At 36.4% G+C, this 72,089-nt stretch overlaps 2 protein-coding genes and 2 pseudogenes across 2 annotated transcripts; 2 read left to right on the top strand and 2 right to left on the bottom strand.

Annotated features, from left to right (window-relative positions):
* Positions 1-15,080: 15,080 nt before the first annotated feature.
* Positions 15,081-29,239, bottom strand: LOC143397718 (C-type lectin domain family 2 member E-like). The gene is made up of 5 exons (XM_076854119.1): positions 28,903-29,239; positions 22,054-22,179; positions 17,373-17,551; positions 16,704-16,810; positions 15,081-15,228 (listed from the first exon to the last, which is right to left on the bottom strand). Exons 1-5 carry the CDS (start codon positions 28,979-28,981, stop codon positions 15,081-15,083), a joined length of 639 nt encoding a protein of 212 aa, XP_076710234.1. The 5' UTR covers positions 28,982-29,239.
* Positions 29,240-32,280: 3,041 nt separating this feature from the next.
* On the bottom strand, positions 32,281-47,313 carry LOC143398360 (poly(rC)-binding protein 2-like; annotated as a pseudogene).
* Positions 47,314-53,726: 6,413 nt separating this feature from the next.
* LOC143398359 (killer cell lectin-like receptor subfamily B member 1) lies at positions 53,727-64,881 on the top strand. Its single transcript, XM_076855326.1, has 6 exons — positions 53,727-53,818; positions 59,909-60,007; positions 60,690-60,764; positions 61,427-61,581; positions 61,950-62,065; positions 64,743-64,881. The coding sequence occupies exons 1-6, from the start codon at positions 53,734-53,736 to the stop codon at positions 64,879-64,881; spliced, it is 669 nt and encodes a 222-aa protein (XP_076711441.1). The 5' UTR covers positions 53,727-53,733.
* A 2,169-nt stretch (positions 64,882-67,050) lies between these two features.
* Positions 67,051-68,198, top strand: LOC143396696 (ribonucleoside-diphosphate reductase subunit M2 pseudogene; annotated as a pseudogene).
* Positions 68,199-72,089: the final 3,891 nt, after the last annotated feature.

Below are 72,089 nucleotides of genomic sequence, written 5' to 3'. Positions count from 1 at the left end.
GCAGTCACTAGGTGACTCACAAGGAGTCATGTTTAACTGAAAGACTGTGACCTTTTCACTACAATAAAAGAAGAGGTACAACTCAGATACACTAAGGAGGAACTGAAAACTTTCAGTGTCCAGATTTAGCACAACTGACTGACTAGTGAGAAGAGGCAGTTTTCAGTTATCAGAGGAGTAGAGATGTCTACCAGTTTCTGACAGATGTCATCATTGTTGTTTTTAATGAGGTTGTGGAACAAAGTTTTTTATATAAAAAAATAAAAAGTTTGCTTTGGGGGAAGCAGCATGATAACTGTTGACCCCTACACGCTATTTCACAGTATTAGGAGCAGTGTTGACTCTCTTGGTGAATGTAGATGGTTCTTATTTATTTATTTATTTTTCGGTCAGGAGGAGGAAGTTTCAAATCTTCAATCTAAGTTTTAATTTCTAAATTATTGATTGTGTCCACAAATTTGGCACAAATGGGGTTGTAACAGTGTCTCTAATCCATATGGAGTATATTTCAGAAGATCAGCCACTGCATGGTCTAATAGTGTAACTGTCCATTTCACTGTGCTGCTGATGCTCCCTCCATTCCCAAGGTGAGATTTTTGGTGTAAGGTGAGTAATTCCAGTTCTCCGTATGTGTGCTCTTGTAATTTCTCTTGAGGGTTTTTGCTTAGATTTGTAGTCATCTGTAAAATGGATGATTCTTTATATAAGAAGCAACTGGATTTTTATCAATCCAGTTGTCTAGCCTTTGAGGTGCAAGTAGTCTAAGGTGACTGGTGACCTCCTTTCCCATGGGACTCTGAGGTAGTCCTTCACTGAAGCACAAACTCTGACTCCTGGGTGATTTCAGCCTTTGGACAAGCCCGAGAGCTGAACATAACTGTCTGTAGATGATAGCTACAGTTATTTATTTGGCTCATTTTATAGAAGACAAAAATATAATTCAAGTAGTTGAGTAGCATCCCAGGGTCAAAAAGGTAATATGCAGAGAGCTGAGGATTCCCCCCAGGCAGCCTGTGCTCTCCACCATAATTCCCAGGCCTCTGTGCTGGATGCTCTTGGCAAAGTCACTTCCTTTCTGAGCAAAGTCAGAGGAGGCCTGCCAGTCTTAAGTGGAGCTTGTATAATCAACCACCCCCATGACCCTTTCACAGTTTATTGTGCCATTATTTAGGCACCCACTTCAAGTAAACCTCAGGGGCCTATGACTTGCAGATATCTTGCCAGATATGACTGAAGAGAGTTGGATCCTTGCTTTCTGTGAACTCTGAAAGTTGGGGACAAAATCTCTTTTAGCTTTTGGTGTCCTTTGTACAAATGAGACAAAGCACCCCTGGATGCCTGTGTGCATGTTGGGAGGGTACTGCTGTAAAATAAGGTATCATCCTATGTTGAATTACAGAAGGTGTCCCTTCTCCTGGATGAAGGCAGCTCCACCTCAGTCCACCCAAGAGACAGAACTCTGTGTGTTTTTGAGAGAGAGAGAGAGAGAGAGAGAGAAACTTCTTAATATTTATCTTTTAGTTCTCAGCAGACACAACATCCCTGTTTGTTTGTGGTGCCGAGGATCGAACCCGAGCTGCACGCATGCCAGGCGAGCACGCCGCCAACACATCCCCAGCCCCTCTGTGTTTTCTTAAAAATAGTTTTCTACTATTATAGGGCTAGATTTTTACCTGATCCATTTTTTTTTTCATCTTGAAAATTATCTTCTCCACTTCAACAGGACAATTTGGTTTAGAAGTAATAGTATTATCTTTACAGCTGACTGCAGATTAACCTTGCAGCTTGATGGAGTTTAGGGTATTGCACACACAAAAATATTAAGGGCAGCAGAAGGTTACCTCAGATGGTGGTAGATATGAACCCCTCTTCCCACGAGTAATATCCTTATCGTGCTTCTTTCCGTTCCATGATGAAAGTAGAGGTTTCTGAAAAACAGTCAACTGAAGAAACATTCAGTTTAAGCTGGAGGAAGTGGTGCACAATTATAGTTGTTTTTTTTCCTCCAGTGCTTCATCTCCCCGCAGCACAAGCACAGTGAGCTGTGTGCCCTCGCACGTGTTTTGTCCTACCCCATCCTTACCATCTCAGTGCACTGGCAGTTGGACCGTTAGGCCAGGACTAGAATAGAGAAAATGGTATCATCTCAGCCCAGTGCCTCCTCCTCACCTGCAAGTGGGGTTTCCCGAGTGTGAGCTGTGAATTCTTTCCCCAACTCTGACCCATTTTCCTTCCTGGAGTACAGACCTCTTGCTACCTCCTCCCAACCTTCATGGGGAAGTGGGGATGAGGCTGGCTGCATGTCAGTGAGGGAGGCAGAGACCAGAGAGAGGTTGAGATAGGAGGCACTCTGATTCTTATTTTGACTAAATGGAGAACATTGGTGACTTTAACATGAGTAATTTTGAGGAAGTGGTAGAAAGAAAAAAACACAATTATCCAGGGGGGTTCAACAAAGAATGGAAGGAAACTGGTGCCGTGGTGAACACCAGTAATCTCAGCAACTTTGGAGACTGAGGCAGGAGTTGGATGCCAGACTCAGCAATTTAGCAAGATCCTGTCTTAAAAAGGACCAGGAATATAGCTCAATGGTAAAGTGGCTATCCTCCCCCAAAACACACACACACACACACACACACACACAATGAAAGGAGAGTAAATGAAAAGCAGAATATGATAGACAACTCTTGAAGATGTTTGCTGTAAAAGGAGTATAGAAATGGCTGATACTTACAATCATGGAAGTGCAGTTATGACTAAAGCTTGTATATTTAACCCAGAGGAATCCTTAACTTTTCTAAACACTTCTTTAGGTTGATTTAGTTAGGATTTAAATTAGCCTGAAAACCTTGATTGTTCTATTCCCATCAGATTTCAGATAAAAGGACACAAGACTAGTGAGGTTGGGTGGAATAACTTATGATAAAGAAAAATATGAGATGTGTGACATTGTAAAAAAGATAAACCTGGCAGAGGACAACAACAGGTCAGGAGCCTCAAGATTTTCAAGTATGAACCAGGAGGTGGAGAGAACCCCGAAAGGTGGTGCAGAGGGCTATAGAAACCCAACATTCTTCAGAGTTTCACTCAAGGCACACCATGCTTTCTTCTCATTGTCTTATTTGCTTTTTTCCACTAGAGGTTTCTAGAGCTCAATTTTGTCCATCAGAGATAAAGCCTTATAAGAAGTCCGATAATGATTTTCAAAGAGATGAAATAAAACCTAAGAGCAGAACAATCTGTAAAGAAAAACTTGCAGATGCAATGACTACCTAGCATCTAAATAAATTGGTAAAGACTTGAATACATGAAAAAAAAATGCCCATAATCTTCATTTTCTAATTAGAAGAGGAATTTTCTTTGCAATTATATTCTAATGCTATTCCTTTCTGTGACATTAAAAAAAAAAAAAAGAACACATTTTAAAAAGGTATAAGGAGGCAGCTTGATATGACTCCAGCCATAGTGGTTATAATCAGCATTTGTCCCTCAATTGTTCCAGGCACATATCCCAAGCCATACAAAGCAAAAAAAGTCATTAAGAGTCCAGGAAGCATGGTGTTCTAGGCACTAATGCCGGAAATGTTTCTTAACTGACTTTTGAATCCGTTAATAACTTTTGAAAAAGGCCAGATACATCCTGGTTGGCCAGCTCACCTATGTTTGGCTCAGCTTATAAACTCCTCCCACTTGGCTTGAGGTGCGGAAATCTGCCTGTCTTATCCCATGCCCAGACATGCCTCCATCTGTAAATCCCCAATAAATTAGACTTTGAGCAGATCCAGATCTGTCTGCCTCTTTCTTAAGTCATAAAGCACCCTCTGCCTGTGTCAACTGGTTCTTACTCCCCAGGACCATGTTTTTCCTAAAACAGAATGGTATTTTGAGTCATTCTGTGAGCAATTTATATGCTTGCCACTCTTTTGTTTTCTGAGAAATGGAACAGACAGGTTCCTCCAGCCAACTGAATATTGAGAGGAAGTTCAGAGTGTAGAGGAAGTGGGTGAGGGTTTTCTGAGTATAGAGAAGTGAATTTCTGAGAAGTCTTATCACTCATAGTCTGGCTTTGAGTAGTTTTTTTTTTAAACACTTGGTTTTTTTTTAGTTGTAGATGGACACAATACCTTTATTTTATTTTTATGTGGTGCTGAGGATCGAACCCAGTGCTAGGTTTGATCCTCAGTACCACAAATGCTAGGCTAGGCTAGTGCTCTTTCCTCTGAGCCACAACCCCAGCCCCCCCCCTCTATTTTTTAATAATGAAAAATTTAAAAAGCTGCAAGAAGAGTCTGGAAGTAGTTTTTCAGTCAGAAGGAAGTCAAGTAGTTTCAAAATAAATTCAGCTATGATTTGAATCTTAAACATTTCTAAAAGACCCAAGTGCTAAAAGCTTAGTCCTCTTCCTGTAGCATAAGGGGGAAGTGAAGTGGTAGAAACATTAATATGTAGGCCCAATGGAAGAAAGTTAGATCATTGGAGGCACACCACTGAAGGAGGTTGTGTGATTAGAATCTCATACTGTCTCTCTTTTACTTCTTGGCTACCATGAGGTGAGCAGCTTTGCTCCACCACAAGCACCCAGCCCCAACGTTTTGCCTCAACAGAAGCCCTAAAGCAAAGAAGCCAACCAACCATGGAAACCATGGATCAAAATAAACTTTTCCCCTCTTAAGGTGATTGTCTCAGGTATTTTGTTACAGTAATAGAAAGCTAATCCAACCTCCTTTTCCAAATAACCTTACCCATATTCCTCTGACAAAAATTCTCTGTCTCCCTTTCTTATTGCTTTCTCTAGAACTATCTTCTTCATTCTTTTCTTTTGACAGGAAATTCTCAGGCTTTTTACTCCATAGATGTATTAAACAGAGGTATAATAAAGGTTAATTTCCTAGGTCTTCTAGGGTTCTATTAGCAGGAAGTTAAATGACTTTTACTTTAAAAAAACTGTCAAAAATTTACTTTCAAAAAACTTCAGAAAATCTGCTCAAAAGGAAAAACAAAGTATCACTTTACTAGGAGATTTTTCTTGTTTGTTTTCTTTCTCAAGCAGGGAGTAACCTGCTTTTCACACAGGGCATATAGCTGTATCTTCTTGGTCCTATGACAAAATACTGACTGAAATTGGTTCTTAGCTATTCCTATAAGTAGTTCTTACTTTCACCCTGTGACATCTTTGAAGCAGGACTCAACACCATTCTGATTTCCCATAACAAATAGATTCATTCCAGAGCATTAGTAGCACATGTGCTCACACACATGCTACACAACGGTATCTGGAGAAGTTTGAAGGGGAAGCTTACAGTGCACAGAATGCATCATTTCTCTAAAAATATCTTCCATGAGGCATTCTATGTTTCTTCACTACAAAGCAACAACTGTTTCCTTAATTTCCCCTCCACCCTCTAGAACTCAGCCTTAGAGGTTCCTCTTTCCCCATTTCTGTATCTTCCCCCGGTTTTTCAATCTCTCCCCATTTTCACCAAGAAAAAACTTAGCTCTTTTGAAGCTTTTATTTTTATTCATAAAGAATCCTCCCACATCTCAAGCATGAAAGTCTTCAGATAATATTACAAAGATACTGTGTTACCTTGCTTGAGGGCAATGGATGTTATGAATAGGAACCATTGTTCTGAATCAAGCAAGCTATTTATTTTCTCTTTTGATTTTCATAATTTTTAGTTCAAAAGTTTAAGATGTTTATTTAAATGGCAAGTCATATATTTACTGAAGTGATTTCTCTGGCATTTTTCAGAAATTTTGTGTTTTCTCTACGACTATTTCTCTTGGCCTATTTTCAGACATTAAAATGTACTATAGTTCAAGGTAAACACTCTTTAGATTGAACTTTCTCCTTCATCAGTGAAGACTTGGATCTGAATAAACAGAGCTCACATTCTTTACAGTTGTGAGCATTTCTCAAAAATTGACCTTTAATAAAGTATTTCTACCCATACAACCCAAAGCTGGAAATACCCTAGAACTGGCAGCAGGAGAATATTCACAAGGGACTGCCTCAAACCATACTGATATGGGATTGCTAGGGATTCCAAAGGAGAAAGCACTGAACTCCAGGGTGAAAAGCCAGGGCACTTATTAGGGGAACTTAAAGAGCACTGCAGCCTGTACTTGTAATGGATGACAAGAGAAAACTGATCTTCTGCCTGGCTATACTACACCAAGGGAGTGGAGTATGGAGTTTATACGAAGGAATAAAGAATTTGAGCTCTGACCAGAACCAGTGCCTTTCAGTATTTTGGATAACAACTTAAAGATCTTATCAGTGCCTGGGATGTCCAAGGCCCTGCCTTGGGCTCAAGGTTAACAGAAAAAGGAGAGGAAACAAAAGTGAAAATGTAAGGAAATGAACAATAATTCAGTCTAAATATAAAATGCATTACATGTCTCATCTACTTAATATTAATACTTATTCTTTAATTATTATCTGCTGGGGTTATCAGCACCCTGGTAGAGCAGATTTCTGCTTGGAGATGTGAACTGGCTTGGAAAATAAAAAGTCTGAAAATAATCAATAAGGAATGGAAGACAACAGAGAGAAAATAGTTTTAAAAGAGAGGTGCCTGGTGGGTCTTCCAGCCCTGATAGGAACTGGAACTGAACAAGGGAAAAAGCCCAAATCCTTTATTTAAGGGGACATATATCAAAAGTTTTCAGTGTGCCAGAGTTCTTGAGGAAAACAGAATAAGAATGGGGAAAACAAGTTGTTTGGGGCTTGGCAGGTTACGCCCATCTCTGAGTAACTGCAATTGAACTTAGGACTGTAAGCTAAGGCACTGTGCCAGCATGATCTTAGCTTTCAGGAACTGGGGGATTTCAGCCAGCATTTCCCAGAAAAGTAGCCTCCCTGACTAATGATGTCTCAAACAAACCCATAATTTATACATGGTTTCCAGTAATTCTATCCTTTCATAGTCAAGGAAACTGGTTTCTCAATGTTGCATAGCAAGTAAAACTAGCTTTCATTACTGGCCCATGAAACTACAGGGCCTAGGGGAAAGAGTGAAGAAATGCTGTCCACAATTGCCTAATTGTGTTGCTGTTGTTCATAGTCTCTGGTATTTTCCTAAGCAGTGAAAGGGCTTTGCTTAGCAGGACACAAAGTGAATGAGCTATAGGAACAAGCAGAGTAAGTAAAAAAACCCAAGTTAGGTCTGTAAGCATGGTGCTCATTAAGCTACATCCAATGCCTCATTTGGCTGTGGTTGCTCCATTCAGTGGTCTTTTATGTTTGATAAGCTCATAGGCCTGGTTTTTCTGATATGGGGGTGCTTCTGAATAATTTGATAAGTTCATGGGTGGTCATTTTTATTAGCATTATTATCAGTTTGTGCCTTATGAATGTGCTATTCAGATGGTAGTTGTTTACCTGTACAAACAAGGTATAGAGCTATTCTACCATTCTAGCCAGTAACTCATGGCAAACTTCTGCTTTATAAAATGGAGTAGCTCAGGGCTAGGCACAGCCTGAGGCCTACAGTTCTGTATATCATGGAGTAACTCAGAGCAGGGAACAGACTGCTATCTACATCCTGTCACACATCCTGTAACAGAAACTTCAGGAAACCAGCTGGCAAAGCAAAACTGCAGAGTCCAGATATCACAAAGCAGAGTGTGGGAGCATTTTAGCCCTCAGGTGGAACAACCTAATGACTGGCATAGTTCTATACCCAACCCCTTGACCTTAGAAACTATAAAGTACTGGAACAAGAAGACAGTGTGCAGTTTCAAGCTCTATCAAGCATCATGCAAGACTAAGTTCTGGCTAGCAGGTTTTTTGAGACCACGGACATGTTTGAAACAAAAGTTAATATTCACCTGAGTCACATAATGTTAAGTTCTTTGAACAAAGATCATAAAATGGAGATGGTCTATTTTGCTCAAGATTCTTATCAAGGATTGATTTTATATATATCTACATCTATATCTATCTATCTATCTATATCTATATATATATAGTGATTATATGTATAAATATTATATGTTTACATATATGAAGATTTTATTGAACTGGGATGTAGCTCAGAGGTACAGTACTTGCTTAACATGTGCGAGGCTCCAGGTTCAATCCCCAGCACTGTGAAATAATAATAATAATAGCTGAGCTTGATGGTGCATGCCTCAAATCTCAGCAATTCAGGATGCCAAGGAAGAAAAACACAAGTTTGAGGCCAGCCTCAATAACTTTGCAAGACCCTGTCTCAAAATTTAAAAAAAAAAAAAAAAAAAGCTCAGTGGTAAAGTGCCCTGGGTTCAATCCCCAATAAGTCTCACAGTCTCACCTTGAACTTGTGATTCTCCTGCATCAACCTTCAGAGTGGCTGTGATTGCAGGTGTGCACCACCAACCCTGGCTGCTGTTCTGTATCCTGCCTGGATTGATGGACACAGGAATCTACAGATTTGATATGATCATATACAACTAAATACACAAGCATGCTCAAATGAGTATAGGTAAATGGGTGAAATCTGAATAATGTTGGTGTGTTGTATTAATGTCAGTTTTCTGTTTATGTTTTTGATATTGCACTATATTGTGGCCAATGTTTCCACTGGGGGAAATCGGTGGGAAAGTAAATGGGATTTCTCTGTATTAGTCAAGTACCACATAACAGTGTTTTAGTCAATGATGGACAGCATCTATGAAGTAGTCCCATGGGATCACATCACCTAGTGATGTCCTGGCCATCTCTATATAAATACACTCTATGATATTTGTAAAATGATGAAATAACCTAGCACCACATTTCTTAGAATGTATCTCCAACCTTAAGTGATACATGACTGTGTTTTTTGCAAATGCAAAATTCTATATTATCTCAAAAAATATTAATTCTGAACATATTAACAGGGAACAGATTTCAGGTTCCTACCCAGTTTGGCAGTGGAATTGGGAGAAGGGTTGCATGGCTCTAAAGGGATCTTTATAGCTCAAGTCCTTCTGTGGCATTCTCACTAAGAATTGATACTGTATATCAATTTATTTTAAAAACAAAAACCAACAACAATGAAAAAGAAAGACTGAAACATGGGAGAATAGCTAGAAAACATGTCCATGACTCTTCTGTGCCTTCATTGTGACACAGTCACTTAGTAACTTTTATTAATTTTTTATTGGTTCTTTTTAATTATATAAGACAGTAGAATCCACTTTGACATAATTGTAAAAGCATGAAGTACATCTAGTTCTATTTCAGACTCCAGTACCTTGAGCCATCTGTTCTGTGTTTATTCATGCAACAGATGTGTTATGGAAATAAAACCAAATATAAGACTCTAGATTAGATAAGAAAGCCTGCACATACTGTAATTGGGTGCCTTAGAAATGAAAAGACTGGGCTTTTTTTTTTTTTTAGTTGTTGATGGACCTTTATTAATTCACTTATTTTATGTACGTGCCATGCTGAGAATCAAACCCATTGCCTCACACATGCTAGGCAAGCACTCTACCTCTGAGCCACCATCCCAGCCCCAAACATGTTTTTTGCTTTCCAATTTCCTGGTATTTTGTTTTTATGCTTCCCAGTTTCTTTATGCTCAGAATGGAAAATGAAACTGTTCTCAAAATCTGGACGGACACCAACAACAGTGAGAAAGCAGAATTATACACAATTCTCTGGCTAGCACAGCCTAACTAAATCTCAGTTGTATATTTCCTGCCTTTTGTCCCAGTATTCCATATCATCTCATAAAATCTGTTGACTCCCCCAAATCTCCTAGGGATGGTGATTTGAGACAGACAAGTCTCTTCTATCTTCCTCGACTCCAGCTTTGTTTTATTCCACCAACTGGTCTCCTGAGTTTTGTTTGAGCATCAAATAATATAAAGGTCAATTCTGGTAATAATACTAGATGACAAACATTGCCTAAGTCCTCTTCATATTTGTTTTGCAAAATTCAAGCGTAGGTAGAGAAATTGAGCATTTTTTTTTTTTTTTTTTTTTTTTTTGCTAAGAGTTTCTGTCCAAAGGTTATCAGAAACAATCCTACTTTCAGTATTTTAACCCAGAGTGACCATGATGGTTAAATTTTGACCCTTGAAATCTATATATCTGTAACAGATACCATTCTCATGAAAGATGATAAGAGTAACAATAATGCTGGTTATAAACATATCCTATTTTGATATTGAAGGTTTCCTTTGCATCACATGTGATCTAAATACTTTATTTCTGTGAAATTATTTAATCCGATTAGTACCTTAATATAGTAAATTATTAATACAGAATGAATTATTCTATTATCTTTACACTATACAGTTAAATATAAATTCTATGTGTCCTGTAAAATAATGAATAACTTTTTGCAACCCAGGTCATAAAAAGCAGTCTGTTCGGAAAGTACACTGAAATCATCCCCTGATGGCCTCAGAGGGTAGAGTCAACCAATTACACAACTGATTCAGAATGAGGGGAGAAGTCATTGGCAAGGGTAAAGTCTATTGAAAAGTTTTTTGTTTGTTTGTACTGAGGATCAAAATTAGGGACCCTCAACCTCTGAGCCACATCCCCAGCCCTATTTTGTATTTTATTTGAGACAGGGTCTCACTGAGTTGCTTAGTTCCTCTCTATTGCTGAGGCTGGCTTTAAACTCCAGATCCTCCTGCCTCAGCCTCCAGAGATGCTGGGATCACAGGCACGTGCTGCAGAAGTTGTTTTATGTATGCTTCATATTTAGTGATTTCTACAAGTCTTAAATAAGTTCTTTCTAAATATTTTGAGAATTTAAAATACAGAATAAACAATGAACTACTGAGGTTTCGAAAGTAGTTCCTCAGATATTAGACAATGGTTTTATAACATATAAAAGAGACAGAAAATGAAAAAAAGTTTTTCTTTTAAATATTGTATTAAGTAGGAGGCACCAGCCTACATACTTTTTGTATAATAACTTATTTATCCTCACAAGTTCATGAAGTAGATTTATCCTATCCATTGAACAGATGAGGAATTTAGGAATAAGACTTGAAGTAATTTTCTCACAGTTCCTCAGTTCACACTGGCAGATTTAGAATTTAAGCTCAGATAGCCTGGTGGTGATATGTGTATGAACTTAACCACTGGATCAAAAGCCCTTTATAACTTTTGGAAGGAAATGTCTCTCTTGGAAACTTTAGCATGGAAATCAATGAGGATAGATACTGGAAAATAAAGCCAAGATGTTTAGTATTTCATTCAAAAGAATTAAGTGATGTGGAGATTTTTCAGTTAACAATTATTTATAAAACACTTACTTTGTACAAGTTACTGGGCTAAGAACTGAGAACATGGGAGATTTTTTTTTCATTAAGAAGTGTCCTACAAATGTATTTTAGGATATGTTTATGTTTTTAGCAATATAATCTCACTTTTAATAATGTATTTTAACTAATTTTTTAAATTTTATGAAAAGTAACACATATTGGTATGCTAAAATTATTGCCCAAATTACCATATACATACTTGCTTATTCATTATAACAACTCTCAATAAAGTGAAACACAATTAGAGTTGTCCAAAGTTCCAAAGCTTCATAAGTAAGAGAGGTAGCATTCAAACCCAAGCAGTCGAGAAATTCACATTTTTTACTCTGTACTCAATCTGTGCTCCAAGCTAAACTCTATAATCACTAGTGTGGAATTTGGCAACTTAGTGACTAAGAGAGTTTAACAAAGGATGAGCATAATTGTGTTGAAAGTGAGAAAGGACATAAATAGAATTCTCTATGAGGGCTTTCAGAAGATAGACACAGAGAGAGAATACTTCTTAACTCCATCTGTGAGGTTAACATTACCCTAATAGTAAAACCAGATAAAGGCATTACAAGAAAAGAAAACTACAAACCAGTATGTCTCATGACATATAGATACAAATCCTCAATGACAAATTAGCAAAGTAAGTGTGTGGAAAAAATTATACACCACAGTCAAGTGGGATTTACCTTAGTAATACAAGGCTGGTTTAACATTCAAAAACCAGTTAATGGAACCTATGATATCAGTTGAGTAAAAACAAAATCACTTAATCATACCAATGCAAAGCATTTGACAAAACCCAACACCATGATTAAATAAAAGAAGGTCAGGAAACTAAAAATAGAGAGACTTTCTCACTTTGACCAAGAATATGTAAAAAAACAAAAGAAATAAAAATCTATAGCTAACATTATACTTAATAGTGAAAAGCTTGAAACTATCCCCCAATATCAGGAACTCTTAAATGTTTCTGGGCATTTGAGGGAGATTTTGTATTACTGCTGTACTTCCCTTGACACAAAGCAAGACACCCAGAAGTCTGTGAAGTACATTTCATGCCATAGAAAATGTTTTTAAGAAACATCTTAACATGCATGTTTTTAAGAAAATGTGCCACAAACTATTAAGACTACATATGATGTTTTAAAAATATGACAAAAAGCTGTATTCAAATAGATTAATTCATTTACTAGACATTTATGGAGCCCTTGTCATCTACCAGGGACTACACAAAATGCTAAGAACATAATGAAGGAAAAGGCACAGTGGCTCTTCCTGCATGTAGCTACATTCTGATTGGGAAATGAGAAAATTGATTAAGAGAAACAATATAATGAGATTTAGATTGGGGGAGTAACACAGGGATGGGGAAATATGAACTAACATAGAGGTCATAAAGCACATAGGTAGAAACTGTTGGTTAAACAAAGATCAAGGAAGAGCAGAACAAAACCACTTCTCTATATTTGCAACTCTATTTTCCACAACTAAAGTTGATCCCTAAGTCTTTGGAACCATAGTTGCTACTGAGGCTTTAAAGCAATGATTTTGGGGTAGCCATGACCTGATTACTTTAAGAATTATAAAAACATCAATAGAAAATAGACATGATAGTTCAGTGGAGTTTCTGGCTTAACAAGTTGCCTCTTCTGAGACCCTTCCAGAAGCTGGGGTTCTATACATGAGCAGAAAATTAACTAGAGATAGAATTTCTTTGGTTAATTTTTTGTGTCAAATTTAGAAGATTATGAAGGGAATGACTGAGAGAAGAAGATGGGAAAAAAACCAGTGGCATTATATGGACTTGATTATAATTACAAATTTAAATTGTATACTAAATGCAAAATAGGTACCTTTGAAAAGTTTCATGCAGAGAATGACCTGATTATATGTTGGATTAGAATATTAGTTCAGTTGCAATGTAAGGAATAAATCAGAATGGATTTAATGTGGGAAAATGGGTGAGTCCCAAAGTACCTGAGACTGCGTCTATAATATGTTGTAAAGCATTTACTTGTGCAGGCTAGTTCCTGTAAAGAATAATTTCCCACATGTGCTTTGAATGATTAATTCAACTAGTGGTGAATTCCCCGAACTAATAAAATTTTATTTGAATAGCACACGGACTTCTTGTTGCTTATAGCAGGATCATTTTGAAGGTTGAACTTTTGGTGTTAGTTTTACTTTTATTTCCACTGAGCAATAATGAAAGAACAGTTTTATCAAAAAGTTAACATAAGTCAGGTATACAGATTAGCAAGAAAGTTCCATGCACAATTTTATTTGAGTCTTACAACTCACCAGTGGCTCTGAAATTAGTATATTGAGTTTTCATATGAAGAAACTCTGGTAGAGGGCTACACAATTTATCAAGATCATAGGTGGCAAATAATGTTTAGAAACTAGTTTTAAAAAGAATACTAGGTCAGTAAGTGTCATAATTTTACTCAAATTTCATTTGTGAGTTAGTCCCACACTGTTTATCAATATAAAATCTGCTTATCTTTTCTTTCTTAATTTATTTCATTTTATTTTATTTTTTTTTTTGGAAATTAACCTGATTTTTGTGAGAAAAATACCTGAAACTAAGCCAATAAGACAGAATCTCATAGTCATGAAGACACTGCTTCATTCCACAGGTATGCTTTGAACACATCTGTATTTACATGCTGTGCTAGTCTCTGGGGATAGAGAAGTACATTATGCTTTAGATTATGAAACCCGAAATAAAATAAATTGTAAACCAATTAAGCCAATAAATCTTTATTAGAGCTACAGTGAAAGAATTACATGAATATAGCATATTTGGTTGATTTAATTCCCTAGTCCTTCCCTACACCCTCCCCTCACCCCCCCTCAATTCTCTTCCTTTATTTGTCTCACTTCTATTTTTATGAGATCCTATTTTTTCCCCTTTAGCTTCTATATAGAGATATTTAAATTTAAAAAGAATTATAAGGAGAAATCAACATATCAATAAAGTAGGAAAGATGGAAGGAATGAATTGTAACTTGTTATTTCGTCCTTTTTGGGACTCATCAGTACAGTGTAGCATATTTTGTTTTCAAAACTGAATAATAAATAAACCATTTTGAAATTAGGTATCCAGTGAATGGAGAGTTCAAGTAATTGTCTGTCTTTTGATTTTAAATTCAACCAAGATTTTCAATTCAAGGGTAAAATAAAATGACATTTGTTTTTAAATATAGTATAGCATTTATTTATTATACCAATATGAACATTGAAAATTAAAGTGTAAAAAACACTTAATATTTTAGAATATATAATAAATATTAATTTTAGTACTTATTAAATTTTCATTTAGGGCTGGGGATATAGCTCAGTTGGTAGAGTGCTTGCCTTACATGCACAAGGCCCTGGGTTCAATCCCCAATCCACACACAAAAAAATAATAATTATAATAATGATTTATTATTAAGAAAATTTTGAATAGATTTAAGAAAATGTTAAAGGTCTCAAGCCAATTATAATTTTTTCATTGACTATTAAATAATTTGCATAATTTCAGTTGTCACATGCATTCAAAGCAAGTAGTGACTATATAAGAAAAGTTTAATATCAATTCATAGAAGTAGAGTTCACTGATATTGATTATATTCCAGGTTCAAAATATAAGTTATGAACTCATACCAAAACACCTATCTAATTTAGAATCATACCCTTCCAAATCCCTGTACTATGACAGGGCAAGTATAATTTGCCACTTTGTTGTTGTCAATAAATTTGTGAATGCATGTTCCTAGTGCTAAGTGAAAACAAAAATAGAGTAGCAACTGTATATAACAAGTTACAAAACATACCTCCATCCTGCTTTATTTTAAAGAACTTGACATGATTTGGCACTTGTGGAAATAGCTGTTTGGCTTGCTACAAATCCATTTCCTATCTGTGTACTGCCTGGCACTGTTGATTCCATTATCATTCAGGTAGGCACATTCGCCATCTCCTCTGATGGAAAACCTAAAACCAGACACAAAAATATTAAATATTCATAGGTTGGACATCCACATTTGCTTCTCTACTATAATAGAGAAGCATCAACCCTCCATTTTTTGAATGTGAACAAGAGAAATGTGTCAGTCATTGGTAGTTTACATTATTTCTGCATTTAGTTTCCTTTACATTCTCAGGGTATTTGCTTGAGTAACACAAGTTTATCATTTATCTATTATCAAACCCACTTATGTTATTGATTAGGTATTTAACTGATGCTTGCCGCTGTCTCCAAACTTTTGTCACTGGTGGACTTCCCTGAAGTTTTTTTTTTTTTTTTTTTGGTCTTTTCTCCAATTGTTTCATAAATGGATGAAATTTTTAAAAAATAACTTAGTACTAAATTCCTAAGAGAATTTAATTTTTTTGATGAAAGTGATTGTGCCCCTATATTTGACCCATTCCAATGTAATGATTACTTTCAAAACACCACCATTGAAATGTTCATAGTTCAAACAACAAATTAAAGGAGGTAGGACTTCTTATTGTTTCAGAGGTTGCAGTTCATGGTCAGCTAGGTCTGTTGCTTTGGACCTGATGTGAGGAAGAGCATCATGGTAGAAGGGCATGGCAGAGGTAAATTGCTCAGCTCATGACACTCAGGGAGCAGAGGCAGGCATAGGGGAAGGGGCCAAGAACTAGGTAGAGTCCCCAAGGGCACACCCCCAAGTGTGTGCCATATATACAACTTTGGGAAAGTCTCAGCCTAGGCCTGTCATTCCAGCACAGTGCTTTTAATGCCCACTTTTAATATACAACACATGCCATTGTGAATGACAGATTATCTGATTACTGTATTTCTGATTAGAAGGAGAACAGCGTATCCAATGTTTCAGGTTAGTATGTCAATGTATCTACTTCCTCTAGCCATGTCCCACCTGCCTACAGTTACCAAGTATCCATTAAAATTATTAATCCTTCAAGTGGATTTATGCACTGATTTCCTTCTGATAGTAAAACATTAGAAGATATTCCCCATGTTTCTCTGGAAACTTTGCTCTTATGAATGGATGCAGCAGTGGAAAGAGTGGACTTGAGAGTCTTACAGATATCAGTCCTTCGACACTGGCTTCCTCGGATATTGCAGCCCTCTCTGTTTATCAGCAAAGCTCTAAATCAGTGCGTAAGAAAGCAAGAACTATGTGGGATGCTGTCATCCTGCTAAAGATGTCAAGTGAAATCACAGTTAGGGATGTTCTTTCCAAAGAACAGGTACTCAATGGAAGAGCATAAAAATATTAACATTTTTAGGAATTTAATGGGGATTGAATCTAGGGCCTTGAGCATTCTCAGCACACTGTCTACTGCTGAGTCCAGGATTCAAATTTCTTATCTGTTAGTGCAATTCACTTTCCTTGTGAATACCTTTCTCATCCCATTCACAAGTTACACACATAACCACACATGAATTCAATGGAAGAAAAAGAAATCTGAAAACTTACAAAGCTTTATATTCAGTGTTGTCTGTCCACCTCCAAACGTGATGTGATGATTCTCTGTTAAGGCCAATCCAATGATCAGAAAGCCCTTTATATCTTTTCAGAAAATTCTGTTATAAAACACAGAAAGTGAAAACATGTTTCTGTTTTTCAGAAAGATCTTGATTTTATCTTCTCTAGAGACTTCTATTTTAGAGGTGGCAGCTTGATATAATTGAGAAACATAGACTTCAAAGTTAGACCAATCCTCAATTCTCAGTTAAGTCATCTAATATCTGTGAACCTATATTTCTTCATAAATGACCATATATTCAAATTTGGGAAAGTCACAGCCTATGGCTGTCATTCCAGCACAATGTTTTTAGTGCCCACCTTCAATATCCAACAATGTGTCAATGAAGATGACAAGTTATCTGGTTAGCATACTTCTGAGTAAAAGAACAGTATATCTAATCTTGCAGGTTAGTATATCAATGTATCTGAAATGACTTGCAGAGTTCCAGGCCAAGAATATATCTTCAAGAAATGGCATACACTAATATGTATCCCATGCCCCAAGTTCTGTCTGAGATGGGATCCTTTCTCATATTTCAGCTTTAACTTTATGCAGTCTGAACCACTCAGAGAACAAAGAATTCTAAAGAAAAAAAGTGATCCAAAAACGTTTCTTACCAGTTCCTCCTGGCTTTCAAACTGAGCAAGACTGGATGCTAAGGAAGCACAAAAAGTCTGGCTGAATGTCCAATTCCCTATGTCTTCAGAAAAATAAAAACACTTGTTTCCAAATCCAATCCAATCTTTTGGGCAGGTAGCAAACACAAGGTTCTCTACGATTGGCTCTGTCTTTTTTGCTAAAATTGAGACAACCAAAAGGAATGACAATAAGTCAGCTTTTTCATCTCTTTTATTTACTTTTTTTCTGTTTACAATCCCATGGTCTATTTTGAAGTATGCATATGGATTGTTGCTTTCCTGACTTACCATCAAGTCTTATCCCAAGTGTAATCATCATCTGTCCAGTGACCTTCAAGTTGGGAATCTGCTCCCATTTCTGGGGTCATCCTTCCTGCTTTTTACAACAGAAAGGAAAATTCATTCCTTGTCCTGGATTTTACTATTATGCATTTCTTCAGGGATGCAAAGCTTCCAGTACACAAAGTTTGACACTGTTCAAAACACTGTTTTTAATACCAAAAGTACAGTCTAGGATTTCCAAAATTTTCTGATTTTGTGTGTGTGTGTGTGTGTGTGTGTGTGTTCTGTTAAATGTATGTAAATGTGGTACACCACCCATGAAGCTACTTGAGTGGTCTTTTACTTGGTACCAAGCCATGGGGGACCTAGGTCTGCCCTTGGGAATAATCCTTGCATTCTAACGTGTAGACTTGAGATCTCTGCCCTCTCTCTACTAGTGGACTGACTCTGGTAGCTCCAGAATTAGGCACAACCCATTGGGGCTGGACAGCCCACTTCATACCTTATTTGGCAGAGGAACATTCTATGGAAAAAACCTTTGATGTTTACCCCATACAAATAAACCAAACTCGGGCTCTCAGCTCTTGCTCTGTCTCTTCCCAGTGTGGAAACTCTGCCCTTAATGTCAAGAAGCCATCCCACCCCCACTTTCTAAAATTACTTTCTGTGTATTGTGGTTTTTTCCACCGCCTTCTTTTCTTAGCTTTATGCCCCAGCCAGCCCACTCCACGCGGAGGAAACCCAAATTCCACTGCTGGTGCAGGTAAAAATATTTTGGCCATTGGCCATTGTTAGATGTCTTGAAACCAACAAGATTTCAGGGTACATCTTATTGGAAGAACAGATACTTTCATTCCATAGCTCTACCTTCTCCCTCCCTTAATGTCTAAAAATTATGCATTGTTTTTTGGAATGTTTAGTGAAAACAAAACAAAAAGAGATCAGGTAAGAGCTATCAAATATCAAAACTTATTTTCTCTTAGATTTAATAGTAGGCAATTCTTTACAATTATTCTTAATTCTTATCCCTAGAGTGAGTCACTAGGTAATAGGATAAAAGCAAATAGCTGTAAGATCAGTATCACTGATATATTTTAATATAACAATTATTTTTCAGAGACTGTTAAGTATTTTAGGTGACAATAAATAAAACTTTTGCAAAACATTTATCTGACATTTTTAGATTTGTGCATTATTAATTGAGCTATTTAAGGCTAATTTAATGAATAATATGTTTTTTCATATTAAATAGTTTTATGAAATTTTTACTCCAATGATAGTCAATTCTCTTCTTATTTCTTCATATAAAATGTTTAATATATGTTTTTATTAACAAAAACTAAAATTTTATGCTAACTGCTATTCCAATTAAATCTTGGGGGAGGGGCTAGTAGATTAGACAACTCTCATGTTCATAGAAAAAAAATTTCATCAGAGGATTAGTTTTCTTAATGGAAAAGTCTCTGAGGTTTTATACATCATTTAATTTAATTAATATGGTGGGCAAATATCATAATTAAGTACACTATGTGCCGGTATTTAGAGAAGAATTAGTATACTTTTTTTGTCATATTCCCCAACTAATACATATTCATATTTTGAGCTATACATAATATTACATTATGGCAAATTATTGAGAGCAGAATATGAATTAAATCACAATTTTTTTAATATATAAATTACATTTTCTTTTGATAATTATCAAAATTTATATTAAATAGTTATTAAAGTTATAATTCTAAATAATCTGGAAAATTTATTTTAAGAAAGGCTTATCATATGATTTTTTTTTTTTTTTTTTTTTTTTTTGGTAATGGGGATTGAACTCAGGGGCACTTGACCACTGAACCTCATCCCCAACCCTATTTTGTATTTTATTTAGAGACAGGGTCTCACAGAGTTGCTTAGTGCCTTGCTGTTGTTGAGGCTGGCTTTGAACTTGCAATTCTGTTCTCAGCCTCCTGAGCGTCTGAGATTACAGGCATGCGCCACCTCACCCAGTAATTTATCATATGATTTTTTTAAAAATGAAATTTCAATGTATATATACATATTAAGTGAATGAAAAATATTAAACATGAAGAAATAAACTTTTAAAAATACAAAGACATTCTCACATTATGATAAAATTCTAGAAGAGAAATACTTTTGAAAAAAACAAACCAACTAGACTTTTCTAAGATTAAGAAAGTTTTGGTTCATGTATTTTTTTATTATCAATTTTTAATTATTCATTAATACATTCATTCACTCATTCATTCATTCATTTTATGGTGGGGGAATCAATCCTAAGTCTTCATGTAAGCTAGACAATCACTCTACTACTGAGTTACACTCCCAGACCCATGGCTGATCTTTATACCAAAAAAAAAAAAAAAAAAAAAATAGATAATGGTGTGTTTCAAATCATGACAAAATTTATATTCCAACAGATATATTTAAAAGGACAATATAAAGATGAATTTTAATACGCCAACATTTACCATGTGCTAGAAGTTACATCATTTACAACTATTTAAATATCTGATGAAAAATGTCAGGTAATATGTAGTTTTTCGAATTATTTTAGGTCATGTTTTAGAAGTTGTAGGATGGCTTGGGAGGCTGAGGCAGGAGGACTGTGAGTTGAAGCCAGCCTTTGCAACTTATCAAGGCCCTAAGCAAAGCTGGTGACCTATTGCCTGTATGTATAAAGGATGAATTTTTTAAATTAATTTTTTATTTGTTTTAATTAGGTACACATGACAATTGAAGGCATTTATACACTTTGATATATCATATATAGATGGGATATAATTTCTCATTTTTCTGGGTGTACATGTTGTAGAATCACATTGGTCATGCAGTCACATATATACATAAAGTAATAATGACTGTCCATTCTACTATCTTTCCTATACCCACATTCCCTCCCTTCCCCTCTCTTCACTTCCCTCTACCTAATCTAAGGTAACTCTATTCTTCTCTAGTGCTCCCTGCCTTATTGTGAATCAGCATCCTCATATTAGAGAAAACATTCAGTCTTTGGTTTTCTGGGATTGGCTTATTTTGCTCAACATGATATTCATACATTTGGAGTTCCCCTCACTTTCCAGCATTCTCAATCTGCTTAAGTATAAGGTATAAATACTTAAGGTCAAAGGATATGCCTCTACTTGAGAATATTTCAAGTAGACACCTCACTTTTTTTCTTTAAAGGAATGAAAAGTCTAATTGGGAAATTTCAGGAATTAGTCACATAAATGGAATTTCTACACCCATATCTTTGCTCATATCAGTGAATTACAATTATGTTCTTTCCACAGCTCAAAAGAAAATGCTTAAAATTATTGTCGACCTTTCTTTTCCCAAGACTCTATATCCAATCTCATATGAAATACTGTTGGTTCAATCTCTAAAATATCTATGTTGCCCACACCTCCACTGTTATCATCAGGCCTAAGCCATCCTCTTTCAAGTTGATTTCTACAAGATTTTCCTGACAAGTCTTTCTGCTTTTATCCTGGTCCCCTAACAGTGTCTTCTCAGTATGGAAGTCAATTATTCAGACATCAAAGTTCAATGCTGCCACTTCTCTCTTTCTGTTGCATTTGGAATAAAAGCCAGTTTTTAAATAGCTTGGAAGACTCTTGCTATCCATGGAGGATATATTCCAAGTCCCCAGTGGATGTCTGCAACTATGGATAATACTAAACCCTATATATACTAGGTTTTTTCTATACATACATGCAACCACTGGTAAAGTTTGATATTTTTACTTAAAATACAGCCTTTATGGCTTCTCTTAGGTATGTTCAAATTGCCAATATTACTACTTTTGTGCTTTTGGGGCATTATTAAGTAAAATAAGGATTAGTAGAACACAGATACCATGACAGTCAATCTGATAATTTTCCACTTAATATTTTTGGAAAACAGTTGACCATGTGTAACTGAAACCACAGGTAATGGGGGGATGCTGTACCTTCCCCTATTATATTCCTCTTCTCCATTCTTATTCGGCTTTATCTACAGCACACTCCCAAAGTCTTAGGGCTTCGCTTTACATTTTTCTGTCTGGAAGAGTTCCACAGGAAACCATGATTTTTCCATTCCCTTCAAAATGTTGCTAAATAACTTCCCAAAGAAGATCACATTGCTACCCTACAAATATTACAACCTGTTTCACTCTTACCCTGACTTATTCTTACCTATATCCACCTGCTAGAAATTAACTTTGAAGACAGCAGGGATTGTTTTTTGTGTGTTTTATTTACTGATATACCTCAAGTACTTTATACAGTGCCTGACACATAACAGAGCTCAAAATTAAATAAATATTTATTGGCAATATAAATGTGTATAAGATATTGCATAGTTTGGAGGAAAAGTAACTTACCTGACAAAATAATGGAAAGTGCAATGACACTTGCAATTAGGACTGAGATAATGAAAAAGCACAAATAAATTTTGATAGGAGTTACAGGATATATAACTGCTAGAAGTTTTCCTTGAAGACTTTTACCTGCAAAACATAAATACCAAATACAATCTCATGAAATTCTTAGGGAGGAAAAAAATTGATTAGCCACAGAATCAACTCCAAGTTTAGTTTGTACTCTCCTAGTGCAAGTCTCTTCGACAAAAGATCCTGTCCATCAATAATATCCAGAGGGCTAAAGACAAGGGAAATGGAACTTTTTCTCTATAGGATTTTTCAATTTTTGGAATAAGAGACAATGAAAGTATAAGACAAATCAGGAAGAAGAAGAGACATATAAACAATCCAGATTTGCCTCCATAATAAATAACCTGGCTAGAAGTACTAAGGGATACATTACAAGATAAATAAAAGTAACTCATCTTTTTTTCTATTTAAAAGGCTACATTTATTTTTTTAAAGAGAAGTGTTTTTCTTTTTTTTTTTCACATGCCCTTTAAGTAAAACAACTTATGGCCTAATTTCTTCCTTTTTAAATTTTTTATCTGTTCTTTTTAGTTACACATGACAGTGGAATGTGTTTTGACATATCCTATATACATGGAGTAGAACTTCCCATTGTTGTGGTTGTACATGATGTGGAGTTACAGCAATCATGAATATAGGAAAGCTATAGCAAATGCATTCTACTCTCTTTCCCATTTCCATCTCTCCTTCCTTCCCACCATTCCTCTCTGTACAATATGATGAATTCACACTCCCCACCATCATCTATTGTGAGTTATCTCTATATTAGAAAGAACATTTGGCCTTTGGTTTTTGGGGATTAACACGAGAGTTCTCAGTTCAATCCATTTTCCATAAAATGCCATATTTTTATTCTTCTTTATGGCTGAGTAATATTCCATCATATTAAATATACCATATTTTCTTTATCCATCCATCTGTTGAAGGGCACCTAGGTTGGTTTCATACTTTAGCTATTGTGAATTGAGCTGCTCTGAATATTGATGTGTCCTCATCACTATAGTATGATGATTTTAAGTCCTTTGGATATATTCTAAAGAGTAGTGGTTCCATTCCAAGTTTTCTGAGGAATCTCCATACTACTTTCCAGAGTGGTTGCACCAGTTTGCAGTTCAACCAGGACTGTCTCTTTTCCCCACATCCTTGCCAACTTTTATTGTTACTCGTATTCTGGATAATTGCCATTTTGACTGGATGTAATGTAGCATTTTAACAGAATAAGAAAAGACATAGGAGCATCCCAAGAAATGCAGCAAAAACATGAGAAAATTTTTACTTTTTAAAATTTTTTAAAAAAATACAACAAAATATTTAATGAGCAAATTTGTCTTAGCAAATATGAAACTGCCCCAGAGAGGAAGAGAGGGACAGGGGCCTGGGGATTGTGGGGGTGGGAGCCTGTTGGGGAAGGCCAAAGAGAACCAACTAAGAAACAAGGAAAACGAGAGCTGGGCCCAGGGAGGAACAGAAGGAGGGGGCTGTGGTCCTGCAAAGGGGAGAGGGCAGGGCACTAAGGGCCAGTCAACAAAATCCAAAGTAATTTGGCCATGAAATATAAACACAGTGTGATCCTACCATGGGGAGGAGAAAGGGGTCTAAGGTGGGGGAGGCTATTTTGGGAGAGGCCCTGGGGGTCCTACCTGCCCTGCTGTGTGCCCCTCTCCATCCCAACCCCCTCCCTCTGTGTCTGTATGGGTGCTTGTCTGTGTGGGCCTGTGTGCACTTCAGTCCCTTCCCTTCCCTAACCTCTCACCCTCCACCCCCCACACTTAATTGCTGCCATTCCAGTTGCTGCTGGCTGTCAGGCTGTCATTTCGCTGTCACTCCTCTTCCCATCATCTTCAGAGTGGGGGAAGTGTGGGGGAAGAGGGGGATAGGTGGAGAGAGAAGCCTCCATCCAGCCCTGCCTCCACCCTCCCCAGGCCACCTCTACCATAAGTCTAGCTGGTGGTGAGAGTTGTGGTCGCAGTATTTTGTGACAACGTCGCTATTGGTGAATTTAAGAAGGTCCTGCATGGATTTCTGGCAGTCACACAGAAGTCAACTCCACCATGATCTTGATGCAGTCAGGCACCTGGATACCATCTGTGGGCAGGGGACCTCGATGGACTTGAGGAGCTGTACTTGCTGCACTCATCCTGCAGGTCCCCCGCGACCTCCTGTACTCCTGGTTGGCCAGGCCGCCTCTGGCAGCACCAAGTTCAGGAGGCACAGGACCTCAGTAAGGTGGCCGCCCATCTGCACCTGGGAGCTCATCAGGCCCCGCACCTGCAGCACCACGGGTGTCTGGTTGATGGTGCTCATCATGGCCCTCTGCAAGAGCAGCATTTTATCCCTGCAGCTGTATCCCATTCAGCCTGGTCTGTGACCATGACATCAAGGAATCGAGCAAAATGCTATTAGATGTAATAAATGAAATTTATTACATTGTATCCAAAACTGTAGGATACAATGCTAATCTTTAAAAATCATTTCAATTTTTGTATACTAGCAATTTTCAAATGCAAATTAAAATACAAAGTCAGTACCATTTGTAGTGACACCAGTTAAGATAAAATACTTAATTGTAAGCCTATCAAAATATGTCCATAATCAGTATAATAAAAACTATATTCAAAAATAATAAAAAGCTCAAAGAAGATCTAAATCAATAAAGAAATAAAAGATGTTCATAGATCGGAATATTCAACCTATGGATGGAATATTCAAACTATTTCCAAACAGGTTTATAAATCCAGTGCAATTCCAGTAAACACTTCAGCATGATTTACTTTATTTTTCATAGAAATCAAGAAGGTCACTTTTTAATTATGTGAAAAGGTAAAAGAACCAATAGCTAAATTACTTTGAAAAAAAATAGAGATCAAATTTGCAGAAATCAGAGTTCTAGATTTCATTACTTACAAAGTAACAACAATAAAGACAATATCATAGTGGTAAATAAACACATAAAATATGCTTGATGTTAAGACTTTTGAGAAATGCTTGATGAAAGACTTTTGAGAATCACCATATGATTCTCAGAGTGGCAAACAAAACTAAACAAAGTCACAACAGCAAGTGTTGGTGAAGAACAGATGCAAATGAAATGTCCTTCTATTGTGTTTAGAAAGGCAAAATGGTAAACAGTCATTTGCTATTGTCCTGTGCAGCTTGCCCCTAGGTATTCTACACAAGGGGAAAAAACTTGACTTTACATAAAAACCTATATATAAATATTTATTTGCAGTTTTATTATTTTATTGATAATCATTAAAAACTGAAAAATTTGCAATGACTCAAATATTTTTCAGCTGCAGAGAGATAAAAAAAATCACTAGGATTTGTGGGAAAAAAATGAGGAAAAGTTAAAAATAAAGGGGGGGGGCGCGGTAAGAAAAAGCAAAGCAAAGAAAAAAAAAAAAAAACACTTTATTACAACCTTGTACAGACTTGACCAAATCTGTGTCAAGTTTCAAGTTTTTCAAGCTCCAGAGATTAAACAAGCACCAGAGCCCCAGGGTGCAAAAGGTCCTTTACAGCTCACTTGGATGATCTTAACCACATGCTCTATTTCATCTCACACTCTCTCACACACATATTTTTTGCTAACACTTTTTAACCTCTTTTATAAAACCAAGGCCTCTTCCTGTATGATTTTTGAGATACTGCATGTTTGGAAATAAAAGTATTATTCCTGTATCATTGGTCCTTTTGAATAAAGTCCCTCCTTTTCTAAATCCAAATTTGTTTGTAGATGACAAACTATCCATCCATACCACAGTGTGGATCAATCTCAATGCATTACTACAGACTCTACTGCAGGATTCTACTTATGTAACATTCTGAAAAAGCAAACAGAAAACAGACAAGCAGTTGGCAAGGGCTGGGAGCAGAGGAGGGGAATGTCTCTAAAGGGGCCTGAGGGGATTGGGAGTGGGTTATGGATCTTTACCTTGATTGTGACAGTGACTTCATGATTATATGTGTTTGTCAAAACTCAAAATCCATACACCAAAAAAGTTAGTTTTACTGAATAAAAGTTATGCTTTTAAAAAAGTTCCTAATGAGTTCCATTTCTCTATTACATTATACTCATTCTGCAAACATCTCCAAAGAAACCAGGGAGCCTCAGTTTAAACCATACACAAGGACAAAGATATGTAGGATATCTGATTTTAAGCACAGTGTTATGTCATTTGGATTTTAGGTTGACATAAAAATCTCAACATCCATTATTTTTAGTTCTATAGTAAAAGTATCTTAACAACTCAGTGCATCCTAATTTTCGTATATTTTTCATTGTCATTAAGATAGTATAAAAATCCCTTGAATTTCCGTAAAGCTCCAACTTGCCCCTCTGACTAGTCTTCTAAAAGTTCCTCCTTTCTATTCTCCTTTTCCTTATAATGTATCTCTTCTTCCTTTTTTTACTTACTTTTTTGACATTAAAAAAAACCTCAAGCATATACAAAAAGAAAAAAAAATAAGTGCCTAAGTATCTATTACCTTTTCAACAATCTTCAAAATTATCAACATGTAAGCAATCTTGTTTCATATGCATTTCTTATTCACCCCATCATCCCCACACACACATAGTCCTTGAATTAATTTAAAGCAACTCATTCAAATTTGAAAGGAATGGAGTTGATTATGACTGCTGGGTTTTGCATTGTGTTTAAATATTCTCTCCAACTCCAAGAAAGTAATACTGGCTCTTAATTTTTTTTTCTAGCTGGTCCCTGTATGATCCTTTTTCTTTGGTTGTAATCTAAAGAGTTTAAAGTCTATTATTTTAAAATACAAAACTTCCATGATATTACACATATGTTCAAAGTCTTGCAGTATTTGTCTTCCTGAGCCTGACATTTCACATAAAATAATGTTTTCTAGGTTCCTCTATGTTGTCACCAATTACATTATTTCATCCTTTTTGTTGGTGTATAGTAATCCATTGTGTATATGTCACATTTTCTTTAACAGGTCATCCCTTGATGTATGTTTAAGCTGATTCCATATCTGGGTTATTGTGAATAATGCTGCAATAACTTTGAAATGCTCATGTCTCTTACCAGAGACTGGGGAGAGTGGTGGGAAGAAGATGGAAAATGTACAGTGTTACAGATAGGAGCAAGAACTGCTGGTTTTCAATGGCATAGCAGAGGGGATAGAGTTAACAGAAACACAGTATATGGCTCAATAGCTAGAAGAGAGAACTTTTAATATATTCATCACAAAGAACACAAAAGTTTAAAATGATGGGTATGCTAATTGTGCTGACTTTATTATTACCAATGTATACAAGAATCAAACAACACAGTGTATCTTATAAGTGCATATAATTATTATGGATCAATCAAAAAGCTAAAAGTCAAAAATCTGGAGACTTTGAGGGTAATGCTAAAAAACAGGCACCTAAAATGTTTTCTACCAGATATTTCAAATATCCAATAGGACTCAACACTAGAACTTTCTTACATATTACTAACAGCTAGAAAGATACTTATTTATAAGTATTTATAATACTTGGCATTTATTCCATTTGATGTTCATATTTGACATTGAATTTTTACTTTTAATTAATGCATAGTAATTGTACATATTTATTTTTCTTTTACCTTCCTTATACTGTGTACTTTTCTTATCTCTTTCCAAGAGATACTTTGTACCTGATAATCTTCAAATTCTTAGCTAGAAAACAAAATAGAATTTATCTCTCAGAGGAAAAAAAATGAACCATATTACTGGTTTAATTTTAACTTTATAGTTTTATGATCCAAACAACTTACTTAGCTTATAAAAGCAGTTAAGTTTTAGTAATGGGGAAATTACAAATTAGTAGCAATTTTGTAACATTTGTATTTAGAAACATAAGTTTCACATTTGAAATAGTTAATACTGGCCAATATTTGACCAATTTGATGGTTGGTGAAATACTAAGTTCTATTTATGGAAACACTTATGGGCTTAGCTGATAAACATTAATATTCCTCAAGAATTTTCTTTTTTGTTAAGTTTGAACCCACCTCATTTTCCAGGAAATCCAAAACCCTGTGCACTCAAACAATAGAAGAAAATAAACTAATAAACTAATGGGGGGAAGGGAATACATATGTTTAGTTCATTTTCTTCTTTTAGAAAAACAAGTATTTCACTTCATTTTTTTCTAGGTTCACTTCCCTTTTTCTGGACTGCATTAGAAGTATCCATTATGTTGTTCTTCTTTCTCATATAACATCTCATATATTTTACCATAAAGTGAAAATGACAAAGGATTTGCTGGTGAAACAGTTCAGATTCCCTCCCTCACCCAGAAATCCCTACATTTCTCTTTAATTACAAAGGATCAGCAAACTTAATGTCCCAGCTTTCGCAGGGTAAATTGTCTTGGTAAGTGTATTACAGTCATTGGCATTGGAGTCTGCCATCACCCTGGGATATAAAGAGCATATTACTGAAAGTCACAGTGTGACTTGACAGTGTGTAAATTGCCAGAGACATAGGCAAACGTGAATACTAGAGATCTGAACACAAGGAACAGTTTCCTCTCCTCTTGTAATCAACTTCACTCTTCATTTTTCTTGCTTCAGAAATATTTAAGTAACATATACCATAATACACTAACTAATGTAACAATTCTATATCTATCCTCCCACCCACCCTGTCCCCCCTGCAACCTATCACCTTCTATGGAGTCTGTAAAGTACTAACATGCCTGAAGTTCAGCTCCCTTTGTGATTTGGAGGCTGGAGAGTAAAAATATCCCCTTTAGTATTTTTCAAATGTCATCTATTACTTTACCAGGTCCTGCTTTCTCCAGGCCATCCGTGAATCTAAGGTCTGTCTTTAACATTTCCACTGATGCCTCTGCAGTTGTCATCTTGGTGCTCAGACAGGGGAGGAGATCTCTAGTGATCTCTTGGTGAAGACAGTATGCTGGTGGAGCACAGCTGCTCAGAGCAGGAACTGAAGAGCATTGTGAAACCTAAAGCCCGCCCTGGGAGGAACTTTGAAACCAGTTATTCAAGCAAATTATCAGAATGATTTACTAACTGACAAGTTTCTGGCTCTGAGAGAAGGAAAATTTCAAAAGAGAGGAACTAGGGAACCAAATTAAGAGGAACACAAACAAAATAAGTTAAACTGATGAAGGCTTTAAGATTTTAAAATGCTTTTTTAACTTTTCTAAAATGTTTTTTTTTTTTAATTTTTATTTATTTATTTATTTTAACTTCAGAGAACCTCTCTCCTTCCAAGATGAAATAAAAAGGGCCAGTTTTAATCTTCTGAAATCAGCTTTTAGAGAAAGGATAAAATGTATCTAAATATCCTTTCAAGCTCAGGTATCATGCAATCAAGGAAGTGGTCTTCAGACACAGGGGAATAGGTAAGCCTAAGGTGTCCAAGTCACTCATCCTGACCTTTCTCTTGGTCCACACTCCTGCTACAGGTCTCTGCCCTCTGGGCTGAGCCTGCCAGTCTCACCAGCACTGTGGTGGGTTTGCTTTCGATTTCCATATTTTTGTGTTTCATGCCTCTGGATGAGGAGAAAACCCTGGAAACTGGAAAACAGGGAGGCAAGGCTTTGTAGGCTGGCCAAGGACACTTAACCCTCCTCTGTCTGGCAGCTCCTGTTCCTAGATCTTCTGGACCCCTAAGTCTGTGATGAGGAATGGTGGGGGGACACCCCTGACCCAATTTGGGGGCAGACCCTGGGGAATCAGGGAAACCAAGCAGAGGCTTGGATCCAGGCTGGATTTCTGAACTGGGAGCAGAGAAAGATGTGTATGTGGAGCACAAGGGATTACATTTTAGACGGTGAAGCTATTCATCTAAAGGAGGAAAATTTTATTTTAGCTTAGGTTTTCAGAGGTTTCAGTCTGTGGTCACTTACCCCCATGACTGTGGGCCTTTGATGAAGCCAGACTGCTGGTGGAGCACAGCTACTCACCTTGAGACTGACAGAGAGAGAGAGAGAGCCACCGATGGTCATCTCTTCTGTGGTTTTACCCACTTCTTAATAGTATAACTGATCACTGATCCAATGAGGTCAGAGCCCTCATGATCCAATCACTTCCTGGACTCTGAAAATTGCTGCCCTGGGGACAATTTGACACAGGAGCCTGTCTGTATCCAAATTGTAGCACTACTCTAAAATAGAGCCTATTACACTTTTAAAAAAGAAAGAAAAGCAGATGTCTTTCAGTGAGTTGTTTTCAGCCCAGTGACATAGGAACCTCTAATCATCTTCCACTTTGTAGTTTGCTGCTGCTTGTAAATAGAAAAGACAGATGTCCTCTGCCATGGGATACAGTCAGACTACAATTTCATTCAGTGGCAATGCACTGGTTTCTGTCACATTTCAGAAGTAGCACCTCAATGACTTGCTGTAATTTTTTATTCTCTTGGGAGGTAAAGGAAAGTAAATATGATGTTAAAAACTAAATTTATTAGTTTATTCCCTATGAAATATTTTACTATTTATATGTATGTATAATATCAATTTTATCCAATAGTTGAACTCATTAGCTATTTGGAACATAGACTTTTGTCCCCATTTTTAATTTTAAAAAATGGTATTTAGCTATTCATTCCTCTCCTGATTGTTTTTGGAAATAGAAAAGATAATTTTCATTATTTAATACATATAAATATACCTGTTTAATTATTGCATATTAGGGATTTTTCACTTTTTTGAGTAAGAATTTTTTTTCAGAAATAAGAAAACTCATACATTTCTCTGTAAAAATAATGAAATTGTATAGGTATACCTAGTATAGCATGCCTTTTATAAAGAAAAGTGTCTATGGGAACTGAATTTGAGTGCATAACAATAGTTTAAAATCAACCTTTTTTGTTTTGTCTTTTTTGAAACTCCAAAAGACTGGAATAAAGTATCTGACTGCATGCCTTGCATGTTGACTACACTTCTCAGGAACATCATCAGGGAAGGCAGTTTTAATCAATGCCTATTTTATATATTCAGAAAAAAAATTTTTCATGGGCATAGCAATATTAATTCCTGGAGCTGCATTCAGAATTCTCTTGTCTTCAGAAGAAAGGCAATGTTCTACCTCATGTATTATAATCTTTTGCTTATAAGGAGGAGGGTACATAAATGAGCATGTGATCACAGATTTTTTTTATGACAGACCCACAAAATGTAAATGGATTTTGAGTGAAATAATTATTTGAAAAGGTTGTGGAAGCTGGCTCAAATCTGCTTTATTTCTTATGATCTAATCAAGTAAACAAATTGCAAACATATGTGTGAAAGGTGATATATAAAGTGCTAGATGGTGAAATTAATAAAAAGGCCTACAAAAGAGTACATAAAAACTAAAATTTCTTTCATTGAAAGAAGAAACATTTCTGAGATTTTATTAATCTGCCTATAGTAACATATCCAGAGTTACTGTGATAATTAGAGCCTCATCAGGGGCTGGAGTTGTGGCTCAGTGGTAGCAGCTCAGTGGTAGCATGCTTGTCTAGCATGTGTGAGGCACTGGGTTCGAATGTCAGCACCACATTAAGGAAAATGAACAAATAAAATAAAGGTATTAAGTCCATTTAAAAAAAAAAGATCCTATCATAGAAATAACAATTTATCTCTTTTTTTTTTGCCTTAGAGTGATATAGTTTGAAGTATAATTGTGGACCAGTGGCAACCCATGAAACTATATTACCAGTTAAAGATGAGTTAAATACAGAATTGAAAGTAACTATAAATAACAAGTTGACATTTTCATGATGTCTAAGCCTGTGGACTCACTTTACTGAACATGATATGAACTAACACAATACTATTTTAGTCAGTGGTGGATCATTATCGGCATGAGTTTCACATGAGGCATGAGCAGCAGGCCATACTAAAAAGTGTGATGCTCCATTCCATCTTTTAATTTTTTTTTAATTCCTGACATTACAGCACTAAACTGAAATGTGTTAATAGTCCACTCTTACATTTCCATGACAAACAGAAAAATTCATGAGCCAAAAAATAAAAGGAGAAGCTTATAAAACTAAATATACATCTCAGCATTGATGGCAGAACAGAGAAAAGAATTAAAATGCTTTAATTTAAAAATCAAAAGTGAATGATAAAGTGTGTAGAAACTGAAAATTTACAAATTATTTACAACCTGGAATCATTGACTGTCCAGAAACTACACAGATGGATCATGGTGAAAAACAGAAAGGGATTATTGATGAATCTGCATTGTTGTAGCTGCTCTTCATGCCACTCATCTCTAAGGAAAGCCCGACATTGTTTAGATACTGAGCCAAGATAATGCTGGCAGCAGATCCAGGGATGGTAACTTGCCTATCAGTAGATCCTTCCACGGGGTATGCAATTTTGATCTGCGCCCCATACATCTAATGGATCTCACCTTGATGCCCGATTATGCAGCTGATCAAGTTGTTTGGAATGGTGAGTTCCTGAGAAGGAGTCTGAGCAGATGCATACAAACCTGCCCATAGCCTTTCACCTCAGAGAGCTGGATCCAATGCCACTGAATCTGGTGTTGTCATGCGTCATAGGAAAATGAGACTGTTGCACTGCCAACTGGTGCAGCTTGGTCAAATCTGGCTGTGGAATATACCATCCTTGAATAATATAGGCCTGATCACCAGCAAAGATGATAGGAGAATTTAAGGGCTTGGGCCAATAGAAGACGGTCACGTCCTTTGGGGCGGGGACAGGGAGAGAGTCTCCAATGTGACGATGCAGATCTGTTTTGACACACTCAATAATGGATTGAGGAATACCAGTTCAGATGAATTGGGGAGCATACCCCCTGCCACCGGGACATTTCACTCTCATAATTTCCTTAATCTTTTCCCATGAGAGAGCCACACTGACTTGCAGGGCCTCAGAGTGACAGGGGTTCAACTGGCAGCTGTGCTATTGGTCACAGAGCTGCTGAGGTCCTCTTCTGGTTTATCCATGATCATAGCAAGGGCTGTGAAGATGGTATTAGTGGGTCCAGCCAAAGTGATAATTCTCCCAGGACAATTCCCTTCTGAGATGTTGATATGGGCACCACTCTCCTCGTGCATCTTCTTAACTGATTCTGCTTTCTTTCCCATGAGACTGCCAGCTTCCTTTCCAGGCATAAGTAGCCCAAAGGTGAGAGTGACATTGAATCCGCCTTCAGTCACACTGGTGGGCAGCGTTATGGGGAGCTGGACTTTGAGTGGTCAAGTGTTTGGTCACTGGTGGGGGTGAAAGCCAAAAACTGCAGATAAGAGACCACTGGGGGGGGGGGGGGAGAGGGGAGCTGGCCAGAAAGGAAGCTGGAGGCCAGGAGAGGAACAATTAGAGTGAGCAGGAAGGCACAGGGGACCCACCAACAGGGGAGGGCAGAAAAGGAAGGGGGGGTGGAGGGGAAAGGGGGGAAAGAGGCCCAGGTGGGGGAAGGCAGGAGGGAGATTGGGCAGGAGGGAGAGGGCACAGGCTGAGGCTGCTCAGGCCGCCACCTCTGCTGGTCTCTCATTTTCTTAAGATAGCAAAAATTAATTATAAAATTTAAAAGATAATTTGTTGTAAGTTGTAATTAATAAGTTATTAAAGACAAAATTTGAAAATACAGTATTATTTCAAATTACTTTTAATAAGATTTAAAGATAAATAATCTTAGCTTGTTGAAATTATCTTAAAGCATCTTGTTTTAGTCTCCTGGAGACATATATACATATATATATATTTGAAATTGGTTCCTCTATTATGAGTGGTATTGAAATGAAACAAATACCATTGCAGAGGAGAGTGACTATAGTTAATAATAATAATGAATTAAATGTTTCAGAAAACTAGCTAAAAGTATTTTGAAAATTTTCACCACAAAAGTTGATGAGATAAACATGTTGAAGCTGATTTAAACATTTCATATTGTATCTGTTAAGGTCTGTAAACAAGTCAAACGTTAAGGTCTGTAAACAAGTCAGATTGGCACCTGTTATTTTGCCAGAGAAATGTTAAAGTCTGTAAACAAGTCTGGATGGCACCTGGCCAAATGCCAGAGGGAGTGGTTTGCGAAGTAACAAAAGCGAGCCATTAAGTGTGGAGATTCCTTATTGGTTGGCTGCTGTATCTATTTAATGCTAATTAGATAAGCTGTGTAAAATGTATAAATATTGCTCAGATCCTACAATAAATGGCTCTCACTCCTGCTGCATCAACGTACACAAGTTATTCGTCACCCCCCCCCCCGCAGTATCTACATATCAAAATATCACATAGTACAAATTAATATGTACAGTTTTTAGTTCTTAATTTAAAATAAATAATTTAAAAGTTTTTAAATTTTAAAAAGAAACTATTACTTCTGTGGGCAAACTCATTTGTCAAATAAAACTTCACATATTGATATAAATAAAATAAAATTCATTAAAACTTCAGAGGTATGCACTTATTATGAGAAATAAAACTTCACTCCAACTTAGGAACAGTTATAGTTTTGAAACCGCTGTTGACTGGTGACGAGTTCTTGCTTCCCCAATGTTGAAGAATAACACCAAAGAAGCACGCCGAGGCAAGGTCAGAATAGAAATTAGAAGTTTATTAAAGGACAGCAGAAAAGACTTCTCCCGGAGGAAGAAGGGGACCCAAGAGGTGGGAATCCCTGGAAGGGCTGTTCTTTCCCCTTTTTATAGTTCTTTCAGTGATGGAATGTAGGTTGGAGGCCTACAGGTGGGCTTAATTATCACCTTTTGGGATGGGCTATCTCCAAGTCTGTTGGGGGCTGTTTCCTGGGCTCCATTAACATTTCTTTGAGGTGGACTTTGGCCTAGGGCCTTTTCAGGACTTCATTAACATTCCATGAGTTGTCCTGCGTTTTCCCTGAGTCATTCCCAGCATGGCCTCCATTTTAGATTTCACTCGATATTAGACCTGATTTACCTGACTACACTGACTACCTAACTTTAAATCTGGCTTCAGTTTCAGAATGTTAAAGTCTGGAATGTAATAGTAATTCTTCATAACAGTTATCAATAAGCACATAGTTTTATATTCCTTTCTCCCTGTATTTTTGTTCTGATCATATCTGTTGAAATATAATTTTATGACTATGGAATCTAATTTTTAAATGGATTATTTTCTTGGTCTTCTTTTTTCTTTTTCAAAAATTTATTTCTGTAACAGTTTCTTTTTATTGAGTTTTATAAAAGTGTCAGCCTGTGATGTATTGGAGGGAAGACAGATATTTTATTACAGATAGAAGTTTGATTGCTGTTTATTAAATGTTCATAATGATATTCTTATCTCAGTTAATTCTTGCAACAATGACACAAAGTCTCATTTTATGAAAGAAATTGAAGCTTGTGCTTAATAGCTTTCTTATGTTACACAGATACTAACCGCACAGCTATGTATGATTCAACATTCCGTCTATCTGACTCTAAAGCATGTAAGATCTACTACTATGCCATAGGAGTCACTGTCTACACCACAATTGGACTATTCCATTTTCCTTTAGTTTCATGCTAGTCTATTAGGTTTGAAATTAATTCTGAAAGAGGAGAGCTTTCTTTGAAGCTGCAGAACTTTTGTAGAGCAAACTGTTGTCTTTATAAAAAAAAATGGGTCATTCATAAAATCAATTCTACTTAGTAAAAGTCTAGATAGCTACAAGATTTGTGTTACTAAACTGAAATATATCAAATACAAAACAAAATCCACTATTTATTACTGTGTATCATGTGCTGTCACATGGCTTGGAAATGCAATTCAGTTATTTTATCCATATATATTATTATGTGCTTGCTGGGTATTAGGCTTTAAAGAGCTGTGAATAAGAAAGGAAATGTGCTGCTGTCTTAGAACTCTCATTCCAGCAGCTATGAAACGGGCAATACTAAAAATGCAGCAAAGTGAAAGTGATTTCAGAGAGTGTTAGGCATGACAAACATGGCTGGGGTAGGACATCTTGGAAGCAACATTAGACTGAAGGATCTGGGAAGGTTCCTTCAGAATGTAAAGCATGGAGGTCTGAGCATCCCATCCCTAGAGATCAGCTGGAGCAAAGGGGAGAAAGATGAAATTCAACTCCACTGGACAAATGACAGTAGAGTCCACAAGCCCTAGGGGGTACTTATGGAAAAGTCTTGGATAATTTGAAGAGCTAGAGGAAGGGTTCCATGAGTAGATCATCTGTGTTGACTCACTGGGACTTATGTAAATCAGATTCTACCCTCCTACACTGACAGATAGAGATACTATCTTTGTTGATTATATGTCAAAGGGATGGCTTGCAGAGAAATATTCCTGGAATCTTTCTGTCCAAAGACTAAAGATTTACATTTCAAAATATAAGAGGAAAAGAATTTACAATGGTAAATTTTCTCAAGTAAATTATCTAAGAAAAGAGATTCAGAAATCTACAGTCAGGAGGAAAACTGTCTACAGTGAAGTCAATTTTAAGGGTACCTAAGGCCATTCAGATCATCATATACATGTTTAAACCTTGCTCAGAGTGATCCTGTTATTAATTCTCCCTAAAAGTTTCTAGCTAAAGATGTGATAGAGTATTTTATTTAACTCTGTAAAGTCTAAATAGGGCCTGTGGATATAGCTCAGTTGGTAGAGTGCTTGCCTCACATGCACAAGGCTGGGTTCAATCCGAAGCACCACAAATAAATAAATAAAGTCCAGATGGTATGGGTTACATTTTGCAGAAGCCACAGACTATTAGCAAAGCAACATAATGAATATTGTTTTAACTTACTTGAATTTAGGCAGACTATTTAAACAGAAGCCTTTCTAAGCATGAATCTCAGGCTCAGAAAAATCTTGGAAGTAGGTAATGTCTATGATTTGGTATTTCTGGTATTCTAAGAGCAACCAAGTGGTACTGTAGGTTGTGAAAGAAGCCAGAATTTTAGAGTTAGAAAACATAATTTACTGTGGTTATTCACTCACTGATAAAGTCAAGAAAACAATCCATAAATAATGCAGATATTGTTTCATCAAAAACAATAATGATGATTTAAATGTTTTCCCAATAACTTCAACTCTCTGACTTCAGTATACAGGTGTGTGTACAAAATGAAGGATATTGTAGCGCCCTCTGCTGGGAACTGTTGGTCTACATGTTCTGTAGAAAAGAAAAGAAAACAAGGATCCTTTGAACATCCACAAAAGAAATTTCATTCTGGGGATAACTCCTCCATTTCTCTACGTACAAATACTTTCAAATGGACTGACAAACATCAACTACAAACTCTTGGGGAGCGTGTCAGTGTTCATGTCCCCCCTCTCTATCACCCATCTACCTCCTCGTGTAAGCAGCCAGAGGTCCCACTAAGTGAAAATAATGGACCAGATTATTTGCATCATTTTTTTATTTACATAAGGGTTCTAAAAGGTCAATAAACTTGAAAATCACTTGGAGATCTTATTTTTAATTCAAATCTATATTCATTGGGTATGGAATTCTACATTTTGAAAAACCATCCAGGTGAGGCCTATACTGCTGGTAGGAACTTGCAGAAACTTCCAGGGTTGAAACAGACAGAAACATTTGCAGCAAGATTGGAAAAAGAAACCAATCCCCATAGACCCTAGAAGAATCACCCTCCAGTGCAGGAGGAGAAACTGGGATCAGTAGAAATTTGCTTTGGGCAAGGAAGTGGGGTACAGCACAATATGAAGGGGAAAATACCCCCCCCACAGGGTGAAGCAAGCATGTTATTATGCTCTACCTCCCTGCCTAACAAACACCCCACATCCTAGGGCTTATGATTAGGCCCAAGAAGGGTCTCAGACTGTCAGGGACTAGAAGGAAATTCTCCTTCAAAGAATAGCCTGACAGCCCCCTGGGAGACATCCTGCCTGGGAGTCATCCTGCAGCTACCTGTCTCCCTGGAACATCCTGTGGTTATCAGGATCATCAGACATCTTGCAGCTGGCAGTTTTACCACCCACATCCAGCAATTGCTGATTAGAGAGATTCCTCATCCCCAGCATATAAATACCCACCCAAATCCAGCAATTGATGATTAGAGAGCTTCCCCATCCCCAGCATATAAATACCCCTGTGTGAACAATAAAAGTTTGAAGCTTGATCAGACTCCTGTCTTGCTGTCACCTTTCGTGTCGTGTCTCTTGTCCCTTCATTCCCCCCCATCTAGGTTCACTGCCCACGTTGATATGTCCTGCCGGCCGGGACATCAGACCAATGACCTGGGACTGATTTAAGAATCTTTACTCAGATTTCTTCAAAGATGAAGAGTTATTCTGCCTAAAGCATGACTTTTTCTGAGCCTGGCACTGGGGAAAAGGAAAGGAGCAACTGTGTGGCTTCAAAGATGACTAAATGTGGGAAGAAACTTCCCTGACTGGAAGGAGTGTTTTAGGAAAATAATGGAGGGATGGGTCTTTCCTCCTGCCTCTGGTGTAGCTGAATGATAGATAAAGAGCAATTCATCTCACAAATAGATGGAGAGAATTAAGGGTTTATGGGATTTCCAATAGATGATGGTGTCTCCAGGATCAGGTTATAGGACAAGCCAGGAGTTGGAGCAACCAGGACAAGGTGTCTGTTTAGCTCCCTGACTCCACATCATGCAGACAGAAACCAAGTTGTTGACTGTTCAAACCAGGTTTTATGTCCTATGTTAAACATTAGTGCTTCCTTTGCAGCACTAAAACTGAGAAACTCCTTCCAGATTAGAGAGAGAGAGAGAGAGAGAGAGAGAGAGAGAGAGAGAGAGAATATGATTTTGTATCCCTCTTTACAAATTTATTGAATGATATTTTTTGAATGACTGAAATGTTCCACATGTTCTGTACATGTATTAATTTACAGTGTCTGCTTAAGATAGTGTAGCCAATATACATTGAGCATCCTAGGCATGGGCCTACCATAGACCAGAAGCTCTATTACAAATGTTGTCTCAGTTTTCCTAGAGCACTATTACCTCAGCTCGTTCTGACTAAAAGCAGATTTAAAGGGTTTCAATATCTTGCCTAAGCTAACAGAAAAAGTAAATGGGAAAACTGGGCCTTGGTCCCATACAATTGAGTCTATAAAAACTTATGGTCAGAGAATTCTTATGATACCACTAACAGGTGCAACCCAAGCCAGTTGTATAGGGCTCTTTCTAAAACTGCAAACTCATTGCACTAGAATGTCTTAGTCCATTCAAGTCAAAAGCATGTATGAAGTTGACCTAAAAAAAAGAAAAAAAAAAAAAAAGAAAGTATGATTCCATGGAATAGAATGCAAAAAGTTAGTAAGTAGTATTTTTGCCTGTTAAATTATGAAACTAGAGAAATACAAATATAATATTAGGGAGTAATAAAAATAGATAAGAATTGACATAGTTAAGGAGGTGGTAACTTTAGCAACATAACTTTTCAAATTTTGAAAAGAAGTGTATGGAAACAACACACAATGCACACATATAAAACAGAGATAACATACCAAAGGTAAATAAAATACACATATGCAAACACATATGTGCACCCAGACACACTTACACACACACAAAAAAAATATGGTGATAAAATTATGGAGAAACCGAAATATCAACAACAGTAAATGGAATAAAATCACATATAATTTAAATTGATACTTGTGTGAATGAGACATTATTGATTATAAAATTCATTAAGCAAATCACCAAAAATATTAAAAATAAAATCATGACCAAGTACATACTTGGGACTTAAAGGAAAATAAACTACAGATAAATGAGCAATTTAAAATAATATGGCTCCTATTAAGGAATTTGGAGCCCGACCCCACAGTATGTAGATTGTAGCCAACTTTTTCTTCTATCAGATGCAGTGTCTCTGATTTGATATCTAGCTCCTTGATCCATTTTGGGTTAACTTTTGTGCATGGCGAGAGAAAGGGATTCAGTTTCATTTTGTTGCATATGGATTTCCAATTTTCCCAGCACCATTTGTTGAAGATGCTATCCTTCCTCCATTGCATGCTTTTAGCCCCTTATCAAATATAAGAAAGTTGTAATTTTGTGGATTGGTCTCTGTGTCCTCTATTCTGTACCATTGGTCTACCTGCCTGTTTTGATACCAGTACCATGCTGTTTTTGTTACTATTGCTCTGTAGTACAGTTTGAAATCTGGTATCGCTATACCTCCAGATTCACACTTCCTGCTTAGAATTGCTTTTGCTATTCTGAGTCTTTTGTTTTTCCATATGAATTTCATGATTGCTTTATCTATTTCTACAAGAAATGCCGATGGGATTTTGATTGGCATCGCATTTAACCTGTAGAGAACTTTGGGTAATATCGCCATTTTTATGATGTTAGTTCTGCCTATCCATGAACAGGGTACATTTTTCCATCTTCTAAGATCTTCTTCTATCTCTCTCTTTAGGGTTCTGTAGTTTTCATTGTATAAATCTTTCACTTCTTTTGTTAGGTTGATTCCAAGTATCTTATTTTCTTTGAGGATATTGTGAATGGAGTGGTTTTCCTCATTTCCATTTCAGAAGTTTTGTTGCTGATATACAGGAATGCCTTTGATTTATGTGAGTTGACTTTATATCCTGCCACTTTGCTGAATTCATTTATTAACTCTAGCAGTTTCTTTGTAGACCCTTTTGGGTCTGTTAAATATATTATCATGTCATCAGCAAATAGCGATAATTTAAGTTCTTCTTTTCCTATTTTTATGCCTTTAATTTCTTTTGTCTGTCTAATTGCTCTGGCTAGTATTTCAAGAACTAAATTGAATAGAAGTGGTGATAGAGGGCATCCCTGTCTTGTTCCAGATTTTAGAGGGAATGCCTTCAGTTTTTCTCCATTTAGGATGATGATAGCCTGAGGTTTAGCATATATAGCTTTTACAATGTTGAGGTAAGTTCCTGTTAACCCTAGTTTTTCTAGTGTTTTGAACATAAAGGGATGCTGTACTTTGTCAAATGCTTTTTCTGCATCTATCGAGATGATCATATGGTTTTTATCTTTAAGACTATTGATGTGGTGAATAGCATTTATTGATTTCCGTATATTGAACCATCCTTGCATCCCAGGGATGAATCCTACTTGATCATGGTGCACAATTTTTTTTGATATGCTTTTGTATTTGATTCTCCAGGATTTTATTGAGAATTTTTGCATCCAAGTTCATTAGAGAATTGTTTTCTTTCTTTGAAGTGTCTTTGTATGGTTTCGGGATCAGGGTGATGTTGGTCTCATAGAATGAATTTGGAAGAGCTCCTTCTTTTTCTATTTCTTGAAATAGCTTGAAAAGTATTGGTATTAATTATTCTGTGAAGGTTTTGTAAAACTCCACTGTATGCCCATCCGATCCAGGACTTTTCTTGGTTGGTAGTCTTTTGATGGCTTCTTCTATTTCTTCCTTTGTTATTGGTCTATTTAAATTGTGTGTGTCTTCCTGACTCAATCTGGGCAGATCGTATCACTTAAGAAATTTTTCACTATCTTCTATTTTATTGGAATATAGGGCTTCAAAATACTTTCTAATTATCTTCTGTATTTCTGTAGTGTCTATTGTGATATTGCCTTTTTCATCCCGTATGTTAGTAATTTGAATTCTCTCTCTTCTTCTCTTCGTTAGCATGGCTAAGGGCCTATCGATTTTATTTATTTTTTTGAAGAACCAACTTTTAGTTTCATCAATTTTTTCAATGTTTTTTTTTTTGTTCATTTCAATTTTGTTGATTTCTGCTCTGATTTTAATTATTTCTTGTCTTCTACTACATTTTCTGTTGTTTTGCTCTTCCTTTTCTAGGTTTTTGAGGTGTAGTGTGAGTTCATTTATTTGTTGTTTTTTTTTCTTTTTTTGAGGAAAGAACTCCAGGAAATGAATTTCCCTCTTAAAATTGCTTTCATTGTGTCCCATAGATTCCGGTATGTTGTGTCTGCATTGTCATTTGTCTCTAAGAATTTTTTTATCTCCTCCTTTATGTCTTCTGTAAGTTAATAACAAGAATAAACAAATGGTACTTACTTAAACTAAAAAGTTTTTTCTCAAGAAGAGAAACAATAAGAGAGGTAAATAGAGAGCCTACATCCTGGGAACAAATTTTTACCCCTCACACTTCAGATAGAGCCCTAATATCCAGAATATACAAAGAACTCAAAAAATTAAACAATAAGATAACAAATAACCCAATCAACAAATGGGCCAAGGACCTGAACAGACACTTCTCAGAGGAGGACATACAATCAATCAACAAGTACATGAAAAAATGTTCACCATCTCTAGCAGTCAGAGAAATGCAAACCCAAACCACCCTAAGATACCATCTCACTCCAGTAAGATTGGCAGCCATTATGAAGTCAAACAACAATAAGTGTTGGTGAGGATGTGGGGAAAAGGGTACACTTGTACATTGCTGGTGGGACTGCACATTGGTGCGGCCAATTTGGAAAGCAGTATGGAGATTCCTGGGAAAGCTGGGAATGGAACCACCATTTGACCCAGCTATCGCCCTTCTCGGACTATTCCCTGAGGATCTTAAAAGAGCGTACTATAGGGATACTGCCACATCAATGATCATAGCGGCACAATTCAGAATAGCTAGACTGTGGAACCAACCTAGATGCCCTTCAATAGATAAATGGATAAAAAAAAAAATGTGGCATTTATACACAATGGAGTATTACGCAGCACTAAAAAATTACAAAATCATGGAATTTGCAGGGAAATGGATGGCATTAGAGCAGATTATGCTAAACGAAGCTAGCCAATCCTTAAAAAACAAATGCCAAATGTCTTTTTTGATATAAAGAGAGCAACTAAGAACAGAACAGGGAGGAAGAGCATGAGGAAAAGATTAACATTAAACAGAGATGAGTGGGGGGAGAGAAAGAGAGAGAGAAGGGAAATAATATGGAAATGGTAGGAGACCCTCAATGTTACACAAAATTACATAGAAGAGGTTGTGAGGGGAAATGGGGGGGGGACAAGGGAAAGAATTGAACAACAGCAGATGAGGTAGAGAGGGAAGATGGGAGGGGTGGGGAGGGGGGATAGTAGGGGATAGGAAAGGTAGCAGAATACAACAGTCACTAATATGCCATTATGTAAAAATGTGAGTGTGTAACCGATGTGATTCTGCAATTTGTATTTGGGGTAAAAATGGGAGTTCATAACCCACTTGAGTCAAATGTATGAAAGATGATATATCATGAGCTTTGTAATGTTTTGAACAATCAATAAAAAAAAATATGGCTCCCCCATATGACATGTATTCACACATTTGCCAATGTTTCCTATGTGTCAGGGTGAAAACGAACAAATAAAATTTATAGATCTGAATAAAGATATTTCCCCTTTACTTTTTCTCAGAAATAGTATCTAATGAGATTTTTACATATTATTTGTGTGCTTGCTTTGTATGCATTTGCCATAAATATATATTGATAAACAATATAGAGGATTGTTTTATGTAATTTTCTATCTTGTATAATGGTAAAACCCAGAACCTCTTGGTGGCTTGTTCTGGGACTTCTAGGGAGGCCTTTGTGGTAAGCATTTCCTGTTGTACATAAAGGCAAGTGACCTCCTTTTGTTCACAGGTGGAAACTTATGAACTTTGAACAGCAAAAACATTTAGGCAGTGTTTTTTTCTGTCAACCTAATTTTGAAATGTTCTGAATATTTACATAATTTATTACAGAACAAGCTGTAGAAGAATCATCTATTTGAAAGGATTTCTAAGAACTTGAAGGCTATTCAGTGGTGTTTGGAAATCATGAACTTTTTTTTTTTTCTTTTTGATAGGAGGGTACTGGGAGTTGAACTCAGGGGCATTCAATCACGGAGTCACATCCCCAGCCCAATTTTGTATTTATTTATAGACAGTGTCTCGCTGAGTTGCTTAGCACCTCACTTTTGCTGAGGCTGGCTTTGAACTCATGATCCTCCTGCCTCAACCTCTAGAGCTGCTGGGATTACAGGCATGAGTCACTGCAGCTGGCCAGAAACCATGAACTTTTGCTGTAGGATCTGCTTATATTAATAGCTATAAATTCAGTTATAATACGCAATCACATATGTACACAAAAATAAACTTTTTCAGACAAATATAATTACTAGACTGGCTTCAGTGTGTAAAATTCATTTGAATATTTTATTAACCAAATCGTGTCACATTCCCCCCAAACTTCATATGTTGGTACTTCAGAATGTGACTGTAAATTGAAATGAAGACTTCAAAGAATCTGTCCCTTAACAGCTTCATTAACTTAAAATGGGGCTAAGTTAAAATGAGGCTGATAGGGTGAGCTATGACATAATATGACCTGCATCCTGACACACCAAAAAAGAGGAGATCAGGACACAGAGACATAAAGGGAAGACCATGTGGAGACACACAGAGAAAACGGCCACTTAACACCCAGGAAAAAGGTGTCTGAAGAAACTAATTTTGCCCACACTCCAGTTTGAGAGGTCTGGACTCCAGAACTCTGAGAATTTCTGTTGTTTGAGCCAGTCCATCTGTGATACTTTTATGTAAGCCCTAGCAAGCAGATAAAGAAAGGGTTTTATATCCATTCCCCACATATAAGAATATGTGCTTATCTTATGCTTTTTATTTTCACTTCCTTCCTCTTTCACATATTCCCTCACATATTTCTTCTTCTTTCAACTTCATTTATGCAATTTTTTTTGGCAATATAATGACAGACATGAGTCAAGGGAAATTTTTGATGTAACAGAAAAATGAATAAAAATTGAAGTTACCCTATTGCAATCATATGATGTATGTGCAAAATATGTAGGAATACACAGAGAGAAGGAATTATTTGCTTATAATCCCATATTTGAATGAGCTAGTTATGGTGTACACAGACTCATGGGTCAATGTCAAATGAGGTAGACCATGAGCAAGTTGAGATTTCCACATACTCCTTAAAGTCTCACTCTTCCATCTCCATTGTTCTATTGCACTCCTTCAATGAGTCATTTTTCAAAAATGTGAATAGGTAAAAAGCTGTTGGGACTACACTGTTCTTACATCTTCAGTATTTTCAGAGAATGTGCCTATCTTCCCTAATTTGTCATTACAAAACACTAGATCTCCCTCAGTTATGAAAAATTTCATTTGTAAATCTTTTAGTGTGGCAAAAATGCACAAAATAAAATTTACCATTTTAACCATTTTTTCAGTGTATAGTAGTATTGAGTATATTGACAGTGCTATGAAACAGATCTCCAGAACTCTTCCATATTGCAAAACTGAAACTAAGTACCTTTTAAAACATACCTCTTCACTCCACTGCAGCCAAACCCCCAGAAACCCGTATGCTACTTTTTGTCTCTGAATTAAATTTCTCTAGGTATTTCTTAGAAGTAGGTTCATACAGTGTTTGACTTTTTTTTTAGGTCGTATGTTTCACTTAGCTTAATGTTCTCAAGGTTCATCCATATGGGAGCAAATGTCAAAATTTCCTTTCTTTTTTAAGGCCAAATAATATTCCATTGTATGTTGATGCTAAACTTTTTCCATTCACCTACCAATGAACAATACTTGGGTTGCTCCATATTTCAGTTCTTATGACTAGTGCTGCAAAGAGCAAGGATATGAAACTACCTTTCTGAAACCTAGTCTCTTTTTGAGCTATAACAAAATATCCCAAGCTGGGTAATTTCTAAAGAACAGAAATTTATTTGTTACAGTTCTGGAAGCTTGTAAGTCCAAGATCAGGGTGTCAGTATTTGGTGTCTTGTGAGAGCCTTCTTGCTGCATCCTCACATGATGGAAGAGGTGAAAGGCATGAGGGATAAATGATGTGAACTCACATGGCAGAAAACAGAAGGGCAAAAAGAGCCTAAACTACTTTCAGCCCTTATGTAAGGTATTGCCACTCGTGAAGGCAAGGTCCTTATGATTTAGTTTTCATGACTCAGTACTACCATAGCGGGATTACATTTCAATATGAATTTGGAGTAGGATATATTCAAACCATAACAGAGAGAACCTGCTTTCAATTATTATTAGTATCTACCTAGGGGTGGTAATCCTGGCTCCTGTGGTAATTCTATTTTAGTTTTTTTTTCTTTAACATTCATTGGCTGATTTTTTTCTATAGATGAATTATAATTATACATAATGTGTATAGAAACACACTTTATTTCTTCATGTTGAATTTGTGTTCTGTTATTATGGTTTGTATGTAAGGTGTATCCCAAAGCTCATGTGTGAGATGAAGCAAGATGGTTTAGAGGTGAAATGACTGGGTTATGAGAGCCTTAGCCCAATCAGCGAATTAATCCCCTGGTGGGATTAACTGAATGGTATATGAAAGCAGATTGGGTGTGGCTGGAAGAGGTAGGTCTTTGGGGAGAGAGTGCCTTTAGTATATATATTCTCTATCTGGCAAGTGGAGTCTCTCTCTCTCTCTCTCTCTCTCTCTCTCTCTCTCTCTCTCTCTCTCTCTCCTCTCTCTGCTTTCTGATGTGATGTCTTAAGCCACTTCTCTTCACCATACTCTACTGCCATGATGTTCTGCCTCACCTTGAGCCCCTAGAAATTAAGTTAGCTGTCTATGGATGCAGATCTCTGAAACAATGAACTCCCAAGTAAGCTTTTTCTACTGAAAAATTGTTCTTGTCACAGTGATATTGTTGAATTTCTTCCTTACTTTTTTTCTTTCTTTTTTTTTTTTTTTACATAGAAGTTTTTGTGTATGTGTATGTGAGTGAAATCTTTAGGGTTTTCTAGGTGTAAGATCATCTCTGGTGATAGAGACCATTTTTATTTATTTATTTATTTATTTATTTATTTATTTTTGCAATCTTATGCCTTTTTGTCTCCTTGCCTAATTTCTCTGGATGGAACTTCTAGCACCAGGTTGAATAGATGTAGTGATAGTAGGCATTCTTGCTTTGTTTCTGCTTTTAAAGGGAAAGCTGTCATTTTTACCATTAATATTAATTGTTAGCCTTTCATAAATGGTCTTTATTATTTTTATATGTGGTTATTTTCCTAGTTTGTTAAGTGTTTTCATGAAAATAAGTTTAAAATAAGTTCTCATGAAAATAAGTTTAAATTCGTTAAATCTTGTCCCATGGTGTTTCTTCATCAAATAAATATGTGATTTTTGTTCTTCATTCTGTTAATGTCATGTATTACATTGAATTTCATGTGACAAAACATCTTTGCTTTCCAAGAATAAATCCCATTTTGCTCATGTTGCATAAGCCTTTATTAAGCTGCTGAATTTGGTTTGCTAAACTTTTGTTGAGTACTTACCCATCATCTTGGCTATGGTTTGGCTGTGGTTTCAATACTCCTCAAATGTTGATATGTTGAAATTTAATACCCATTGCAAGAGGATTGGAGCTTAATCCAACTATAATTTAGAAGTGGGCCATTCAGGGGATGAGTAAAATTAGACAAGTTCATCAGGGTGGAGGTTCCATGATTGTTAGTAGTGGCTTTATAAGAAGATGGAGGAGAACAGAAGAGACATACACAGGCACACTGTCTGCCTTTTGTCACATAATGCCCTGTTCCACCTGCATACTTTATATCCAATGCAACCCTCCAATCTCCAGAAGTATAAGTCTCTTTGCTTTAATACTTATACAATCTCAGATATTTTGTTGTAGTAATAACAATGTAGTAACATATCCATTTATCATGGAAATTGGTCTGTAACTTTCTTTCCTTGTGGTGTCTTTGCTTGAATTTGTATCATATAATGCTGACCTCTTAGTACTACTTGGGAACATTCCTTCCTCTTCAATTTTTTTTTTTTTTTTGAAAATTTCAGGATGATTGATGTTAATTTTTTCTTAAAAGTTTGGTTGATTTCTCCAGTGAAGCCATTTGGTCTAGTATTTTTCCCTTTGTGGGAGTCTTTCTTTATTGATTCAGTCTTCACACTAGTAATTTGTCTATTCATATAGTCTGTTTCTCCATGTTCCATTCTTGGTAGATTGTTTGTTTCTAAGAATTTTTCCTTCTCATCTAACTTATCCAATTTTTGTCACACAATTGTTTATATAATCCTTTATATTTCTGTGACATTTGTTCTAATATCCTTTTTTGTTTGTTTCTGATTGTAGTTGTTTGAATATTCTTTTTTTCTCTTAGTTAATCAGACTGTAGCTAAATGTTTAAAGCTTTTGTAGATTTTTTCGAAAACAGTCTCAATGTTGTTGATTGTTTTCTACTATTTTTTTTCTATTTTGTTTATCTCCTTATTAATCTTTGTTATTTCCCCTGCTCCCTTCTCCTAAAATTGGGTTTAGTTTGTTCTTATTTTCTAGTTTCTTGAGTTGTAAACCAGTAAGTAGGTGTTCAAGATATTTCTTCTTTTCTTTTAATCTGTCCCTTTACAGTTATGAACTTCCATTTTAACACTGTTTTTACTGCAAGTGAATTTTGGTATATTGGGTTTTGATTACATTTGTCTCAAGTTATTTCCTAATTGACACTGTGACTTATTCTTTGATCCTTTGAATTCTTAAGGATGAATTATAATTTTAAATACTTTTATTAGTTATTAATGGACTTTTTTATTTACTTATTCATATGTCGTGCTGAGAATTGAACCCTGTGCCTCACCACTGAACTACAACCCCAGCTCCAAGAGTGAATTATTTCAATTCAAAAAATTTGTGGAATTTCCACTTTTTCTTTTTTTTTTTTTCTTTTTTTTTTTTTAATATTTATTTTTTAGTTATCAGCGGACACAACATCTTTGTTTGTATGTGGTGCTGAGAATCGAACCCGGGCCGCACGCATGCCAGGCGAGCGCGCTACCGCTTGAGCCACATCCCCAGCCCCTCCACTTTTTCTTAAGCTATGGATTATCAATTTACTTCACTATGACTGGAAAAGGCACTTTTGTATCATTTCAATTTTTTTAATATTTATTTAGTTGTAATATTTATTTTTTTACTTGTAGTTGGACATAATACCTTTATTTTATGTTTTATTTATTCTTTTTTTATTGGTTGTTCAAAACATTACAAAGCTCTTGACATATAAAATGGGAATTCATAACCCACTTGAATCTAAAGTATGAAATATGATATGTTTTATTTATTCTTATGTGGTGCTGAGGATTGAACCCTGGGTCTCACACATGCTAGGCAAGTGCTCTACTGCTGAGCAACAACCCCAGCCCTCATTTCAATGTTTTTAAATTATTTAATGTTCTTTCATGGCTTTATATATGCTGTATCCTGCAGAATGTTCCAGGTGCACTAAGAAAGAATGTATATTCTGGTGGTGGTGGTGGTTGGAGTATTCTGTACCTGTCTGATAGGTCCAGTTGGATCCTAATATTCTTCTAGTCCTTTATTTCCTTATGGATCTTCTGTCTGGTTCTTTTGTCAAGTATTGATTATAGGGTATTGGGATTTCCTTCTAGTATTGTACCTATTTTGCTTTTTAATTCTTTTAAAATCAGCTTCATATATTCAGGAATCATAGTTTGGGTACCTAAGTATTCATAATTGACATTATTCTTAAGAAACTAGCCTTATTTTCCTTATCAAATGTCCTTCTTTGTCTTTTGTAATCGTTTTTATTTAGGTCATTTGCCTGACATTAGTACACCAATCTTGCTCTCATTTTGTTACAATTTACATAGAATATTTTTTAATATTCAATGTATTCTTAGGTCTAAAGTAAATCTTTTAGCACTTAATTGGATTTTGCTTTTTATTCATTCACCAAGCTTATGTCCTATGATTGGGAAGTTTTTTAAATTTATATTTAAAGTAATTACTCATGGAAAAGGACCTGTTCTGCCATTTTGTTTGTTTTGTGTAGGGTTGTGGCTTTTGTCCTCACTCATTTACTCTTTCACTGATATGCTTATTGATTTTTTGTAGTTATAGTCTTGAATTCTCTTCTTATTTCCTGTTGTTTATTCTACAGATAATTTGTGATTATGGTTGAAATTATTTAAATCATCCTAAAGATATAATATTCTGTTTTAAACTGATAGTAATTTAATCACATACAAACACAATACAACTTTGCAGGTCCACCACTCCAATACTTCATGTTATTGAAATTGCAAATTCTTTGATGTTGTACAGCATAAAATTATACTTCTTGTATAGTTTTCTCATTTGAAACTTCTATACCAAAATGATAATTGCATGGGTTATGATATTTGCTCATATTTGTAGTTTAATGGTTTTGTTTTGCTGCTTATTATTGTTTTGATTCCAAAGAGTACTTTATCATTACTTTTGAAGCAGGTCTAGTAATAATGAACTCTCTCTGATTTTGTGTATTTGAAAAAATCTTAATTTCTCCTTAATTTTGAGGGGTAGTTTGCTGAATACAGTATTCTTGTTTGACATTAATTTGTTTTTCAGCACTTTGGATATATTGTCTGTATTGATTCATTTTTGGTTCCTATGGTGATAAAAACTGAGGTTGGGGAAAATATAAAGAAAAGAAGTTTTCTTATCCCACAGTTTGGGAGGCTGAAAGTCCAAGTTCAGGTGCTCCCATCAGTTCAGTCTCTGGTGAAGACCTTATGATGTACAGCATCACACTGTCTAGAGCATGAAGGTTTGTATGGGGGGAGGGGACACAAGCCAGCACTATGGATTTGAGGCCTATTTTTGTTTTCAGTGAGAAGGAGGAGCCCCTGTATGAGGCTGTTCCTCCTAGTTTCTCTGCAGTATGGTGTATAGGAGAGGAGCTGAATGAGATGCCAATTGTCACAAGTTTCTCTGCTATTTTCTTTGTAATCTCTTCTTGATTTTTATGATAGGCTGGTGTTGTAACTTCTCAACCTGTCTTTAGACTTCTCACAGAGGCCTTCTTGTCTATATAGTGCCAATGCAGTGTCTCTGGGGGAAGAAGGTCTTCTAACTTCTTAGTGTGCCATCTTCTGATGTCCTTCCTTTCTTGTGTATTTACAGCTTGAAGTTCATTCTCTTGGCTCATAATTATCCTTTGTTGGCTTTTGTATTTTTACATTCTTGTTCAAAGTTATTTCTTTGCTCCTCTTATTTTTGTGGCCATCTACTGGCCTCTTTTATACTTTTTCACATCAAGAATTTTATTGTTTATATTTAAGCTCCACATTTCTATATATGCCAACTCCTGCAGTTAACTTGGCCAATTCAGTATCAAAATAGGTTACTTGGTCAGAAACTTGTCTTTATTATTTCTTGAGATACTTGACTTGACTTTATTTCATTGCATTAGAAAGCCAAGGATTACTTGTGATAGTTACCACTTGAATTCTTTAGCTTTGATCACATTATGTGTGTATAATCCCTCCTTATATTTTATAGTGACAAGATCAAAATATTCTTAAATTCTAATATATTTTTCAATAAAATATTCATTTATGCAATTAGGAGCTCAAATGAATTTAACACGGGCTAGATAAATTCTCAAGGTGTGAATTCTCAGGAGGGATTTATTTTTAGGTATGATCTATAATATGTTTCATGCTACATATGGATGAGTGAGTTGGTTAATATTCCTAATTAGCTTACATTTTTGGAGCTTAGAAGCATTTGAAAACATCTGTCTGAATCTTCTGTTGAAGAACATTTTACCTTACATCAGTTATTCTTAATATGTCCTTTGTAAATGCCTACTAGACACAGTCATGCTTAAGAACCTTAAGTTGACCTTCAGTGCCCCAAATGCATTATTTTAGTCTCCTGACTAGATCCCCAGATTTCCAGTCAGTCTACTGATCTTTCTAACATATCCCTCATTTTTCACTTGCCACTTAATTGCTTCTTGAAGTGTGGCCCATAAACAAGCTGAAATACTTGGAGTGATTTAGCATTCTCCACCTCAGTATGACAGTATATTGGGCTTATTTGGGTTTGTTTCACAACAAATATGCATTATTTGCAAGTTGATAGGTGATTCCTTTTTTAAACTATATTTTTGTTGTAGATGGACATAAGATCTTTATTTTATTTGTTTTTGTTTTTAATGTGGTGCCAGGTATCAAACCCAGTGCCTTATGCATAGTCGGTGGGCCCTCTACCACTAGGCCATAGCCCTGGCCGCTGGCAGGTGATTCTTATATATCCTGAAGCTTCACAATTGTTCTATAGATACATAGAATTATTCTCTGTATTTGATCCATGTTTTAGTCAGCTTTGTGTCACTGTGGCCAACAGACCTAACTGGAAAAATTTAGAGAAAGAAAAGTTCATTTTGGTTCGTGGTCTCAGTGGTTCAGTCCATGATTGGTTCCCTTCATAATTCTATGTCCAAGTGAAGCAGAAGAATGTGGCAGAGAAAAGCTGCTCAGTTCGTGACAGCCAAAAAGCAGAGAGAGAGAGAGAGAGAGAGAGAGAGAGAGAGAGAGAGAGATACTCATCAGGGACAAAAGGAGCACTCCTTGTGACCTTCTTCCTCCAGTCACACCCTGTCTGCCCACTGCCACCCATTTATTCCATTCAAGTGGATTAATATACTAATTAGGTTATAGATTTTATAAATTGATCACTTCTCCACTGAAAATTCTTGCATTGTCTCACAGTGAGCTCTTAGGGGACACCTCAAACTCAAACCTTACCCAGTACATTGTGTCATAACTCTTAAAAATCTTAAAAATTTGGATGAGGTATATAGCAGGACCATTGTGCTATCATAAGTACAATGACTGCTCATTATCGAGTAATAAGATAGTTGAAAAGCATTTCAATTGAATCATTAAAAAGTGGGTTGTGAGACACTCACACATCTCATTTCATAATGATCCATAATGATCTTTAGGGAACAACTTTGTGCCCCACAACTGGCAAAATAAACATTTTCAGCTAGGAATGGATCCTTCCTATAAAGGGGTTCAAGGCCTGAAGACTGCTTTCACTGTCAGGTAATTTTGTGGACCTAGTATAATTCTGTTCTGATCACAGAAAATGACTTTGGGGAAATACTCGAGTTTCCTCTTCCTTTTCATTTGTAATGTAAGAAAGAAGATTTGCTGGCATTTAAGTTCATTTTCTAAGGCTCTAGGCCTGAAAATCCTTGATGTAATTGAAAAATGCCACAGACTCAAGTCTTCCACTTTCTCTAATTCTGAGAGATTTCAAATACTTATCCTCATTTGGAGATCTATTAATCTATGTGTGCCTTTAGAACTAAGTTAAGAGTATTCTGTTGATCTTCTTCTCATTACTTTTTCTGTTGTATTATTAATAATTCTTTCCTAAATTGGTAGCTTCACTTTTTTGTATGTCATAATTTTCTTTGGGGCACAAATATTTTAGAAATACCATAGAACTTCAGTTCAATTCAAATAGTTTTATGGACTTTTTTTGGTATGAATTTATGTACTTTGTATTAGGCATTATTTATCTTAATTGCTTAGTACTTGGGGAATATCTTTACATTTGAACCTTACATAAGTGCCTCATTTGCTTCACTCTGGGCTTGGCCCCCAAAATAGTGGAACAAGAATAAAGAAGCCTTTCCAGAATTTTGTTATAGAACAGACCAATTAATTGAAAATATAGAGAACACATGTGTAAGTAAAGTGGACACCAGTAAATGGATTAGTTCAATAGTTTATGGTGAAAACCCTCAAAGAGAAGTATGGGGGGTGGGGACATAATAGAAACATCAAAGCATTCAGATAGGGCATTTCCTTTTCCTGAACTTGCCTCATAAAACTTCAATCTTGCCCTTCTACAAAAATTTGTTCCATATTCCCCAGTCTGCAATGGACAGACAGGTGGTATATGCTGATTTAAGCTTATCCGGGGGCCAAGGTTCTGAAAGTTCTATACGTCTATCTCTTCCCCAAGGTAAGTGGCTTTATGTCTCCTTTTGGCTTTAATATAATCAGAGTTAGATTTTTCTTTTATGTTTATGGTTTTAAATTATTTCTGGAAAGAAAATCAGTTGTTCTATGTTAGTGTTAGGTGTAGTATAGTTTGCTTGTAGATAATGATTTTGGACAAAAGAAGCGTGTAAATTTATTTTATCAAGGTCTTCAGCATGAAATATGATCATGTGGCTTATTGAGTCTGAGATGAATGACCCTAAAACATAATATTTTACATATATGAACAAAGGAAAGTTTTAAGAGAGACACTGTAAGCTTGCTGTAATAGCAACTTAGATTATTCTAAATCCCACTACAAAATCATAATCCTACAATTAAATTGCAGTGCAGTTGCATCTACAGCATTTCTGTCAGTCGGCAAAGTTCAGACTTAGTAATTAACACCCTCTTCCTTCCAAAGAGAAGAGAGATAGTCATATTTAAGATCAAAGACTTGAATTATAATTCCAACCCAATAGTTTCTAACTTGAAAAGCATAACAACTTAAATGGTCACAAGATACTGGAGCATATTAGTAACAACAAGCCCATTTAAATTTTGTGGAAATTGGCACACTTCTTTATGTCAGGGGATTTAGTAATCTTAGTGAAAGAAATAGAAAGGCTGAGGAGACATAATATCTGTTGGCCTGACCTGGGGACACATGAGGAGGCTAGAAACTGAAGCAGAAAATGTCTATAAAATTGCCGTGATGTAGTCTAGTTGAATTTATTGACATCAATAACATTACAATTGATTTACAAGTTGATATTCATTTCATATTATGGCAGTCATATGAATCATAATTTTTAGTAATTCTTGTTATAAGTTTGAAACTATTAAATTATCAAAGCTTTAAGTCATGAAGAAGAAAATCTTACAGTCATCAAACAAGTCGCACTATAATCAACACTTGGAATAAGAGGAAATCAGAAGATTTTGATAACTACAGGGAGAAAATGAGTGAACCAGTCATTTTTTTCTGATGGGACAAAACAAGTCTCTGTTTTCCTCTGTTCAGGCATGGGAAAAGTGGATTGGTGGTCTTGTTTAAAGGGGGATCAGAAAATGAACTGAACATAGAGAAATGTTTTGAGGCTTTGTCCAAACATTACCTTTTGTAATCTTGGAAATTTTGTCTATTCTGATTACAATTATTCTCATACAAAATATCACCCTGAATATAAATCTCAAAAAAAAAAAATAGTAGAATAAACCAGAGCAAATGGTGTGACTATAGAATACCGAAGTGATAGTGTGAAGATTGTTCTATTATGGACTCTTTGGCTAAACTGTTCATGTTGTGGCAAATGTGTAACACAGTGATGAGGTGGATCAAGGCAGACAAAGAAACCAGAAAGGGAGAGGTGAGCAATGACCTGTTTCATTTGTGATTAAGTGGCCAAAAAGGCTTTATGTATCAGAAAAAAGCGTAAAAGTTATGGAAATTGCCTCTAGAGGTTATTTATTCATTCACAAAGAAGCATCTGCACATGCCAAGAATGCTCTAAACACTAAGGACAGGGAAGAAAACAATATAGAGATTTTTTTTTGCCGCACACCATTTCTATTACCCTGGAGGTATGCAAACAAAAAACAAAAGCCAAAGTCTGTGTAGATGACTGGATGGTGTTAAGTGATAGTGAGAAAAAAAGTTTCAAGTGCAAATTAGTATTTAGGTGTTTGAGATGGTGTCACAGAAAACACAAAAATTATTAACAACCTGCACTAGAAGATGATATGGAAGTCAAGACCTGAGAAAAGTGAGGGACAAAGCCATGCTCTGGGACAAAAGCCTTCCAAGAAGTTGGATGAGCAAATGCAGAAACCTTGGGATGAGAACACACCTGTTCATCAAGTAGGAGGAATATGCAGGCAGCATGTATGACCAGATGGAGAGAAAATCAGGTAATGCTGGCCCAGATTGAAGAGGAATTTTCAAACCATTTTGTATACTCAGGTCTGCTAGATGGAAAGCTATTTAAAGGTTTTGAACAATGGATATGATATAATATACTGTTTATACCAAATACAAATTAGCACTAAGCAGGTACCTTCAGGTAACTAAATTTCACCTGGCCTCTTCCAGTGCTCAGCTGTAACTTCATTAAATTTAATCTCAGCAGAAACTCTCACTACCAGAGAGCAGGAACAAGATACTCCACTTGATTTCATAAATTTTAGCATGAATGAATAACACAATTTAAAAGTCACTTAAGTTGCCCTATTTTTCTTAGACAAAACAAAAAACTACTATCGATTGAATAGTTACAATGTCCCAGACTCTAGACTTAGAATTTTAGAATTATTTTATATAATTTTGTACAAAACCTGTGATGTAGGTATTATCCAATTTTACAAGTGAGAAAATTTGTGGTTTATTAAGATTGAACATATTGTCTCAAATCTCAGGTCTGCTACATTTGGAAAAAAAAAAAAAACTCTGTTCTTAGTCAATTCTAGACTAAGGTGATAAGCATTAGTGTAATGACTGTATGAAATTTTCTTCATTTTGCAAACAAACTTGGAGTTCCAAGGAGAGATGAGTAAGGAAGAAAAAAGAGAAATGTAAAATACTATACATATAAAAATGAGAAGGAAATCCATCCTAGTGCTATTTTAGGCTTATTCACTGGGTTGAGTCACTCTGGGTCACAATAGCTTTTATTAGAAATTCTAGACCAGTACTGCCCCTGGGGCCTTGGGCTCTCCAATCCCCACCTCCACTTACTCAACAGGTGCCAAATAGTGCCAGATGATAACTTACATTCCACTTCTTTGAGTCTAATGTAATGTTTCCTTTCATAGCATTCCTTTGTCATATTTTACTCTATGACCCTTCCTCAGCATTCACAGAGGACTCATATGAGAATCCCTGTATATACCAAAAATCTATGGATGCTCAAATCACATTTAAAATGTTATAGTATTTGTATACATCTTATGTGCATATTCTTGCATGCTTAAGTTATATCAGATTACTTACAGTAACTAAGATAATTTAAACACTATTTACATAGTTACTAAGGTGCATTGTTTAGGGAATAATGACAAGGAAAGAACAGATATATATTTCCAGAATGGGTGCAATGTGTTTTGCCTGTGAATATTTTTTTTTTAAAAGAGAGAGTGAGAGAGAGAGGGAGAGAGAGAGAATTTTAATATTTATTTTTTAGTATTTGTCAGACACAATATCTTTGTATTGTTATGCTCGAATTCGGGACCCTCAAAAGACCACCAGAGACCCAAGATTGATGTAAGCAGCAAAGAGGTGTTTATTGCGAGCTAGCTCAGTCCTCTGAGCACACACAGCAACAGGTGATGCTAAGAGGCCCTGAGCTCAGGGTTTGCAGCAGTTTTATACATTCTTTGGAGAAGGCAGGGACCCCCACATACATCATAGCATCTCCTAGCAAATCATCACACACCGCGGGAAAATCAAATAACAACTCTAAAACATGATTAGCACATTCACTGGTGGGAACAAGTTGGGTAGGGGTGATTGGTCACTACAAGAGGGTAATTCATTTGAACTGATTGGTTTAAATCCTGAAGATGTAGCGAGGGGAGTACGTGCCAAACTGCAGGGCTTCTAGTTTAGATACTGGTCACCACACCTAGGTGGGGGCCATCTGGAATTTCAGATATGTGGTTATCTTGGCCTATCTTAGGTGATCACCTTCTGAGGCATTTCCATACTGTTTCCACAGAGCTTTTCTGTAGTATTTTCCTGACTTTAGGACTACAGTAGGTCAGAGGTTAAGTTTCAGAGCAAAATGAGGTCCCAAGCAGAATGAGATTGCTTAGGTCTTTCAGTATGTGGTGCTGAGGATGGAACCCAGGCCACACACATGCCAGGCAAGCTTGAGCCACATCCCCAGCCCATTGCCTGTGAATATTTTTGATCTGTAGTTATTTGAATGTGCAGATATGAAACCCAAGGATAAGGGGGATGATTGTACTAAATTCTGTTTCTTTGAGAACATTTTAAAAAAACCTAACTCATGTGTGTGAATGTCATAACTTTAATAGGAGAGATCATTAGTGTTTGTGTGCAATCTGAGTTATACAACTCAATTTCCCCCAGTGGCAGTATTAAAAAAAAAAAAAAAAACTAGAACTTGCCATATAGGGCTTTTTGGAATATGTAATGCAATGAGAACAAAAGACAGTATTATACATATTGGTTGTTGAAATTTTTTTAACATTTAACTCAAAGTAGGTAATCATCTACACTAAGAAATATTAGAAAAATAGAAAATGTATATGTTGACAGCTAAAGATAGATTAGAAACTTTACTTCTAGTGATCTTGGTCCCAATAATAATTTTAAAAAGCAATATACAAAGGAACTTATGAAATACATTATAAATCAAAACGAGGAGATCTTACAATTAAATCACATAAAGGAGGTATTTAAGTCTAAGTTTCAACAGACTAGCTTAGACAGAAACTATCAGAATTATTTCCTGCTAACTTGATTTAATTTGGGAAGCTGTATCCCAGTGTTTCTCTATATTTGTATTTTTTAAATAAGCCCCTCTTCATTGTTTTTCCCTATGAAATCCCTGTTTTAATATTGTCTTGAAGCAAAATAAATTGACATTAGATTAATTTATATTCACATTTCATAAATTAATTAACATAATCTCAATGTCTGATAAACATGAGATATTATATAGTTATTGATGCGATTACTTAGAAAAACAAAGATATTTGGTATTTTATTTAGACCATGCAATGTTTTAGGCATAAGTACATGTTACATTTAACAACTGCAGTCTCTCCTTATCTGTAGATTTGCTTTCTGCAGTTTCAGTTTCCTGTGGTCAACATTGGTCTAAAAATGTTAAATAGAAAATTCCAGAAATAAACATGTTTTCAACTGCGTGCTGTTCTCAGTAGCAGGATGAAATCTTATACCGTCCTTCCCCTGGAAATGAATCACACCTTTGTGACCCACCTGTTAGTCACAGTTCTGGTGTTCAGATTACCCTTATCTGAATTGTGGCCCCGAGATACAAAAGTAGTGGTGTGAACAATTTAGTTGTACTAAAGACAAGCCATAAAGATCTTCTTATAAATGGTATTGTGAAAGTCCTCTAATTAAGGCAAGAACAAATATCTTATTCTGAGGTTGTTGATCTGTGTAATAACAAATCTTCTACCCATGAAATTGTGAAGAAGGAAAGAGAAATTCAGCTAGTTTTGCTTTCTCATTTTAAACAGCAAAAGTTACAGCCATAATGTGTGGTGAGTGCTTGGTCAACATGGAAAAGTGCTTGTGTGTAAAAGACAGTGAATAGAGATCTTGTTACTGTTCATAGTTTCAGACATCCTTGAAGGGGCTTAAAAGATTCCCTCAGATAAGGGGGACTACTGGAGTTGAAATACTGAAAATAATGTCCTCACTAACAAAATATTCTTCCTTGAATGCCATACGTTTGGCAAGATTTGGAGATGACTATTCTAGAACAGTAAAGCAGAATGGAATTATTGTATATCATCAGTACCTAACAAAGTACTTGGCACTAAATGGAGCCTCAGAAACTATATTTTGAGGGCTACAGTTGTGACTTAGCAGTAGAGTGCCCCCCTAGCATGTGCAAGGCCCTGGGTTCAATCCTCAGCACCATATAAAAAAATAAATAAATAAACTACAGGTATTGTGTTCAACTACAACAAAAAAGTAAATGTTCTCCTTAGAATGCTTTGACTTTCTGGCTACAATAGCATATGCAATTTATTTTTGTATAGCGCTTGGAAATTTTCAAAATGTCTTCACATCTATCATATTTGATTCTCATACTAATCCTTTATATAGAAAATATGTGCAAGTATTCCTGTTTTATCAATGAGCAAACTCTCAGTCGGATCTAAGAATCTATCCTGTGTAATACTACTTTGAAGATGGATGATAATAGTTCTTTCCTGCCCCAAATACTCAACTTGCATATCATGGTTTACATGTTGGATTATACAAAGCACCACTTTTGATTTTTGTGCCAGATGTCCTCAACCTAATTTGCCAAGTTTTTTTGTTTGCTTGTTTGTTTGTTTTAATTTCCAGATGTCTCTCAGGGTGCACCTTGGCACCGACTGGCTTGGAAACTTGGCTGTGCTGGGATAATTCTTCTTCTCTTGAGTGTGATTGGGTTGAGTGTTCTAGGTAAGTGAAGCAAGGTATTTGCTTCAGAATATCTACTCTATCTCCATCATAAATGTAGGTGTATCTTATGATTATTTGGCTATTGTAAATTTATTGAAAGATGAACAAAAGGAAAATTTACAAGACAACACTTTGCCCATTTAGCCCATGTCCACATTGGAAACTTCACATTTATTTCACATTTCTCTTTCTAATTATTCTGAGCATCATTATGTATATTACCCCATAACTGTGCTCCAATAACGGTTTCAACCCAAAGATTGTGATAACAAAGAAAATTAAAAATTCTGATTATGTACTTTTTATTAAGTACCTAGTTAATTCCAGATGGCAGTAGACAAGCCCTCCCTTGGAAATAGCACAATTACACTCATTCTGAAGATGAGAGAGTTCAGGCGACAGTACAAGCAATTTAACAGTTTTAAGTAATTCCCTTTAGCAGACTTATCTAGTAGATAATATGGAACCTAGTATCTGCAGGAGTTCACTTGTTTTGTGTTTTTTTCCTGTTTATTTATGTATGCTGTCTCCAAACTAGAACCCTTGGTTACCACAATACAATTGGTTTCATCTGTTCACATTAGTTTGTTGAAATAACCTAGTTTCCTTAAAGTGATGACATCCATTCCACCACACATTTGGGTATCTAACCCTCTTAATGTATTTTCCCTTTATTTACTAGTGATATCCTTAACACAAAAATCACCAATGGAAAAGAACAGTGTGGATATTCAAGAGAAGAGGAATTATACAACAGGTAATATTGTGCCTTGAATTTCCTAAGAATAACAGCTAATAATCAAGAGTAAAACTAAAACAGATGCATGGACAAAGGGAGCACCAATGGATAGAAGTGAGGAGTTTGTGTGGATGGGGAAGAGATAAGGAAAGAAGGACATTCCAGAAACCATAAAAAGAACAGGCAAAGGGCTGGGGATGTGGCTCAAGTGGTAGCGCCCTCGCCTGACATGCGCAGGGCGCTGGATTCGATCCTCAGCACCACATAAAATAAAATAAAGAAGTTGTGTCGACCGAAAAAATTAAAAATAAATATTAAAAAATTCTCTCTCTCTCTCTCTCTCTCTCTCTCTCTCTCTCTCTTCCTCTCTCTTAAAAAAAGAACAGGCAAAAAGTCCCCCACCAGATTCTTCCCCGCTCTGGGACCCCTTCTCTTTGGAGAAGTCTATCTCTGTATCTCTGTGGCTTTTATAATAAACCTACTTCTTGCTTGCTACCTCTGTGTCCTGTTCTTCAATTCTTTGCTGAACAGAAACAACAAACCCAGCACCCTTAGATGGTAATAGTCATAATGAAAGACTTCTGAGTATTTATAACAACGAGTATATGTGCTGTTTGGGGTGAAGCAGGGACAGATTAGAAATACAATACTTACTTATTTCTTCTTTGTTTTTACTATAGAGACACCACGTCAGTTACAGTGCCCTAAACATTGGCTTCAGCTCCAAGATAAATGCTTCACTATTTCTAGTTCTTCCAAAACTTGGAATGACAGTTTAGCTGACTGCTCCCAAGGAGAATCCAGTTTGCTGCTCATCCAAGATCAGCAAGAATTGGTAAATTGTTAATTAAAATTCTTTATATAACTTAACACATTTTAGAGACTGCATCAATACAGCTGGACTTCAGCCAAAGTTTCTGTGTTATGCAAGTGGAAACTTTGACTTCAAGAAGCTCATAATTTGGGAGACTGAACAGTCATATAACAATTTAATATAATATAATAAATTAAAAATAAATAGAAATATATGTAGAGAGAAATATCACAAAGAAGGAAGAAATAACTCATTGGGGAGTTGGGGAATTAGGAAAGACTTCAGAGAGGAGGTGATCCTTGAACTAGATTTTAGGGGATGAGAAGAATATAAATCATGGTTAGATAAGCAGGTTCAATATTAAGTCATGTATTTTGTTTCAATTATAGAGATTTATACAGAACCTGATAAAGAATGAAGGAAATCTGTATTGGATTGGACTAAATTTTACATTATCAGAGAAGAAGTGGAAGTGGATAAATGGCTCTTTATTAAATCATGGCATGTGAGTATTAGGTGAGCTCATTTGAATATGTAGTTCACATCAGGTTCACATTGCAAAGTAGTAACATTAATGAATATTGAAGACTGAATTTTATAGTTTTAATTTGGCTTAGACATTCTCCATAGGTTCAAAATAGGCTGGGAAGATGAATAACTCCAAAGTTGATTGGAAAATACTATGTATGAAAAGACACCAGCCCTTTATAAGAACATATGTTTGCATCTGCAATGGAGTGTTAAAGGACAAGGACTAACTCTTTGGGAGGGATACATAAATTTCTTTTGAAATGTCTCCATGGAGACTATTGGTACATAGAATTTACAAAGCAGTATTTTTTAAATTGTGATGGAAAAGCATCATAGCGGATCATGATCAAATTCAGTAGGTCACAACCAGCATAGAAAAAATAAAAGACTATAAAGGAAAAAATAATAAATATCAGAGTATGGAACTTAGATGCAGGACAGGGACTACCTGCATTGAGGCAAACATTATAGTATATTATATTACAGTATATTATATTATATAGTATATAGTATATTTAGACAGTTATTTTGGGGAATGTGATAACATATGCATAAACCACAAAGAAGCCAATTGTTATTTTCTCTTAAGTATCTCATTTTTTTATTGAATAACATTGTCAAGAGAACCTTCAGTGTTAAATACATATTTTTAACAGAATTCATGGATAGTTGTATAGCAAAGAGCAGAGTATTCTTTTCTTTCACAAGCAAAAGCATGTAGGGATCCAAACAAGTTTCTGTAAGGAACATCCAATGAGTTTTTCTCAAGAGATGATATTGAGTGTTAGTTTAGGGGATCTTGAAAAATTTAATTAAATTTGCATACTTTCAGACTTAAAATGTATTTTTTAATCATTCAGGTTTATGTAAAATACAGTGCTAATATATTAAGTATGGACAATATTAAACATTAAAAAGAATGTTGGCTTAATTGGTAAATTTTGACATTATAGAGCCCATCTTATAAAACATTTTTTGAATATTAGATTTGAAAATGAAGATTATTCAAAAATAATTTAGCCCTTTTGAAAAAGAAAATATATTTCTGTTTAATCAAATCTATGCTGATTTTTCATAAAGTTTTCTGAGGATTTTTTTTCTATACTTTATTTATATTGAAATTAAGTTTAAGTAAGGTATGCTGGCACTCACCGGTAATCCATGTTCCTTGGGAAGCTGAGAAAGTTCAAGGCCAGCCTCAGCAACATACAAGACCCTGTCTCAAAATAAATTGAAAGTTCTGGGAATGTAGTTTAGTAGTTAAAGTCCCTTCAAAAAGATATTAAATTTGACTTCATTATTTATCTTTTTATACATAGTAAGGATTGATTTAGATTCATTAAATATAGTTAGTGTGTGTGTGTGTGTGTGTGTGTGTGTGTGTGTGTGTTTTAACTGGGCTATGATGTAAAAGGCTTATTTCATTGTAGTCTTAGTAAAAATAAGATTTGAAAACATATAAGTGTTTGTGAAGAAATATATGCAGTGAATGGATTAAATTCATTTGAGCCTCCTACTTTAGCCTGAGGATAAAATTGGAGGCTTTGAGATGTAGTCATCAGGTCCACCTTATAAGTCAAGTCCTCATGGTACACTAAAAGGGGATTCAGTTAAATTCTGAATTGACTTCAACTTTCCAGAACCTTGTTTACAAATAAAGGGAAAGAAAGGAGAGGATAATATATTTCTATAGAATTATTTGGGAATTAAAGAAGGTAATGTCCAAGAATTCATCAGACATCTGGTTAGGGAAGGACTAGCAAGCCATTGAGGGCCTTTTGAAATAGAGTCATTGACTTGGCCAGATTGGCCTTAAAGAAATTACCCCCAAAATTGAAGAAATACCTCAAAGGATGTGAGACATAAAATCTAGGTCATGTTTCCAACAGTCAAGGAAAGTTCACGGTTTGACCAGAAAGATGGCACTGGAATAAATCAGATTAGCTGCTCAGGCCCAATGGGAACATGAAGAAGAGGAACAAAGAAGAAAAGCAAAAGCCATGATGGAGCCCTGACCACTGCCTCTACCACCTTCTGTTTGAGACAAACATAAGTGAGCCTTAAATTCACCTCTCCCTTGTAGCCAACCCCATATTAGCCTCTCCCATTGTTCAAATTTTATTCTCATCCCCACCTACAATAAACCACAATATCCTTTGTTGTTGGAACTAAGGTAGATTGAAGCAGATACCCACCAACCTCTGCTTGGAATGAGGATGAAAAGAAGCCTGACTACATGCACATGAACTGCATCTCCATTCCCCTGCATCCACTTCTATAGACCTTACATAGGCTTTCTTCATCAGGTCTCAGTTACCAAAACAGACTTTTGTTTTAGCATCATCATACATTTATGTTTCATCTCAGTGCCTCACCCAAACATGTTGTTAGAACCCATGTATTTAAGAAAACTGAGGCTCAGTGAAGTCAAGAGACTTCATAGAATGTACTATAGAATTATGAGGTTTATTTCCCAGTTTCCAAAGATTCTATATATATGTCTGTGTTTGTTTTCAAGTTTCTTCTTAGAAGGTTTCTTTCTAAGTGAAGATGAAGTTCCAGAGATTTATATTAACTTTATCTTAAAATTTTAAATCATTATGTTTGAGAAAATCCCAAACAGTAAGAGAGGTTTTTCTTTTTCTCCTCAGATTACAAATTTTTGGTGAAAATAAAGAAAACAGCTGTGCTTCTATCTCAAAGAAGAAAGTATTTTCTGAGATCTGTAATTCAGAAAACAAATGGATCTGTGAAAAGAAACTAAAACCTGTCAGAAATAAAGTATCTTGACTATGAAGCCCATCTCAATTTCTCTACTTTCCATTACAGATCTCTGTGATTTTAATTCTGTGTATTGTACAAACTGTAGATTTAGAGGCATAAAGTGAACAACTGCAGAGAATTCTAAACTATAAGGAATCTTACAGAACGTCCAATCTATGCATTCTGTAAGTGAGGAAAAAAGACACAGACATATCATTTTAAGAGACGGTGATATTCTATGGAAAGCAGACCAGGACAGCTGAAAGGAAGTGAATTTTAATCCTGAAGAGAAAGTGTGGCCTTTGCTAATCCCTCTAAGCCTCAGATCAGATGAGGGTAGTAAATGATTCCTAAAGTCCTGTGCAACTCTCATAGTCTGTCTTATTCTGTACTATCACACAACTGAGTTGCGGAAGAACATGATGAAAATCCTTTCTCTTAACTCTGACACCAGATCTGTAAATAAAGGGGTCTGGGAAGGGGTCCACTATAGTCTGGATGTCCCCTTCAAAACTCTTACTGAAATTTAATTGTCATTGCAACAGTATTCAAAAGTAAGCCCCTTAAGAGATTAACCCATGCAGGCTCCACCATCACAAATTAGCTTAATACCGTTACCATGGGAGTGGTTGTTAGGAAAGTGAGCTCGCTCCATGTGGTGCCCTCCGCCATGTCATGATGCAGCAAGAAGCCCTCACCCAGTGCTGGCACCTTGGTATTGGAATTCTCAGCCTTCAGAACTGTGAGATATAACTTCTTTTCCTCTTCGTGTTCTGTTATAGCACAGAAAATGGACTAATACAGGGTTTTGGCTCTTCTCACCCTTCCACAGGCCTTCCCAGTTTAATTTTCTAAACACTTCCTTTCTTCCACATCTCCTTCTTTCTATGGCTCATAAACTATACCCAAAATGTAATCATATCTTTCATTATTCTAATAAAAAATAAATGACATGTTTTCTTCAGCTCTTCAGTTGGGTGAAATAAAGTAAAAACCACAAAGAAATGTTTATGTTTTTAGATCCTTGAATGTTCAATTTTCTAAAAGTATGCCACATTTTCCTAGGGAGACAAGTAATGATATTTAATTTACTATAAATTAATAAAATTTCTGTAAAAGTAGACATATACTTACCCTGAACATTCAATTCCAAATTGAATTATATAAATTCAAGTAGTATAATGACCAAAATATCTTGATTTTATTTCCCAAGATTGAAAATTTATAATACTTATTAATATGTTTTGACATGTCATAAGTATATTAAAATCTAAGTATAATTTATCTTATGAAAATTACATGGGAAACAAATTATTTAGGAAAACATCTTAAGTGAAAACATCATTATAAAACAAAACAGCACATAATAATAGTGATATTTTAAAGTTTGTGACACCTCTGGAATAAGACCTGTAATGACACTAACAGAATAGAAATCTGAAGAAATGTTTCCATAACGGACAATGTGCAATCACACCTCTTGGAAAGGTGATCATAATAACATTCTAAAATGATTCTGGATAAGACTCTGTAAGTCCATTCATTTAGCTCAGAATTTATTCCACACACTGACCTTTTTAACCCCATTCTTAGGACTAAAGGCAAACGGATCTAAAGCATATATCTATAAGAAAGTTTTCCAGTGAAGCTAACCTAAGAAGTTAAGTAATCTATCACTGTCATTTCTATTTCAGTGTTAAATAATTAACTAAAATAATATTGGATACTACACTGCTGTGATCCCCTCAAACAATAAAGGAATTAAAACTCAAACTATAAATGAAGTAAAATCTACATGACTTTCATGTACAACCATCTCTAAGTAGGTTTAAAAACCATTAGGGGAAAATATTTGGCTGCAGTATTTGAGTAAATGTTCATTGAAATGAATTGGAACTCTAGGTCTCAAGGATAAGAGATACTTAGTATAGCACTCAAGGGAACAATTTACAGTGTTGGTGGGAATGAAAACTGATATAGCCTTTATAAGAAATAGTATGGAGTTTCTTAAAAAAAAATTAAATATTGAGCAACCAAATGATCCAGCAGTTCCACTCTTGGATATAAAAGAAAAATCTGAGATGCACTAAACATAATCATAAAGGCTGGTAGATTGAAGGTGGAGGAGATAAGGGAACGCTCAGGGTCCTGCTTAGCCACTTTGGTCACTGCTGTCTCACGTCTGCCACCGCCACCACCATGCTCTCAGTCTGCCCACCACTCCCCACCACCGCAGACCAGCAGCAGCTGCAGCTCTTGCCTCTGAAGGGGCTCAGCCTGGCCAACAAGGAGAACATGCCCAGGCCCTCAGTGCAACCAACGTCCTGGCCAGCAAGACGGTGAGGAGGATCTTCTAGGATCCTGTGGAGCCCAAAACTAAAGTAGCTGCCCCCAGCGTGGAGGATGAACCACTACTGAGAAAGAACCCCCGCCGCTTGGTCATCTTTCCTGTGGAATACCATGGTGTCTGGCAGATGTGTAAGAAAGCTGAGGCTTCCTTTTGGACAGCCGAGGAGGTGGCTCTTCCAGGGACATTCAGCACTGGGAAGCCCTGAAGCCTGAGGAATGATGTTTTATATCCCACGTTCTGGCTTTCTCTGTGACAAGTGATGGCATAGTAAAGGAGAATTTGGTGGAGCGATTTAGCCAAGAAGTTCAAATTACAGAAGCCGCTGTTTCTATGGCTTCCAAATTGCCATGGAAAACATACATTCTGAAATGTGTAGTCTCCTTATTGACACTTACATTAAAGACTCCAAAGAAAGGGAATTTCTCTTCAATTCCATTGAAACAATGCCTTGTGTGAAGAAGAAAGCCGATTGGGCCTTGCGTTGGATTGGGGACAAAGAGGCTACCTATGGAGAACGTGTTGTAGCCTTTGCTGCTGTGGAGGGAATCTTCTTTTCTGGCTCAAGAAACAAGGACTGATGCCTGGCCTCACATTTTCCAATGAACTTATTAGCAGAGATGAGGGTTTACACTGTGACTTTGCCTGCCTGATGTTCAAACACCTGCTGCACAAACCATCAGAGCAGAGAGTAAAAGAAACAATTATCAATGCCTTCAGGGTAGAACAGGAGTTCCTCACAGAAGCCTTGCCTGAGAAGCTGATTGGGATGAATTGCACTTTGATGAAGCAGTACATTGACTTTGTGGCAGATAGGCTTATGCTGGAGCTGGGCTTTAACAAGGTTTTCAAAGTAGAAAATCCATTTGACTTTATGGAGAATATTTCACTAGAAGGGAAGACTAACTTCTTTGAGAAGAGAGTAGTCAAGTATCAGAGGATGGGAGTGATGTCGAATCCAACAGATAATTCTTTTACCTTGGATGCTGACTTTTAAATGAACAGAAGATGTGCTTTTATTTGGCTGATTTTCTCCCCCTCCCTTATCACCTACCCCCCATCCCCCCAAATCAGCTAAAATGAATCCACCAGCTACACCATTGTCCATACGTTGATTAATGGCATCTAAAAAACTGCAGCTACCTCAGAATCCCTGTTGGCTTTTGCAATCAGCTATCCAGCTTCATAGCACTAATGATGACGATCCCGGCTTCCAAGTGAGGGACCCTCAAGCAAGCCTGCCCCAGCAGGATTGAACATCAGTTACAACCACCAGACAGTTAAGGTGTCAGTCTCACTGCTACAAAGAAGACTTTAAAGCTTAATTAACTAGTTTGTAAATAAAACTGGCACTTTACACACAAATGATCATTGTATTGTCAAGGGAAAAGCCTGATTAGTTTGGTGTCTACAACAAATGCAAAGTGCTGTATTTACCACTAATGGCCAATTCAAAATTCACTAAACAACTAAAGTTAAACTTCTGTTGACTCATATGTAATTTAGATTTTGTTTTCCTTAATGAACTAAAGTATTTAATAGATTTTTAAGTCAGTCCTGTGCATATGTAGACTTTAGTCAGCTGGTGCCAGTAGAAGACAATTTGTATATTTTATTCTGGACCCCAGATAGGGTGTCAGCATGTCTTTCAGGTCAAGGCGCTTCTAACTTAAGTCACTGTGAATTGAGATGTGATTTGGGTGACTACTAGTGACCCAGTGACATGTGAGGAACAGTATCATTGTTTCTCAGATTGTACTTTCCTCAATTTCTACTTGGTATGAAAAGATAAAGGGCCTTTGGATTTAAGATGCTATTATGACTTTTCAGGTCATCTTTAGACAAAGTGACCTGACTCAGCTTTTCTATTAATAGTGGTAAAACCAGAACTGAAATGGGCTCTCCTAGATGTTGTGTTTATTTCTAACTTTGTAAATAGATACTGTTGAGACTTGATCATTTTTGCCTGACTCTTTAATTAGAAAATATGTTTTACTCTATGTCTATTTAAGTTTTATTTGTTTGGGGGGAAAAAAATCACCCAGTATTATCTTGAAGACATTGTTCTAACTATTCTAACATTTGCCTATATATGAGCATCACCTGGTGAATTTTTTAACCAGTAGGAAATCAGTGCTGGAAGGTTCTATTAAAACATGTTCCATTCAAATGTTAATTTCAGGTAGAGGTATAGTTAACAGCCAGTTTAGATAAATCTACCTTTGGAATAAAAAAACCCAAGGTGTTACACAGAAGATGGTGCATGACTTGTATTGATCTTTGGCCCTGTTTGTTAACTGATTGGGTTGTGTAATAGCTGACCATTTGTCAGTTTCCTTTTATTGTATAGTCTTTGAATTTCTATAATATGTGACTCTTGTATCTTAAATTATTGTTGCTTAAAGTTAATAAATTCGGGTTATATTGTCCTTAGAGAGAGGGCGGGGGGGGGGGAGTAAATCAATGAACATCTATGGGCCAAAGCCAAAGAATAGACTTTCACTTTCCTAAATATATGTTAAGACCTTGACTAATGACCCCTAGTGGCCAAACCCTGAAGCGACCTCCTCTCCTTTGTTCACACTTTCCACACTAAATCTAATTAATCCACAAGCAACAATTACTTCTATTTGTGGACTTCCATCTGATCTCAAAATTTCATCTACTTTTTGTTATCCCTTTATTTTAGTCAGCTTTTCCACCGCTATGACCAAAAGACCTGACAAGAACAATTTCAGAGGAGGAAAGTTTTATTTGGCACTCATGGTTTCAGAGGCCTCGGTTCCTAGATGGCCACCTCCATTGCTCTGGGTCTGAGGTGAGGCAGAACTGTGGAGGAGGAAAGCTGCTCAAGACAGGGCAACCAGGAAGGAGAGAGAGAGCACTCTACTCACCAGGGACAAAATATAAACCCTGAAGGTATGTCCCCATTGACCTACCTCCTCCAACCACACCCTATCTGCCTACAGCTATGGCTCAGTTAATCCATATCTGTGGAGTATTACACTGACTAGATTAAAAGCTCTCTTAACCCAATCATTTCACCTCTGAATGTTCTTGCGTTATTGCACACATGAGGCCACATATAAGAACCATAACATTCTACCTCTGTCCCCCAAAAGCTCATGCCCATCTCACAATTCAAAATACATGGTGGTGCATGCCTGTAATCCCAGTGGCTTGAGAGGCTGAGGCAGGAGTATTGTGAGTTCAAAGCCAATATCAGCAATGGAAAGGCCTGTCTCTAAATAAAATACAAAAACAGGGCTGGGGACTTAGCTAAGTGGTTGAGTGCCCCAGAGTTTAATCCCTGGTACCCCCATCCCTGGCAAAATGCATTTAATCTATTTCCAAGTGTTCTCATAATCTTAAGAGTTCCACCATTACTCAAACATGCAAACCCAAAGTCTCCTGGGTCTCAACATAACCTCACACCGTAAGCCTCAGTAAAACACCAAAAGCAAATTACGTGTATCCAATATATAATGGCACACACTAGATATTTTCATTATGTAACAAAGAAATAAGAATATAGAAAGAAGGAATGGAACCAAAGAAAGACTGAAACCCAGCAGGGCAAACAAGTCCTGTAGTTCCGCCTCTAGCATCTGGGGCACAGAGCATGGTGATCCTTGCTCCTGTGGCCTTGCTGGTTGCAGGCCACATGACCTCTCTCTTGGCTTGTTTCTGCTCAATTCCTACAGCTTTATTCCAAAGATACCCCATGTTAATGGCATCTCTTAATCCAGGTGTCTCCCGTGCAGCTTTGGCTTTCTTGCTATATCCTCAGGCACTACCGTTTCCGGGGCAGTCCTGTAGGGACTTCTAACCTGTTGCAATTTGTCTATCTCCCTGACCTTCTTTTGAAATCTTAGTGGAAGCCTCCAAGACCCTGTAACTCCAGCATCGTGCCTTCCTGAAGAACCAGCACTGAAGGATATGGAAAATGACAACCCAAGACAATGTGACCCGGGAGAAGGGAGGAAGGAAGAAGGCAAAAACATTGATTCTTTTCCAATTATTCCTTTCCCAGTGACAATCTCTGAGAAGGATGCACACATCAATCCTAAAATGGCAGTCCTGGGTTAAACATTGATTCTTCACAATATAATGACCCCTGGAGCAAAAAGACAAGCACTGAGATCCTCCATCGTTTTCCAGTAAAAACAAGTTTCAAATTTTTTCCTGAACACCCAAACTGACACATTCTGACAATGTCTCCAATGATTAACTCACCTTTCAGTGTAACCTATAAAAACCCAGACCTCTCCTATAACCAGAGGCCATTTTCTACCCAGAAAGTGAGCCCTTCTGATGCCTGACAGCCAAGTAAAAGGCATTGCTGTTCTGTGAGGGCTGCTCCCATGGCCTTCATTTGTGCTTACAAGCACCATGAGGTTGATGCCAAGATCTGCCATCACCTCAAGCAGGAGTCAGTAGCTAAGCCTCCGGGGACCATGGCTGCAGGAACCTCTGAGTGTCTGAGCAGCTGAACCCAGTGAAACAGCTTCCTAAGTTCCCTGTGTAAACAGGGTGCCCCACTGGTCTCTTTTCAAAGAAATTTTTACCTTTACTGCCTTGAGCCTGAAATGGGTCAGGTCATACCAATTCCTGAGCTGCTCTGAAGCCATCTTTCCTGTATCTCTGGATAAAGTCTTCAGCATTTCTAAAGGACTAAGGAACATATGAAAGATCTTCCCTCTCCATGTGCCAGCTGTGACCTTTGCACACCCTTGATGGAACATCTAAAGAAGGCGGCCTTCTGGGTGGGTTTGGCTCACTCTTGAGCACTCTGAGTTGTTCACTTCTCTCAAGGCTATCACTCCCTCCCTCCCAGGAGCTGGCCAGGCTGTGGGGATAAGTGTCCTTGAGCAGATCACTAGGTCCT

Source organism: Callospermophilus lateralis, chromosome 4 (genome assembly GCF_048772815.1).
Source record: "Callospermophilus lateralis isolate mCalLat2 chromosome 4, mCalLat2.hap1, whole genome shotgun sequence".
In the NCBI taxonomy this organism is placed as follows: Eukaryota; Metazoa; Chordata; class Mammalia; order Rodentia; family Sciuridae; genus Callospermophilus; species Callospermophilus lateralis.
This window is presented reverse-complemented; position numbering and strand designations above follow the sequence as displayed.

What these genes read in the sequence shown, in the direction of transcription:
- LOC143398359 (XM_076855326.1), top strand. Translation starts at nt 53,734, where the DNA reads ATGGACAGACAGGTGGTATATGCTGATTTAAGCTTATCCGGGGGCCAA. An exon ending in GAAGAGGAATTATACAACAG is followed by an intron (nt 60,765 to 61,426) that starts GTAATATTGTGC and finishes TTTTTACTATAG; the next exon opens with AGACACCACGTCAGTTACAG. An exon ending in TCCAAGATCAGCAAGAATTG is followed by an intron (nt 61,582 to 61,949) that starts GTAAATTGTTAA and finishes TTTCAATTATAG; the next exon opens with AGATTTATACAGAACCTGAT.
- LOC143397718 (XM_076854119.1), bottom strand. Translation starts at nt 28,981, where the DNA reads ATGACAACTGCAGAGGCATCAGTGGAAATGTTAAAGACAGACCTTAGA. An exon ending in ACTTTCCATTATTTTGTCAG is followed by an intron (nt 17,552 to 22,053) that starts GTAAGTTACTTT and finishes TCTCAATTTTAG; the next exon opens with CAAAAAAGACAGAGCCAATC. An exon ending in AACACTGAATATAAAGCTTT is followed by an intron (nt 15,229 to 16,703) that starts GTAAGTTTTCAG and finishes GTCTGGTTTTAG; the next exon opens with GTTTTCCATCAGAGGAGATG.